Genomic DNA, 72089 nt, shown 5'->3' with positions numbered 1-72089 from the left:
CCCAAAATAAAAAAAACCCTAGCCTAAACTAAACTATCAAAAGCCCTTAAAAGGGCCTTTTGCAGGGCATTGCCCCAAAGTAATCAGCTCTTTTACCTGTAAAAAAAAAATACAAACAACACCCCCAACAGCTGCATTGAGTGTAATGGCGCGGTCGGGCTGGGCTGTTACTAGACAGCTGGCCAGATGCGCTCTGAGGGAAAACCAGACCCGCTCAGTAGAGCACAGAGGGCGGGTCTGGAAAACCCTGTTTATTTATAAAAGTTCACCGGATATATAAGATTTTATAAAGCTAGCACTCATATAATGTTATAGTGCAGAAGTATATAACATTGTTTTTTAGGTTTATTGGCACTTTAATAACCACTAGTATCTGGTATAAGGGTCAATACATAGATCTGAATAATCTAGATTAAATGACTGAGGGATTAAGGGGTATTTTTATCATAGTGCATGGGGACATAATACAATGTAGTGTATCATGTCCGCTGCACATCAATAAATGTCGACAGCTAGCAGGTGGCGTCAATCAACCTGATCGTATTCGATCGGGTTGATTTCTGTCAGCGGCCTCAGAGCAGACGGACAAGTTAAGGTGCAGTGGCCTGAAGACTCGCGTAGAAACAGGGAAATCAAGCTCCATAATTAACTTGATAAATCGGCTCCTAAGCATTTACCTCAAATAAACTAAAAAAAGTTTGTTTGTTTTTTATCGCTTTTTTTCTTTCTTTTCCTTTTCCTCTTTTTTTTTTTTTTTAACCTTAATACCCTAGGAAAGGAAAGATATTTTCCAAACATTTTTAAAAAGGGTAGATTTTACATAACAGAAGTATATTGGCGAGATTACGAGTTTGTGTTAGGAGCTGTGCGGTGCTAACGAGCAGTTTTTTCTCACCGCTCACTTACATGCAGTGCTGGTATTACAGGTTTTTACAAACCTGGCGTTAAAAGGCAAGAAGTGAGCGTAGAGCAAAATTTTGCTCCATACCACACTCCAATACCAGCGCTGCTTAAGTCAGCGGTGAGCTTGTCGTACGTGCTCGTGCACGATTTCCCCATAGACATCAATGGGGAGAGCTGGCTGAGAAAAAGTCTAACACCTGCAAAAAAGCAGCCCAAATCTCAGTAACGCAGCCCCATTGATTCCTATGTGAAAATAAAAGTTATGTTTACACCTAACACCCTAACATGAACCCCAAGTCTAAACACCCCTAATCTTACACTTATTAACCCCTAATCTGCCGCCCCTGACATTGTCGACACCTACATTATTCTTATTAACCCCTAATCTGCTGCCCCAACATTGCCAACACCTACATTATATTTATTAACCCCTAATCTGCCGCTCCCAATGTCGCTGCAACCTACCTACACTTATTAACCCCTAATCTGCCGCCCCCAACGTCTAAGTCTAACCCTACCCCTATCACCCCCTAACTTAAATATAATTTAAATAAATCTAAATAAAATTACTATAATTAAGTAAATTATTCCTATTTAAAAGTAAATACTTACCTATAAAATAAACCCTAAGCTAGCTACAATATAACGAATAGTTACATTGCAGCTAGCTTAGGGTTTATTTTTATTTTACAGGCAAGTTTGTATTTATTTTAACTAGGTAGAATAGTTACTAAATAGTTATTAACTATTTAATAGCTACCTAGCTAAAATAAATACAAATTGACCTGTAAAATAAAACCTAACTTAAGTTACAATAACACCTAACACTACACTACAATTAATTACCTACATTAAATACAAGTAAATAAATTAAATGAACTTAGCTAAATCACAAACCCCCCCCCACTAAATTACAGAAAATAAAAAACAAATTACAGATCTTTAAACTAATTACACCTAATCTAATAGCCCTATCAAAATAAAAAAGCCCCCCCAAAATAAAACCACCCTAGCCTAAACTAAACTATCAATAGCCCTTAAAAGGGCCTTTTGTGGGGCATTGCCCCAAAGTAATCAGCTCTTTTACCTGTAAAAAAAAAATACAAACAACCTCCCCAACAGTAAAACCCACCACCCACACAACCAACCCCCCAAATAAAACTCTAACTAAAAAAACCTAAGCTGAAAAGAGAATTTGGATGGGCATTGCCCTTAAAAGGGCATTTCACTCTATTGCAGGCCCAAAGCCCTAACCTAAAAATAAAACCCACCCAATACACCCTTAAAAAATCCTAACACTAACCCCCGAAGATTCACTTACCGTGAGAAGTCTTCATCCAAGCGGCAAGATGTACTCAAGGAAGCCGGCAGAAGTGGTCCTCCAGACGGGCAGAAGTGGTCCTCCAGAAGAGCAGAAGTGGTCCTCCAGACGGGCAGAAGTCTTCATCCAGACGGCATCTTCTATCTTCATCCTTCTGACGCGGAGCGGCTCCATCTTCAAGACATCCGGCGCGGAGCATCCGGCTTCTACAGAATGAATATAACTTTAAGTGACGTCATCCAAGATGGCGTCCCTTAGATTCCGATTGGCTGATAGATTTCTATCAGCCAATCGGAATTAAGGTTGAAAAAATCCTATTGGCTGATGCAATAAATGTTTTCTACCTTAATTCTGATTGACTGATAGATTTCTATCAGCCAATCGGAATCTAAGGGACGCCATCTTGGATGACGTCACTTAAAGTGATATTCATTCCGAAGAAGCCGTCGTTTGAAGAGTATGCTCCGCGCCGGATGTCTTGAAGATGGAGCCGTCCACGTCGGAAGGATGAAGATAGAAGATGCCGTCTGGATGAAGATTTCTGCCTGTCTGGAGGACCACTTCTGCCGGCTTCCTTGAGGACATCTTGCCGCTTGGATGAAGACTTCTCACGGTAAGTGAATCTTCGGGGGTTAGTGTTAGGATTTTTTAAGGGTGTATTGGGTGGGTTTATTATTTTGGTTAGGGCTTTGGGCCTGCAATAGAGCTAAATGCCCTTTTAAGGGCAATGCCCTTCCAAATGCCCTTTTCAGGGCAATGGGGAGCTTAGGTTTTTTTAGTTAGGGTTTTATTTGTGGGGTTGGTTGTGTGGGTGGTGGGTTTTACTGTTTTTACAGGTAAAAGAGATGATTACTTTGGGGCAATGCCCCGCAAAAGGCCCTTTTAAGGGCTATTGATAGTTTAGTTTAGGCTAGGGTTTTTTTTATTTTGGGGGGGCTTTTTTTATTTTGATAGGGCTATTAGATTAGGTGTAATTAGTTTAAAGATCTGTAATTAGTTTTTTATTTTCTGTAATTTAGTGGGTTTTTTTGTGATTTAGCTAATTTAATTTAATTTATTTAATTGTATTTAATTTAGGTAATTTATTTAATTGTAGTGCAGTGTTAGGTGTTATTGTAACTTAGGTTATGTTTTATTTTACAGGTCAATTTGTTTTTATTTTAGCTAGGTAGTTATTAAATAGTTAATAACTATTTAATAACTATTCTACCTAGTTAAAATAAATACAAACTTGCCTGTAAAATAAAAATAAACCCTAAGATAGCTACAATGTAACTATTAGTTATATTGTAGCTAGCTTAGGGTTTATTTTATAGGTACGTATTTAGTTTTAAATAGGAATAATTTAGTTAATGATAGTAATTTTATTTAGATTTATTTAAATTATATTTAAGTTAGGGGGTGTTAGGGTTAGGGATAGACTTAGGTTTAGGGGTTAATACATTTAATATAGTGGTGGCTGCAGATTAGGGGTTAATAAGTGTAGGTTGGTTGCGGCGACATTGGGGGCGGCAGATTAGGGGTTAATAAATATAATGTAGGTGGCGGCGATGTTGGGGGCAGCAGATTAGGGGTTAATAAGTATAATGTAGGTGGCGGTGGTGTCCGGAGCGGCATATTAGGGGTTAATAAGTATAATGTAGGTGGTGGCGATGTTAGGGGTGGCAGATTAGGGGTTAATAATTTTTAACTAGTGTTTGCGAGGCGGGAGTGCAGTTTAGGGGTTAATATGTTTATTCTAGTGGCGGCGATGTCCGGAGCGGCAGATTAGGGGTTAAAATGTTATTATAGTGTTTGCGATGCGGGAGGGCCTCAGTTTAGGGTGAGGATGAGTAGCTAGTATATACAAAGCAGATATGTATACATATTATCAAATTCTTAAAGGGCCACTAAACCCAAAATCTTTCTTTCATGATTCAGATAGAGAATAGAAATTTAAACAACATTACAATTTACTTCCATTATTTATTTTGCTTAATTTTTTAAATATCCTTAGTTGAAGAAAAAGCAATGCACATGGTGAGCCAATCATACAATGCTTCTATGTGCAGCAACCAATCAGCAGCTAGTAAGCATATCTAGATATGCTTTTAATCAAAGAATATCAAGAGAATAAAACAAATGAGATAATATAACTAAATTAGAAAGATGTTTAAAATTGCATTCTCTTTCTAAATCATAAAAGAAAAAATGTGGGTGGCATGTCCCTTTAAATATAGTGATAAGATGGTACGGTTTCTAAAAGTGAATGTCTAAATAATCTTATTAAATCTTAGATACTTTCTTAGTAGAAATATAGAACAAAAGCCTTTTTTTCTTTTCTTTTTTTTCTCCTTCCCCTTCCTTCTTATTTCTCCCCTTTTCTCCCTTCTCTATATCCTTTACTTTTTAAGATTCAAAAGAGAGTTTTGTATAGTTGCTTAGGATCCGGATATACTATTCCTATATGATGGTAATGATATATATGATATATAATATTCCAATATGATGGGAAGGAGAAAGCATCCAGACAATAACAGGGTGTTAAGTCAACCGTAAAAATGAATAAAGTTCTATTTTAGTATAAGCGCTATGGTCAGATAGATTTCCAGTATCAATTCAGTGATACTTTGCAGCTAAATACAGGTCCAATTATTGGTAAAGTTTCATATTGTTTAGCTAGTGGAGAATGAAATATAGTAACAGTTCCATCTAAAAAGAAACCATGAACCAGCAATAGGAAAAAAATCCATATATAATTAGTAATGCTATATAAAGAATAGCAGATAGAAATCTTGCAGTCTATAGAGTGAGCAGAAAACCCGTATCTCTAACCAGGCAGAGATACCCTTTGCATGAGACAATAGCCAGCTCAATGCAACAGCCAGGCAGAGGGCACCGACACCAAATTACGAAGATGCTGTTTGAGGTATTTCCCTCTTTCTTTTTTTAATGCCTTTTACACCCGTGAAGTAGGGGCGCCCCCCTGGATCCTTTTGAGAGAGAGTCGCTCTGACCTCAAGCGGGTAAAGAAGGCCGCTGCTGTATATTTCCTCGGTAGTTAGGACTCTTTAATCCCAGGTCCAGCTGGCTAATCTTGATATTCGTTTGGCTGATCCAGGCAGCCTCGCTCCAACCCTGTAGCTGTGCTTCTCTTTCTGCTAGGCTTGCTTTCGCGGTACTTGCCGCTGGCCTATATCGGCCCTAGGGAACTCCTATGCTCTCTGCAAAAGATGCTAGGTGCCTTAGTATGCAAGGTGCTAGGGCTAAGCGACAAAAGGCTTGGGGGAAAAATACGACTTCTTGCACGCTCCAAATGAGCGTTGCAGCCATGCTTGCTGACTTGCTGGCTCCACCCCCTAACGGAAGTCAGTCCCTGTCCTGTATTATAGGCATGAATAAAAATTTAGTACTGTCTAAAAGACCTGCAGTTACTAGAATATCACTTGTCTTCAGGTAACAGTCCATATCACAGTTACGTTTGTCCCAGGGGTCAAGTCCAGTGGGAACGATTGGGAACAGAGTTCCTGCACTATTTTTGCAGGTGGAACTAATTTCTCCTGGATTGAGAACAGAAACGCTTCAGTAAACACTGCTCCTACTGCTGGGAGGAGCTGGAGCACAGTCTGGTTCAAGGGATAGTAAGAGCATCTAGTAATGGACAGTATCACTTCCTACAATATACTAAATGCAATCCTGTCAGCGGTCCTGCTGTGTGATCACCCTGCACTGTGTGGAACACATGGTGCTTACATTTCTGTGGCTTGCTCTGGGGTTATTTAGCTCCCCTCAGTAGAAATAGGACTATTACACATTAAGTGGGTGAGACTCTGTGACAGAGGAGGAGTCTCTGGCCAAAGGAAACCATTCAACACTTCATTGGATTTAATTTGCTTTCATTAACCAAAGAATTAATCAATAGATTATATACATATAAATAAAGTGTGTGTGTGTATAAAACAATATTCATTGTAAGGGGGGGTGTAAGTCTTTGTGTGTTCCCACACTTTTTTTTGTAGGACTTGACCCCTGGTTTGTCCCCTATCCATTTTATATGCAAACCACCTAACTTTTATGCCCAATGATGGAATTGCAACTTATTGCTGCTTAAGTGGATCCTTAAACCCACCTGATCTAATAAGTTTATCTGACTCACTGACTTCTCCCTGCACTGTCACTCATTTTTAGCCGCTCTCCATGGTTTGGTGTGGGTGTCTGTCTGTTGCTGGTATGCTACACAATGCTGAGGACAGGAGTGTAGCAAGGCTTGGTAAATGGATCTATTGTGATGAAAAAGAGAAGCAAGGATGGTAGCCTGGTATGTGTGTGAACATACACATGCACGCCTTAGAGAGAACAGTGGTTTAAAGACATTCGGCTAGATTACGAGTTTTGCGTTATGAGGGGTGCGGTACTAACTTGCACGTTATTGTCACCGCTCACTTACCTACAGCGCTGGTATTACAGGTTTTCCGAAACCAGGCGTTAAAAGGCAAGAAGTGAGCATAGAGCAAATTTGTGCTCCATATCACACTCCAATACCAGCGCTGCTTAAGTCAGCGGTGAGCTGGTTGTATGTGCTCATGCAAGATTTCCCCATAGACATCAATGGGGAGAGCCGGCTGAGAAAAAGTCTAGCACCTGCAATAAAGCAGGGTAAAGCTCAGTAACTCAGGCCCATGGGAGCATCCTCTTCAATCAACGGCTTCTTCTACAATGAAGGTTCCTTTAAATGATGTCATCCAAGATGGCGTCCCTTGGATTCCGATTGGCTGATAGAATTCTATCAGCCAATTGGAATTAAGGTTGAAAAAATCCTATTGGCTGATGCAATCAGCCATTAGGATTGAACTTCAATCCTATTGGCTGATCCAATCAGCCAATAGGATTGAGCTTGCATTTTATTGGCTGTTCCAATCTAAGGGATGCCATCTTGGATGACGTCATTTAAAGGAACCTTCATTGTAGAAGAAGCTGTCGATTGAAGAGGATGCTCCGCGCTGGATGTCCTGAGGATGGAGCCGCTCCGCGTCGGAAGGATGAAAATAGAAGATGCTGTCTAGGTGAAGACTTCTGCCCGTCTGGAGGACCACTTCTGGCCTTCTGGAGGACCACTTCTGCTGGCTTTGTTGAGGACATCTTGCCGCTTGGATGAAGACTTCTCCGGCTTCGTTGAGGATGGATGTCGGCTCTTCAAAACTGTAAGTGGATCTTCGGGGGTTAGTGTTAGGATTTTGTAAGGGTGTATTGGGTGGGTTTTATTTTTAGATTAGGGGTTTGGGCTGCAATAGAGCTAAATGCCCTTTTATGGGCAATGCCCATCCAAATGCCCTTTTCAGGGCAATGGAGAGATTAGGATTTTTTAGTTAGGGTTTTATTTGGGGGGTTGGTTGTGTGGGTGGTGGGTTTTACTGTTGGGGTGGTTGTTTTTATTTATTTTTACAGGTAAAAGAGCTGATTTCTTTGGGGCAATGCCCCGCAAAAGGCCCTTTTAAGGGCTATTGGTAGTTTAGTTTAGGCTAGGGTATTTTTTTATTTTGGTTGGGCTTTTTTTATTTTTATAGGGCTATTAGATTAGGTGTAATTAGTTTAAAGATCTTGTCATTTGTTTTTTATTTTCTGTAATTTAGTGGGGTTTTTTTTGTAATTTAGCTAATTGTATTGAATTTAGTTATTGTATTTAGTTTAGGGAATTTATTTAATTGTAGGGTTAGGTTAGGTGTTAGTGTAAGACGGGTTAGGTTTTATTTTACAGGTAAATTTGTATTTATTTTAGCTAGGTAGTTATTAAATAGTTAATAACTATTTAGTAACTATTCTACCTAGTTAAAATAAATATAAACTTGCCTGTAAAATAAAAATAAACCCTAAGCTTGATACAATGTAACTATTAGTAATATTGTAGCTAGCTTAGGGTTTATTTTACAGGTAAGTATTTAGTTTTAAATAGGAATTATTTAGGTAATGATAGTAATTTTTATTTATATTTATTGTAATTATATTTAAGTTAGGGGGTGTTAGGGTTAGACTTAGATTTAGGGGTTAATAAATTTAGTATAGTGGTGGCGACGTTGGGGACGGCAGATTAGGGGTTAATAACTGTAGGTAGGTGGCGGCGATGTTAAGGGTAGCAGATTAGGAGTTAATAATATTTAACTAGTGTTTGCGAGGCGGGTGTGTGGCAGTTTAGGGGTTAATATGTTTATTATAGTGGCAGCATTATCGGGAACAACAGATTAGGGGTTAATAATTTTCTTTTAGTGTTTGCGATGCGGGAGAGCCTCGGTTTAGGGGTTAATAGGTAGTATATGGGTGTTAGTGTACTTTTTAGCACTTTAGTTATGAGTTTTATGCTACAGCTTTGTAGTGTAAAACTCATAACTACTGACATTAGAATGCGGTACGAATCTTGACGGGATAGGCTGTACCGCTCACTTTTTGGCCTCCCAGGACAAGCTTGTAATACTGGCGCTATGGAAGTCCCATTGAAAAAAAGACTATATGCAATTTGCGTAAGTTAATTTGTGGTAAGGCCAAAAAAGTGTGCGGTGCCGCTAAATCTGAAAGACTCGTAATACCAGCGGTAGTAAAAAAGCAGCGTTATGAGGTTTAACGCTGCTTTTTTACTCATAACGCAAGACTCATAATCTAGCCGATTTAGCGCAGGTACATCAATTATAAACAAGCTATATCCAAAAAAAGAAAAAAAAAATGGGATCTATTGAAAAATATACAACTAATTTATAATACTACAATGTTATGGCTTCAACATCCCTTTAAACGGGAAGTGAACTTATTTTTGTATATATGAATAATATATATCAACCGAGCACTGTATTGCAAGAGATCTGCCTACAAAATAAATATTCTAAAAGTATTAAGTTGCATTTTTTCTTGCAGTACGTGAACAAGTAGTTTGAAAAGTCTCTTGAGTGTTTTTTTTATTGCCTCTGCTGTGGTCAAACAGAAACAAATACATGCGCTTATCAAACAATCATTGTGTAGAATGCAGTGCATTTAGATTAATATGCAAGTGAACTTCTAGCAATTGAAAAGACCCCACAAATTTTAGTGCTCCCACTTGCACATTACCTTCGCTGGGCAAAGGCTTTTTGCTTGCATCAAGTTGTGCTCGTATTACAAGTTGAAAGTAAAAAGTTTGTGCTTGAGCGTAAAAAAATCTTATATTATGACTGCTTTAACTTCTCTCATAGAAGTCAATGGAGCTCAAAATTGTAAAACAAAACTAACACCCATATTTGCACGCTAACCCAACCGCGTATATTCAAGAGCACTAAACCTGACATGAAATATTAATATTTTACATTGTTCATATCATAGCAGAATATGTTCTATTTATTCATAAATACATAATTCGATATATATCTGTATATACCTATATACGGTATCTACTCCTACAGATATATAGGTATATATATAATATATATTTAATAATAAAAAAGTGAATTTTTTTCTATGTCAAGAACATAGAATGTAAAATATGCATTTTGCACATCGTGTTTCACGATTTTCGATTTAAACACAGTCGGGTTAGCGCAGATTTAAATGTAGTAATCTTAAGGCAGCTTATGGAAATATGACATAGAAAATATAAATATATATATATATATATATATATTAAACATACTGTAAAATATATAGATATATTCTAAGGATGGTTTAGAATATTTTACAGTATGTTTAATTAATTTTTAGTAATTTAAAAAAAAAAAATTATATTTAATATTTCAATAACGTGCCTTAAAATTACTAGGTTATCATGTGCGTTAACCTGACCGCATTAAAATCTAAATCACGAAACACAATGCGCATATTTTACATTCCTATATTCTTCACATAGAAAATAATTATAAATAATCTTCTTATTATTAAATATATATTTCTTCATGTATCTGATACTGTTCATGTGGAATACATATATATATATAAATATATATATATATATATATATATATATATATATATATATATATATATATATATAACACACAGAGAAAGTCCAGCACTCACTTACAAGCTCTCAGCTAAGATTTTAAAGCAAAAATGGAAAGGTTAGTTACCGCATCTGGCCAAATGGGACAAGCCCAGGTACCATGTCAAGGTCCTTTCCAATACCTGGGACCCTAAAACAGCCACACAATGCTAGCTCTCAAATCCAAACAAACTGGGAACAAGGGAAGGGTGCACAGGCTTATGTAATCACCCTAGACATATACAAAACACGGAAGGGGACTGCACTCTCATACCGGACTGGGTACACATTCCATGACCCTGCAACATGTTCAGCCTGGGTGCTCACCGGCACTCACAGGAAGCTGTGCTGTCCCCAGAGTCACAGGCAGTTAACCCCAGACAGGTCTGGGTGCAAGAACCATAGGGAAAATTACAAAACAAATTAATACAACACACAGAGAAAGTCCAGCACTCACTTACAAGCTCTCAGCTAAGATTTAAAAGCAAAAATGGAAAGGTTAGTTACCGCATCTGGCCAAATGGGACAAGCCCAGGTACCACGTCAAGGTCCTTTCCAATACCTGGGACCCTAAAACAGCCACACAATTCAAGCTCTGGTTCTTGCACCCAGACCTGTCTGGGGTTAACTGCCTGTGACTCTGGGGACAGCGCAGCTTCCTGTGAGTGCCAGTGAGCACCCAGGACTGAGCATGTTGCAGGGTCATGGGATGTGTACCCAGTCCGGTATGAGAGTGCAGTCCCCTTCCGTGTTTTGTTTATGACTAGGGTGATTACATAAGCCTGTGCACCCTTCCCTTGTTCCCAGTTTGTTTGGATTTGAGAGCTTGCATTGTGTGGCTGTTTTAGGGTCCCAGATATTGGAAAGGACCTTGACGTGGTACCTGGGCTTGTCCCATTTGGCTAGATGCGGTAACTAACCATTCCATTTTTGCTTTTAAATGTTAGCTGATAGCTTGTAAGTGAGTGCTGGACTTTCTCTGTGTGTTGTATTAATTTGTTTTGTAATTTTCCCTATGGTTCTTGCACCCAGACCTGTCTGGGTTTAACTGCTTGTGACTCTGGGGACAGCACAGCTTCCTGTGAGTGCCGGTGAGCACCCAGGCCTGAGTATGTTGCATGTCCCCTTCCGTGTTTTGTATATATATATATATATATATATATATATATATATATATATTTAAAAAAATTTTTTTTTTTGCAATAAAAAGGACATTATCCTGTTAATGAAGAACATTGGAATGTTAACTATGTACAGTAAATATACAGTAAAACACATAAATACATCTTCACACAAATAAAAAAATATATATACATATTTAGACATGTGTATGTATGTATCTCTATGTTAAAACCCTTTGCTTTCCTTTTTATGAGAACTTATATCTTTGAGCCCTTATACCTTTTTAATGCAATCTTTTTACAATAATTTTTATTAAAAAGTGTTGTTATGAGTGAAACTGTACTTTTAAAATTATTTTTTTAAGTGTTTTGTCACGCTAACCCAAAGCACGCTAAATCTGAATGCGCTCAACTGAATGCTTTTACTTTCAACTCCTAATATGCGCTACGTCCAACGCGTGCTAAGAGCTGTGAAATACCACTTATCACTCGCAGGGAACAGTTAGAGCGCCACTCGTAATCTAGACTTTTGTGAAAATTGTAATTTGAGTTTTTGCCCCAGTAAAAAACATCTTTAAATTGTTTCCAACTAGAACGTTATCCCTTTGTGAAATCCCCAAAACGCTTCACTCAGCACATTCTTCTAAAGCGTCTGCATTTAATTTACCCAACATCAACAAACACATCTTGTAAAGTCAGAATTAAACATAACATGATGTGAGAAAATGTTAGCTGATTGCTGACGTGGTTTAAGGAGAATCTTTTTACAAAGTAAATGCTTTTTCCCCGAGCAGCGTCATAGGAGTCATGCTAGGGAAATCAAGAGGAATTGATTGTATCTTTTCTTTGGCATTACCTCAGTCAAATGAATATTGTTTCCAAGAAGACCCCATACATTCAAAAAACAGATCTGTGTGTACCATATGTGTTGTGCTTCACATCTGCATAAACTAGAGAACTTACAGTTTATTTTGAATGTTTATTTTTTTAATATATAAGACATTTTCAAATTGCCGAAAATACTCATCGTAATACTTGTAAATATATTTTTACCCATTATCTTTAGTTCAAACTAAGACCTATGCAATGTCACTGAATATATGACTGATTGCAGATGTCATTTTTTTATCAGCTACATGCATAAAAGCTCAAATTCTGTTAAATGAATTTACAAAGGTGCTCTAGATTACAAGTGGAGCACAACTTATAGTGCAGGCTGTGTTATCTGGTATTGCAAGTGGATGGTAAAAAAAGGTTTACCAGAGAATCTTACTGTGGCCGAAATTTTTGAACGCGTTCTATAATTTGAATAGGGTGCAGGGTGCACTACTATCACTCATATTTTAATTTGTGAGTTAAGGGCTTTTAGAGACCTGTAGTAAAGTGTTAATGTCTGAATCCAAGCTTTTTCTATTGGCTGATTTGAATGGGAATTGCAAAACAGCCAATAGAAATGCAAGACCATCATGGGCCCGCTGCTGCCCCCTAAGGAGCCGGATTCAAGTTGGTGAGTAACAACATTTGGGTTTAGCCGTAGGTTGTTTTTGTTTTTTTTTTAGGGGGGGGATTAGGTTAAGTATAGGGTTTTTTTTATGAAAAAGAGATAAAAAAGAGATAAATCACTTATGCCATTTTCAGGGCATTTTTTTAGGATAATTTTTTATCCGTCACTATCCTCTTGAAAAAGCCCGGCCGCTGACCGGGGGAAACCCGTCGAGGTGAAAACCTTCATGGCAACCAGAACATCACTGACTCCTGACCGGCTCACAACGAAGACTACAGTGGGTAATCCGAAGGCCCTGTAGAGACTTTGATCAGTGTAAAGGGCAAACCAATTGTGCCCATTTTTCGGTTCTGCAGGAGAGATAACACCATATTATATCTGGATGCTTGGCTTTTACTATAATCTAGTAAGTACAACAATGTAGGTTGCTTGTGTATTTGTGTGTTAATCTTCACTTGAGTAGTGCTTTGTGTGTGCCGTCTCTTTTTCTTTTCTTCCATATATACTGTATATACATATAAACACATACAGTATATAAATAAATATATATAAACATATATTTTTTTTATTGAATTTTAATGTTTATTTGCTTTGAAAATAAATACTTGAAATTCCTATGTTCTTCATTTAGAAGAAAATGTTCTTTATATATATATATAAACAAAAAAGAATAAAAACGTTGGAATAATGCTAAAGACGGGTAAAAAAACGTATGTTTCTTTTTGTTTACAGGTATAAGGACAAAGTCCACTAAGGGAAGTTTTGGATAACCTTGGATCTTCCCCAACGTTCTCTTGCTCTAACTTTAACATAAGGGTATTCTCATAGGAGTGATCACTTTCCAGGTTCATTAATTGATTCACAGTACATCACTCGCATCTCACGAACACACTTTGATTTTTGGATATTTTTGCTGTGTTTTTGAAAAACTATGATATCTGATTTTTGTATTTTTTCACCAAATTTTGCATTTTTAGATTTTTATTCATATTTTTTCCTACTTTTCCTACTATTTCTCATTAGTATAATATCATATTCACAATTTTTTCACATTTTTATTATTTTTTTCATTTTTGAATTGTGAGCTTTACTATTATCCCTCAAGGATACCAATATTGATATCATTCTGAAATGTGGACTATGTGGTTCCTGGACAATCCAATATTAGTATCATCCTTTACCAGGTCTATTCTATCAGGTTCATTTATTATTTCCTGATAGTTATCATACATATATGTATATATTTTAATTATATTTTAAATATGTCTTTTTACTCAGATCTGTAACATGGATCCATGATAATCTGTTCATTCTTAAATAAATGTATATGTTTCTAGTAAATGTATCATTGGCTTGGAGGAGGCCAAGCATCTTGGCTATTCAATTGGAAGCGCAATAGTGAAGCCACAGCTTGCTAAAGTTGAAGCCAGCTAGCTACTCACCTGCATGTGGTAAATGACAGCAGGAGCTAATAAAAATCCCCAGTCAGGGATTCAGAGTCAGAATGCCAGCAGTAAGGGATACTGCAATACTCGACTGAGAGGAATTATCTCTAAAAGGAAAAACAAAGGCCCAGATTACGAGTTTTGCGTTAGAGGCTATGCGGTGCTAATGAGCAGTTTTCACTCAACGCTCACTTACCTGCACCGCTGGTATTACGATTTTATACAAACCCGTCGTTAAAAGACAAGAAGTGAGCGTTGAGCAAAATTTTGCTCATTACCGCACTCCAATACCAGCGCTGCTTAAGTCAGCAGCGAGCTGGTGTAACAACAAACAAAAAAGCAGCGTAAAACTCCTTAACGCAGCCCCATTGATTCCTATGGGGAAATACAATTTATGTCTACACCTAACACCCTAACATGAACCCCGAGTCTAAACACCCCTAATCTTACACTTATTAACCCCTAATCTGCTGCCCCCGACATCACAGTCACCTAAAATATAATTATTAACCCCTAATCTGCCGCTCCGGACTCCGCCGCCACCTACATTATACTTATGAAACCCTAATCTGCTGCCCCCAACATCGCCGAACCCTAGATTATATTTATTAACACCTACTCTGCCGCCCCCAATTTCTCTGCCACCTACCTACACTTATTAACTCCTAATCTGCCGCCCCCAACGTTGCCGCCACTATAATAAATATATTAACCCCTAAACCTCCGCACTACCGACTTGCAAACATTAGTTAAATATTATTAACCCCTAATCTGCTGTCCCTAACATCGCGCCATCTACCTACATTTATTAAACCCTAATCTGCCGCCCCCAACATCGCCGCCACTATATTAAAGTTAATAACCCCTAAACCTAAGTCTAACCCTAAACCTAACACCCTAACCCTAAAATGTATGTCTACACCTAACACCCTAACATGAACCCCGAGTCTAAACACCCCTAATCTTACAGTTATTAACCCCTGATCTGCTGCCCCCGACATTGCAGTCACCTAAATTATAATTATTAACCCCTAATCTGCCACTCCGGACACCGCCGCCACCTACATTATACTTATGAACCCCTAATCTGCTGCCCCCAACATCACCGAACCCTACATTATATTTATTAACACCTACTCTGCCACCCCCAATGTCGCCGCCGCCACCTACCTACACTTATTAACCCCTAATCTGCCGCCCCCAACGTTGCCGCCACTATAATAAACATATTAACCCCTAAACCGCCGCACTCCCGCCTCGCAAACATTAGTTAAATATTATTACCCCCTAATCTGCCGTCCCTAACATCGCGCCACCTACCTACATTTATTAACCCCTAATCTGCCGCCCCCAACGTCACCGCCACTATATTAAAGTTAATAACCCCTGAACCTAAGTCTAACCCTAAACCTAACACCCCCTAACTTAAATATAATTTTTTTTTTAATAATATTTTTTTATTGAGGTTTTGTATAATATACATAGAACATAAAATATAAACCGCCTTTTGGAACGAAAGAATGCTACAAATACAATTGAACAACATATTTCAGCGATGATATAAGTCACAATAGATAGGCAGATGAAACCTTGATTTTATGATAGATTAGTATAAGTGTCTGACCTATTGAAATCTTAGGTATTAGGCCTAACGGCTTGTGGGTATAGTAAACAACTGGAGGTCAGATAGATAGCTCTTTATGAGCTGCACAAAGAGAAGAAATGAGTATATGTTATGGGGGGAGGGGATATTCAGCGGATAAGCACCGCTATCAATATAAGGGGAAGGTTGGAGGGCGAAGCCATAAGAATAGACACATAAATATATATCTACAGTCAGACATCATAGAACATATAGGATTTAGTGGGACCTCTAGAAAAAGAAAAAAAAAATGTTATCGGAAAATTAGTTATATGAGATACTGTCAATGAAGGCCATACTTCTATTAACATCTTGATGCGACTAGGGGTCCATAAAGGAATGTCTCATCTAGAGTTAGCAGTGCATACATAGGTTAATGGCAGATATGAACGCATAATAAAGTATTAATAAGAGTTCAGAACATACGAGTGTGCTATATAACTAGTGGGCTATATGCTGTAATGAGATCTCTAATCATGTACCTTCGTAATAATTAATAAACTTAACTATACCCAGGTGGGGTTTCGAAATTAGCGATACAGAAGGTCATTTATACTATATACGTTCTTACACAGAATTGCAAAACATATTAGGTGAAGGGTAAATTCCAGCAGGATATGCCCAAGTATTCTACCCATATCAGCAGTAATTGCTTATGTATGGAACCTATTGTGCTGGTATAACATCCATACCAGTTAACAAATAATAATGAAAGTATAAGCACAATGTACATATTACCTAAGTATTCTGTTGAGTTAATATCTATGAATAGCACTATGTTATGTTAGGTATGCAGAGCATAAATGATTGCTGGTAAATAGCGGCTACTACTAGAATACTATGTTACACTGCTCCAGCTATAAGCAACATATTCTCAATTTTAGTGTATGCATGAGCCTATGGGAGGAAGTACATATAACCTAAAACTTAAAGCATGATAACCGGTATGGGTAACAATTGGTTAATAACAGCAAAAAGGATCAACAGATGTCTAGTTACGAGTACAGGAAGAATCCATTAACTTGTGTATACTAGTATATAGAAGAACTTGCTGTATTTGTTGTAGAGCAAAGCGACTGTAAAAATATTATCATCCTCAGCCTGTCACATTGGAAATACAAGATTGTAGCCATACCATAAATGTGGTGTGTTATATACATATGGAAGAGAATTGCATCATGTCTGTGACCATATAAATATCATGAGAAGGAAAGGTTTGCGTACCAGGATTTAAGAAAAAAAGCGTAACTACTGTAGAATGTGAGCTCCGAACTGCAGGGGAAACCTTGGACCATCTACTCATACCATACTTTTACTTACTTAGTTAATATTGTGAAAATGGGTATGGGACATCACACTATAAAGCTATCATATATACCATAAGACAAGGGTGATAGTCTCTGAAGGGATTTGTATAGACCCTGTAAAGCCAGGATACATACAGTATAAGACTATTAGAGATGCCCATATTCCAAGTAGATATAAGCCTATGAGCGAAGAACCATAACTCTAGATGTCCTGGTCTATAAACATTACCAGCTCAAAGGCAAGAGAGCATGCTATTCAGTACAGTGCTATAGTTAATGTAACTCTAGACATGAGGAGCAATTGGGGTTGGAATTATAAATACATCATGACATGGAGCATTCTTAGAACAACAACCTTATATAGCAAGAGTTTACCAGGGTTTATACAGTCATAACTTTGAAAAAGAAGAATAGCTAAATATAATTGAAAGGGTCAATTAGACTAGTTTATATATATAGTCCCTATTTTCTATGCATGTACTGCAAAGGTAATGCAGTCATCCCTTGGTGAATGAGCTTAGAGAGTATTAGGGTTAGTATTATAGTTAGTATGGTAATAGGAACTATTTGGAAAGTGATCCTTCTGTTAAGATGGCTGCAGCGTGTGGGAGGCAATAAAACAATACATAAAGCTATACTGTGAGGTACAAAGCATATTAGGGTCTCAATATTCCAGAACACTTATTTACATTTTAGCTCATATATACTAGTTATAACCCGAGCAAGTCATAATAATATGACTTGCTCGAGTTATATCTCTCTTTTAGCTTGCCTTTCCTCTAACCTATACCGCTAGCCAGTCTGGAGTTTACAGCATCTCTCTGTGTTCTCCAAAGTACTCCTGGGCGCTGCTCTTTAAGGGCCATCACCTCCACAGGACCCGCCGCTCCGAAAGCATAGGTAACAGACTCCACCGCATATGACACTAGACCTGTGCCAATGATCCATCTCTCCTCATACGGATGCAAACCGCTGATCTGCAGTAAAAAACTAACAAGGAGCTGGGAGATGTTTCTGGGGAATAGTTCTGCCCAATATGGATATAGCATAACAGCGCTCCTCAGTGTTGTAACTCTCACCACTACGTACCGAGATGAACCATGTGGGTGAGATTTCATGCGACTCTGTAGCACATTCCCTTGCCAGTCCAAAGGGACAGTCTCCACAGCTTTCTTTGCGGGCGAAGAGAGTTGCAGGGATAGTTTTTTGGGATGGAGAGACTCTCGTTCCCGGTAGTAAGTGTCTAGCTCTGAAGATAGCGCTTTTGCGTTAAGCTGGGAGGACTCGCCGATCTCATCAGGGTCTATAGTAGTCGCCATTTTGAGTGTTAGGCTGTTCTCCATAACATGCTGATCCTTGAGTATGAGCTTTAAATCCATAACGTTGTGATCCATTTTCTCCTCTAGGTTGTCCAGCAGGGCTTTAATCTGCCTGTAGAAATCCGACATATTTAGTTGGATAGTAGAGGGTCTGTATAACTTAGGCTATAGGGCACAAAAACACTTCTGCCTCGTGGTTAGTTCAGCTGGTACAGGGTCAAGCAGATACCGTAGTGGATGTATAAACTTCGTGAAAGTAGGCTGTAAAAAGGCTGCTCCACTGCTTCATGAGTATAGGTTAAGAACTTAGGTGAACAGTATAAATTATACTTTCTATAAAGCTAGATATTCATTAATTTTGCAGGAGCTCAGGAGTTGTGCGTCCTGTCCCTTCAGTAGTTAGCTCCGCCCCCAACTTAAATATAATTTAAATAAATTTAAATAAATATTACTATCATTAACTAAATTATTCCTATTTAAAACTAAATACTTACCTGTAAAATAAACCCTAAGCTAGCTACAATATAACTAATAGTTACATTGTATCTATTTTAGGGTTTATTTTTATTTTACAGCCAACTTTGTATTTATTTTAACTAGGTAGAATAGTTACTAAATAATTATTAACTATTACTAACTACCTAGCTAAAATAAATACAAATTTACCTGTAAAATTAAAACTAACCTAAGTTAAACTAACACCTAACACTACACTATAATTAAATAAATCAACTAAATTAAATACAATTACCTCAATTAAATTAAATTATCTAAAGTACAAAAACAAACACTAAATTACAGAAAATAATAAACAAATTACAGAAATTTAAACTAATAACACCTAATCTAATAGCCCTATTAAAATAAAAAAAGCCCCCCCAAAATAAAAAAAAACTAGCCTAAACTACCAATAGCCCTTTAAAGGGCCTTTTGCAGGGCATTGCCCCAAAGTAATCAGCTCTTTTACCTGTAAAAAAAAATACAAACAACCCCCCCAACAGTAAAACCCACCACCCACACAACCAACCCCCAAAATAAAATACTAGCTACAAAAACCTAAGCTCCCCATTGCCCTGAAAAGGGCATTTGGATGGGCATTGCCCTTAAAAGGGCAGTTAGCTCTTTTGCAAGCCCAAACCCCTAATCTAAAAATTAAACCGACCCAATACACCCTTAAAAAAACCTAACACTAACCCCCTGAAGATCGACTTACCGGGAGACATCTTCATCCAATCCGGGCGAAGTGGTCCTCCAGATGGGCAGAAGTCTTCATCCAAGCCGGGCAGAAGTGGTCCTCCAGACGGGCAGAAGTCTTCATCCAGACGGCATCTCTATCTTCCTCCATCCGGCGTGGAGCGGCTCCATCTTCAAGACATCCGATGCGAAGCATCCTCTTCTTCCGATGGATAAAACAGAATGAAGGTACCTTTAAGTGACATCATCCAAGATGGCGTCCCTTAGATTCCGATTGGCTGATAGAATTCTATCAGCCAATCGGAATTAAGGTTGAAAAAAGATTGAACATCAATCCTATTGACTGATCCAATCAGCCAATAGGATTGAGCTTGCATTCTACTGGCTGTTCCAATCAGCCATTAGAATGCGAGCTCAATCCTATTGGCTGATTGCATCAGCCAATAGGATTTTTTCAACCTTAATTCCGATTGGCTGATAGAATTCTATCAGCCAATCGGAATCTAAGGGACGCCATCTTGGATGATGTCACTTAAAGGTACCTTCATTCTGTTTTAGTCGTCGGAAGAAGAGAATGCTCCGCGTCGGATGTCTTGAAGATGGAGCCGCTATGCGCCGAATGGATGAAGATAGAAGATGCCGTCTGGATGAAGACTTCTGCCCGTCTGGAGGATTACTTCTGCCCGGCTCAGATGAAGACTTCTGCCCGTCTGGAGGACCACTTCGCCCGGCTTGGATGAAGACGTCTCCCAGTAAGTCAATCTTCAGGGGGTTAGTGTTAGGTTTTTTTAAGGGTGTATTGGGTGGGTTTATTTTTTAGATTAGGGGTTTGGGCTTGCAAAAGAGCTAACTGCCCTTTTAAGGGCAATTCCCATCCAAATGCCCTTTTAGGGCAATGGGGAGCTTAGGTTTTTTTAGCTAGTATTTTATTTGAGGGGTTGGTTGTGTGGGTGGTGGGTTTTACTGTTGGGGGGGTTGTGTGTATTTTTTTTACAGGTAAAAGAGCTGATTACTTTGGGGCAATGCCCCGCAAAAGGCCCTTTTAAGGGCTATTGGTAGTTTAGTTTAGGTTAGGGTTTTTTATATTTTGGGGGGCTTTTTTATTTTAATAGGGCTATTAGATTAGGTGTAATTAGTTTAAATTTCTGTAATTTGTTTATTATTTTCTGTAATTTAATGTTTGTTTTTTTTTGTACTTTAGATAATTTAATTTAATTTAGGTAATTGTATTTAATTTAGTTAATTTATTTAACCCCTTAATGACCACAATGTACCCTGTATGTCACTGGTTGTTAAAGGGTTTTTCAGGACATAATAGCACAAGTCTAGCAAGAACACGCTATTAATGCCCTCCCTCCAGCAGGCTTTGTGGAATAGAGCAGTCTCAATGCTGGTGGCAAGACCGCGCTATAAAACAATCAAGTCCCAAAAAAAGGCCAGCGACATACAGGGTACGTCGCTGGTCCTTAAGGGGTTAATTATAGTGTAGTGTTAGGTGTTAGTGTAACTTAGGTTAGGTTTTATTTTACAGGTAAATTTGTCTTTATTTTAACTAGATAGTTATTAAATAGTTAATAACTATTTAATAACTATTCTACCTAGTTAAAATAAATACAAACTTCCCTGTAAAATAAAAATAAACCCTAAGCTAGATACAATGTAACTATTAGTTATATTGTAGCTATTTTAGGGTTTATTTTACAGGTAAGTATTTAGTTTTAAATAGGAATAATTTAGTTAATGATAGGAATTTTTAGATAGATTTCTTTTAATTAAATTTAAGTTAGGGGGTGTTAGGGTTAGGGTTAGACTTAGATTTAGGGGTTAATAACTTTAATATAGTGGCAGCGACGTTGGGGGCGGCAATTTAGGGGTTAATAAATGTAGGTAGGTGACGGCGATGTTAGGGATGGCAGATTAGGGGTTAATAACATTTAACTAGTGTTTGCGAGGCAGGAGTGCGGCGGTTTAGGGGTTATTATATTTATTATAGTGGCGGCAATGTCCGGTTCGGCAGATTAGGGGTTAAAAAATGTATTTTAGTGTTTGCGATGTGGGAGGGCCTCGGTTTAGGGGTTAATAGGTAGTTTATGAGTGTTAGTGTACTTTTTAGCACTTTAGTTAAGAGTTTTATGCTACGGCGTTGTAGTGTAAAACTCTTAACTACTGACTTTAAAATGCGGTACCAGTCTTGACAGGAGAGGGTCTACCGCTCACTTTTTGGCAGACTCGTAATACCGGCGCTTTGCAAGTCATATTGAAAAAAGAGGATACGCAATTTACGTAAGTGGATTTGCGGTATTTCCAAGTCTGGCCAAAAAAGTGAGCAGTATACCTGTACCTGCAAGACTCGTAATACCAGCGGGCGTTAAAAACAGCGTTAGGACCGGCTAACGCTGCTTTTTAAGCCTAACGCACAACTCGTAATCTTGCCGAATGTTTGAAAGGTCTGTGCATTTTTTTTTTTAAAAAGCCATCTTGGTACAGTCAGCTATACCTGTTAGTAAGTGCTCAGTGGAGCAAGCCTCTTTTGTTTTCTTTATGTTTATTTTGCCTGTTTTTGCCAGACCTGTAAATAAATGGACTATATTTTTTAAAGCTACAACTTTGTGTGGTGTTTCCAGCTTTGAAGACTGTGTGGTTGTAAGATCCCAGGTCACAATATATATAATAACATTTTCTTCTAGTTAAGAACATAGGAATTTGAAGTATTCCTAACTCACATCGGGTTTAGTGCAGTTGGTCTGGCATGGTTTTGGTTAGAGCACAATAACTGTTAGTTGTTTTTTTAGCATGCACCATTGAAGTCTAGGGGAAGAAGTTAGCGCGGTCGTGGTATTGGAAGTCCTGAAGTTAGCGTGCCTTGGTTTTTCACTTGCATGTTAACTTTTTGCTTTCAACTTGTAATAAACTCAGTAATGCAGCCACAATATTTTTTTACTTTGAGTGCAGTAAGCGTTCAAGTGGGAATTTTTTTCAGCACGCGCCACTTGTAATCTAACCAATAGTTTTTTTTTATAAGAGATCAACTTTTATAACATTAACTCAGCTCTCTCATTGGTCTATGAGCTCAGACATCAAGAACAAAACAACATGAGGCCAGCAGTTGTTGCCGGGTCATAGTTATTGCTATGACAATTACTTGACATCTATATAAACATGAAATCATTAAATTGCACTTTTTCAAATGAGAGGTCATGCAATATATTTCTGCAGTGAAGGGTAATAAAGAAATCCTAAAAATTGTCAGAATCTCCCTAAAATAGAACCAATTCAAAACCTCACTAAAATGTCTGATGGATTGGAAGCAGTGGGGTATTTAGGTTTTGTGCTGCCCTAGGCACCCAGAATTCTGATGCCCCTCTCCTCACCTGCAACGTGACTTTTTTTCCCTATGGCATTTCCAAAGTAAATGTTCATGTTCAAGTGTGCGTGTGTTTATATATATATATGTGTGTGTGTGTGTGTAGTGTGCGTGTGTTTATATATATATGTGTGTGTGTGTGTGTGTGTGTGTGTGTAGTAGGACTCAAAAAGTGTTGCCCCCCAAAAACAAATCTGCTGCCCTAGGCATAGTGCCTTGTTTGCCTAGGCCAAAATACCCCCCTGATTGGAAGAGAGACAATATGACATAAGCATCAATTTCTCATACTGTTGCATAACAGTGAGCATGTTATGATACAAAGCTCTACACCCTTAAGAAACTGTGATTCTTCCCATGACATAATTGTTAGCTGTGTTATGACCCTGACAGCTGTATTGGACACACCTGCTCTTTTCCATAAAAATACAATCCAAATCCCAATATGCTTCACCTTTTAAAAAAAATATGTGTATTGACTGAATTACTAATTCTTTGCTTTGCCAACAGTTTTATTTTCTTGTCTTTATGTGTTATAATAAGAAACCTAGAGACTCATCTCTATTTATATAAATTTGCACTATTAATTAACTGAGTTGTATCTAATTTTGTTAAAGTTTGTTGTGAGGAATCTAAAACTAAGATAACATTTTCACTAATAAAAAATAAAACAATTTACTTGGTTGCAAATGATACTGCACCGTTACTACGGGTAAAGATTCTGTGTATTTAAGGGACAGTAATTACAAGATTTTTCTGCAGTCTCACATACATTAACATACTATTTAATTGGAGTGTTTTGGAATGCTTTAAAGGCACAGTCTAGTCAAAAATAAACTTTCATTTTTCAGATAGGGCATGTAATTTTAAACAACCTTCCAATGTACTTTTATAATCAATTTTGCTTTGTTCTCTTGGTATTCTTAGGTTTAGCTTTAAAGCCCTTGAAGGCCGCCTATTATCTGAATGCATTTTTTTAATTTCTTCACAACTGGAAGGGAGCATTAGTTCATGTGTGCCATGTAGATAACATTGTGCTTATGCCCATGGAGTTACCTAGGAGTCAGCACTGATTGGTTAAAATGCAAGTCTGTCAAAAGAACAGAAATAAGGAGGCAGTCTGCAGAGGCTTAGATACAAGGTAATCACAGAGGTAAAATGTATGTTAATATAACTGTATTGGTTTTGCAAAACTGGGGAATGGGTAATAAAGGGATTATCTATCTTTTTAAACAATAACAATTCTGTTGTAGACTGTCCCTTTAACATCTTCTGTTTTTTTCTTTTATACCTTACTCTACCTACCACATGCTTTGGAGAAAACAACATGGATTTGTAGCTGGAATTAACAAGACTTCATTCTGTTAGAAAAATCTGCATTGTTTTGCAGATTTACGGCTAGATTACGAGTTACGGTAGCGGTGAGCTGGCTAAACGTGCTCATACATGATTTCCCCATAGGAATCAATGGGGGAGAGCCGGCTGCAAAAAAGCAGCGTTCAGCTCCTAACGCAGCCCCATTGATTCCTATGTGGAAAATACATTAATGTCTACACCCTAACATGAACCCCGAGTCTAAACACCCCTAATATTACACTTATTAACCCCTAATCTGCCGCCCCCGACATTGCTACAACCTGCATTATATTATTAACCCCTAATCTGCCGCTCCGGACACCGCCGCCACCTACATTATACTTATGAACCCCTAATCTGCCGCCCCCAACATCGCCGACACCTATATTTTATTTATTAACCCCTAATCTGCAGCCCCCTATGTCGCCGCAACCTACCTACATTTATTAACCCCTAATCTGCCGCCTCCAACATCACCACCACTATAATAAAGTTATTAACAATTAAATCTAAGTCTAACCCTAAACCTAACCCCCCTAACTTAAATATAATTTAAATAAATCAAAATAAAATTCCTATCATTAACTAAATTAGACCTATTTAAAACTAAATACTTACCTATAAAATAAACCCTAAGCTAGCTACAATATAACTAATAATTACATTGTAGCTTAGGATTTATTTTATTTTACAGGCAAGTTTGTATTTATTTTAACTAGGTAGAATAGTTATTAAATAGTTATTAACTATTTAATAACTACCTAGCTAAAATAAGTACAAATTTACCTGTAACATAAACCCTAACCTAAGTTACAATTAAACCTAACATTACACTATAAATAAATTAATTACCTACATTAAATTAAACTAATTACAATTAAATAAAATAAACTAAAGTACAAAAACAAACAAACACTAAATTACAAAAAATAATAAAATAATTTCAAGAATTTTAAACTAATTACACCTACTCTAATCCCCCTAATAAAATAAAAAAGCCCCCAAAATAAAAAAAAGCCCTACCCTATACTAAATTACAAATAGCCCTTAAAAGGGCCTTTTGTGGGGCATTGCCCCAAAGTAATCAGCTCTATTACGTGTAAAAAAAATTACAATACCCCCCCAACATAACAGCCCACCACCCACACACCCAACAATACTCTAAAACCCACCCAATCCCCCCTTGAAAAAACCTAACACTAACCACTTGAAGATCACCCTACCTTGAGACGTCTTCACCCAACCGGGCAGAAGTGGACCTCCAGACGGCCAGAAGTCTTCATCCGATCCAGGCAGAAGAGGACCTCCAGATGGGCAGAAGTCTTCATCCAGGTGGCATCTTCTGTCTTCATCCATCCGGAGCGTAGCGGGTCCATCTTCAAGCCAGCCGACGCGGAGCATCCTCTTCCAACGACATCCAACTGAAGAATGAAGGTTCCTTTAAATTAAATCATCCAAGATGGCGTCCCTTGAATTCCAATTGGCTGATAGGATTCTATCAGCCAATCGGAATTAAGGTAGGAAAAATCCTATTGGCTGAAGCAATCAGCCAATAGGATTGAGCTCGCATTCTATTGGCTGTTTCAATCAGCCAATAGAATTTGAGCTCAATCCTATTGGCTGATTGGATCAGCCAATAGGATTGAACTTCAATCCTATTGGCTGATTGCATCAGCCAATAGGATTTTTCCTACCTTAATTCTGATTGGCTGATAGAATCCTATCAGCCAATCGGAATTCAAGGGAAGCCATCTTGGATGACGTCATTTAAAGGAACCTTCATTCTTCAGTTGGATGTCGATGGAAGAGGATGCTCCGCTTCGGCTGGCTTGAAGATGGACCCGCTACACTCCGGATGGATGAAGATAGAAGATGCCGCCTGGTTGAAGACTTCTGCCCGTCTGGAGGTCCTCTTCTGCCCGGATCGGATGAAGACTTCTGGCCATCTGGAGGTCCACTTCTGCCCGATTGGGTGAAGACGTCTCAATGTAGGGTGACCTTCAGGGGGTTAGTGTTAGGTTTTATTAAGGGGGGATTGGGTGGGTTTTAGAGTAGGGTTGGGTGTGTTGGTGGTGGGTTGTAATGTTGGGGGGGTATTGTATTTTTTTTACAGGTAATAGAGCTGATTACTTTGGGGCAATGCCCCGCAAAAAGCCCTTTTAACGGCTATTTTTAATTTAGTATAGGGTAGGGCTTTTTTTATTTTGGGGGGCTTTTTTATTTTATTAGGGGGATTAGAGTAGGTATAATTAGCTTAAAATTCTTGTAATTATTTTATTATTTTTTTGTAATTTAGGGTTTGTTTTTTTGTACTTTAGTTTATTTTATTTAATTGTAATTAGTTTAATTTAATTTAGGTAATTAATTTATTTATAGTGTAGTGTTAGCTGTAATTGTAACTTAGGTTAGGGTTTATTTTACAGGTAAATTTGTATTTATTTTAGCTAGGTAGTTATTAAATAGTTAATAACTATTTAATAACTATTCTACCTAGTTAAAATAAATACAAACTTGCCTGTAAAATAAAAATAAATCCTAAAATAGCTACAGTGTAACTATTTTATAGGTAATTATTTAGTTTTAAATATGAATAATTTAGTTAATTGTAGTTAATTTATTTCGATTTAGTTAAATTATATTTAAGTTAGGGGGGGTTAGGTTTAGGTTTAGACTTAGATTTAGGGGTTAATACATTTAATATAGTGGTAGCGATGTTGTGGGCCGCAGATTAGGGGTTAATAAATCAGCCAATCAGATTGAGCTTGCATTCTATTGGCATTCTATTGGCTGATCGGAACAGCCAATAGAATGTGAGCTCATTCTGATTGGCTGATTGGATCAGCCAATCGGGTTGAACTTGAATCTGATTGGCTGATTCAATCAGCCAATCAGATTTTTCCTACCTTAATTCCGATTGGCTGATAGAATCCTATCAGCCAATCGGAATTCGAGGGATGCCATCTTGGATGACGTCCCTTAAAGGAACCTTCATTTGTCATCTAGTCGTTGGGAGACGAGGATGTTCCGCGCCGGAGGTCTTGAAGATGAAGCCGCTCCTCGTCGGATGGATGAAGATAGAAGATGCCGCTTGGATGAAGATGTCTACCGGTCCGGATGTCCTCTTCTTGCCGGATAGGATGAAGACTTCGGAGCCTCTTCTGGACCTCTTCTTGCCAGATAGGATGAAGACTTTGGACCCTCTTCTGGACGGATCGGTGATACCCGGCGTGGTGAAGATAAGGTAGGGAGATCTTCAGGGGCTTAGTGTTAGGGTTTTTAAGGGGGGTTTGGGTTAGATTAGGGGTATGTGGGTGGTGGGTTGTAATGTTGGGGGGGTATTGTATGTTTTTTTACAGGCAAAAGAGCTGAATTCTTTGGGGCATGCCCCGCAAAAGGCCCTTTTAAGGGCTGGTAAGGTAAAAGAGCTGTAAACTTTTTATTTTAGAATAGGTTAGGCCTTTTTTTTATTTTGGGGGGCTTTGTTATTTTTTTAGGGGGCTTAGAGTAGGTGTAATTAGTTTAAAATTCTTGTAATCTTTTTTTATTTTTTGTAATTTAGTGTTTGTTTGTTTTTGTAATTTAGTTTAGTTGATTTAATTGTAGATAATTGTAGGTAATTTATTTAATTAATTTATTGATAATGTAGTGTTAGGTTTAATTGTAATTTAGGTTAGGATTTATTTTACAGGTAATTTTGTAATTATTTTAACTAGGTAGCTATTAAATAGTTATTAACTATTTAATAGCTATTGTACCTGGTTAAAATAAATACAAAGTTACCTGTAAAATAAATATAAATCCTAAAATAGCTACAATGTAATTATTATTTATATTGTAGCTATATTAGGGTTTATTTTACAGGTAAGTATTTAGCTTTAAATAGGAATAATTTATTTAATAAGATTTATTTTATTTTGTTAGATTTAAATTTTATTTAACTTAGGGGGGTGTTAGGGTTAGGGTTAGACTTAGCTTTAGGGGTTTATTCATTTATTATAGTAGCGCTGAGGTCCGGTCGGCAGATTAGGGGTAAATAAGTGTAGGTAGGTAGCGGCGACGTTGGGGGGGCAGATTAGGGGGTAATAAATATAATATAGGGGTCGGCGATGTTAGGGGCAGCAGATTAGGGGTACATAGGGATAATGTAGGTTGCGGCGGTGTCCGGAGCGGCAGATTAGGGGTTAATAGTATAATGCAGGTGTCAGCGATAGCGGGGGCAGAAGATTATAGGTTAATAAGTGTAAGGTTAGGGGTGTTTAGACTCAGGGTACATGTTAGGGTGTTAGGTGCAGACTTAGAAAGTGTTTCCCCATAGTAAACAATGGGGCTGCGTTAGGAGCTGAACGCTGCTTTTTTGCAGGTGTTAGGTTTTTTTCAGCTCAAACTGCCCCATTGTTTCCTATGGGGGAATCGTGCACGAGCACGTTTTTTAAGCTGGCCGCGTCCGTAAGCAACGCTGGTATTGAGAGTTGAAGTGGCGGTAAATATGCTTGTACGCTCCCTTTTTGGAGCCTAACGCAGCCCTTCAGAGAACTCTCAATACCAGCGTTATTTAAAAGGTGCAGGGGAAAAAAAACACGCGTAGCTAACGCACCCCTTTGGCCGCAAAACTCTAAATCTAGCCGAAAGAGAATAAAGCAAATTTGATGATAAAAGTATTTTTTTTTTAAATTGCATGCTCTATCTGAATCATGAAAGATTAACTTTGACTAGACTGTCCATATAAGTGCTTTTTTGTGTTTTTTACTTCCAAATTGCATTTTCTGCCCTTGGCGATAAAAAAGTTAATCATAATGTGTCAAAATACCTTTAGATGAATACCCTGGGATGTCTATATTCTCTGAATATATAGTTTTGTGTAGCAGTTTTGAATTGGGTGGCTGCTATTTCACTTACAGTCCAAGCATAGCAAATTTTTGCATTAACCCAATAATTTCACCTATGTAGTATTTGGACTATATTTGTTATAAATATGCCATTATTTCACCGCCAAATGCAATCACTGAAATTATTTAATTATTATATACCGCTTGTGCAGTCATGGCACAAATGTTTGTAAAAGCTTCTCTGGGATCCCCTTTGTTCAGAAATAGCAGACAAGCATGGCTTTGCCATTGCGTTTTGGTAATTAGAATGCTGCTAATTACAGCTTCCATCTTCTATTATTTCCAGCATGAAGGGGTTAATCGGGTAGCTTATAAGGTTACTTTTAGCATAGAAAATACCCTCCCACCTGACACCTCCCACCCCCTAATCCCTACCTGATCCCTCCCATACAGCTCTTTTCCTTCCCTCACCCCCCCCCCCCACCACGGGTCACTGCAGTCTGCCAGTATGCAATTTAGTTTTTATTATTATTATTATTAATAATATTAATATTATTATTATTATTATTATTATCCCCTCAACCCTCCCTGATACCCCTTCCCACTAATTGCGGCCATCTTTAGTACTGGCATCTCTCTGACAGTACCTATAAATACATATTTAAAAAAAAATATTTACATATATATATACTAGGCGATAAGCCTGCCCAGAGGGCAGTCTATGTTTTAAAATTTCAAACCCCCAAGCTAAAGTTACAAAAATAAAAAAAATAAAAATTACAGAAAAAGGGGAGCGTGTACGGGCTATGGCCTAAGATGGCCGCTAAACTGGGAGCTCTGTAAAAAAGATCTACAATCCGCCTCGTTTGTGCTGTCTCTGTCTCTCCTCTCTCTTTTGTGCTGTCTCTCTCTCCCCCCTCTTTTAATCACCCGTCTCTCTCTCTCCCCCATCTCTTTATCCCCCATCTTCTGCTCTGTTTCGGCAGTTGACCCCGCCCACGGCGCACCCGCTGGCCATGCCCACGGCGCACCCGCCGGCCACGCCCATGACGCACCCGCCGGCCATGCCCACTCCACCACACACTGACCCTGACGCCAGATGGCAGGTCAGTCGGAAAGGCCAGGTGTGTTTGTCCGCGAGCGCAGTCTCTACTGCGCATGACAGCTTCAGACAAACACACTTGGCCTTTTATAATATAGGATATATATATATATATATATATATATATATATTTATTTTATTTTTTTCTGTAATGTAATGGTCCCCCCACCTCCCCCCTCCAGAATTGTTAGTTATATATAAGTTTATATAGCGTTCATATTACAAGTTGAGTGCGATCACTTGAGCGCAATTGCGATTTATGCAAGAATGATTGCTGCTATCTCAGATATGTGGTTAAGTGTTTCGCAAAAATAAAAAGGGCTCAAAGATATGAGGTCTCAGGTGTTAGAAAAAAAGGCAGGCAAAAGGCTTTAACATTGAGATACCTACATATACATCTTAAAAGATATATATATATATACACACATATATTTATGCATTTATATGTGTATATATGTATTTACAGACATATGTACACATATATAGACATACTGCATTGGAACCCTTTGCAATTAAGTAGATGAAAACATGAAAATCCATATTCCTTCAATATTAATTTTTAATAAAGTGTTGAACTGTGTATTTACTGTAAATATTTCACATTCCAATTTTTTGCACATAGCAGAATATGTTCTATATATTTTTAGAGATATTCCTATATATATCTATACCTATATATCTACAATACCATCAGATATAAATATAAATATGTATTTTTTAATAAAAAGAGCATATTCTGCTATGTAGAGAATATTGTCAGGTTGGCGCATATGAGAATATGAGTTTGGGTTAGCACACGAGTCGCGTGTTAGGTTTTTCCACTTTTTTTGCTCCATTGACTTCTATGGGGGAACAGGTTATCGCCAGGGCCGGTGCTAGGTTTTTTGGCCACACCGGCGAAGATACATTTTGCCGCCCCCCCCACCCAATTACATTACATAGCATTCCATTGTTAATATTTGACAAACTGTTTCAGAGGTGTGCTAACAGACCAACAGATAAATATTTTAGCTGTCATTATAGAGAAAATAAATCCCCATTTGGGTTTTTATATAAGTGGGTGCATGTTTGTGTGTGAGTGTGTGAGTAGTGTATGTATGTGTGTGTGTGTGTGCAGGAATGCTTGTATGTGTGTGTACGTGGCTATGTGCGTATGTCTGACTATCTTTACATGTGTGGGTGGGTACATGTGTAAGGTGCATGTGTGTGAATAGTGTATGTATATGCTTGAGTGTATGCGTGTATGTTTGTAGTGTGTGAATGTTCATGTGTGTATATCAGTGTGTTAGTAGTGAATGTATCTGTCTGTGCATGTGTGTCCGTCTATCTGTACATTGTACATGTGTCTGTGTGTGTGTGTGTGCATGTTTGTAGTCTGTGAATGTATGTGTGTGCATATAGTAGCGATAACTACTATTTTTTTCAAATGTGGTAATGAATACATAACTTATAAAACAACTTAGTCTGTATGGTGAAAGCCAATACAAGGTGTTAACCTCAAATTACAGGCTGCAGGCATTGTAACCAGACTATAGTGATAAAATAAAGCAGACCACAGGGTAGTGGTTAAGATACATTCAGAGATAATTTATTGAATTATTTCTATGCTACATCTTCCACTTATAATGCTATAAATTTAAGAACCTCATGAGCCAAGGATGGTTGTAGACCACATAATTTGGGGTTTCAATAAATTGATCACATTTAACTATTTAGGGTACAGTTTATATTGTTAGGATATCTTAATCTTATCTTCTATGACCTAAATATTTTTTATGCTTTAATCTCACCTGACCAATAAACATGTACAAAAAACAAACAAAATCACCTCTGTAGAAACCACTTTGCTTCTATGAAGAGCTTCAATACATTGCAAGGGTTTTCAAAACTCTTTATTAATAAAGAGAAATAGTTTTCTCTGGCAGATAAAGGGTTAATAGCACATGGTTCACTGCATTTTTGATTAAAATAATTCTTATCTTGAAGACATATGATTACATTGGCTCTATTTGGAAAACAAAATCTAAATAATAGATGACCTATGCAAATGTATAAAATATCTCCTTAATATTAGAGAAATGTAGCAATTATTTTAGATAAACCAATATACTTTCCGACTCCTCAGATATATATACAACCTGCCACTGAAACAAATGAATAGCTGCTAGAATAGAATTAACATAACATATATAAAATTGGAGAGGAAAAATTAAGTGGAGTTTAAATTGGAAAAATAAAATCATCTTATTTTGAAACCTATTTCTTCATTATTTAACTGGGATTATTAAATTGCACTAAATGCTGTAAATTGTAGTTTAGCTTTGATTATTAAATTTAAATATGAAATGAATGCATATATCAACTTGTAGTAATTGTTATTATTTGTTTACAAAGTCGATTTCAACAAGGTAGTGAAATAGCAATTATTTTGTATGTATAACATTACTGTTCCTTTAAAGCCTCTAGGGAACTGGGATCAATCGGTTTAGACAGTATAAATATAACCATAAATCATGCAGCTAATATGATATGCAATAGGAAATTCTAGTTATTGATGAGATTTTATCAAGTCAGTGTTAAGGTGGAATTTAACCAGCAGTGCACTGTATTCTGTAGTAGTTAGTTCCAAAAGGCAGTTCACTCCAGTCAGTCATTGAAGTATCTGCCTGCAATAAATTACTAATGGTCAAAGTCTACAAAGCTTTTAACTGCATAAGTGATGACTCAAACGATATGGACCAGCAGCAAATGAGTTACAGAATATACTTATAGTTTTAGAAAAGATTAGTAGAATATGCAAAAAATCAGAGTCCAACAAGCCCTCCCACTCCTCACATTTTAAACACTGTCAATATCTAATTAAAGAACGTCTGCCCGTCTGCCCTGCCCCTGTGTCACAGACTATTGTCAGTCACCAAGCCCGCCCAGCTGCTGCTGCCCTCAGACCCGGCCTGCCATCCTACCTCACTGCTGTCTCCTGCCTTCACTTAGTACAGGACCCGGTCTGGCCGTCTGAGTGGGCATCAGTCAGTCACATGGCCCAAGGCATCCCCGCACCGGATGAATCCGAGACCATACCTGCAAGCCAGGACTGCAACTGCTCCGTAGTGCTGTGTAATAGTGCCGGGATGTACGAGGGAGAGTGGTGGGTAACAGAGCACCGCGGGCGTTAAGGTGGAGGAGCTTATATACCGGCACTTGTATTTGCATGTAAGACACCTTTAGAGGGAAGAAAGAAATGGTGCTGCTGGGCCCTCGCAAGTGGCGGGTCTCCAGGGCCCGGTGGCTGCAAATGGTTTATGTAATATGTAAAAAAAAAAATCACTGCTCTCTAATTTTGCGCCCCACTGCTGTGGTGCCCTAAGGCAGTTGCCTATATTGCCTATATGCAAGCCCCGGGCCTGGTTATTGCGCATGCAATATTCTAATTGCGCTAGAAGTAAGCTGTTTGCGCGTTTCAGGTTAGAGCGAGCGTGATAACTTTTTACCTTTAACTCATAATACCAGCCCAACCCAACATGCGTAAAAAGTTTACTTCTAGTGGATTTAGCGCTCTAGCAGAAGCACTAAATAGTGCTCCACTTGTAATCTGGCCCATAGTCTAATATAGCAAATATGTGGAAATCAAAGTAATGTGATTTTGTCATGTAGATTTGTAAATTATTCCCATCTGTGGCACGGGCCCAGGATATTGCTAGTGCACCCTGAGCTATCAATAACGCTCCACTTGTAATTTGGACCTGTATATTTCACTAGATATTGCAAAGCAATTATGCCCCTTTAACAATACCATTTCTTCTTTTAGTTAAAAGACTTGGATGCTGGTTTGGAAATCATATGGGGTTTATCCAATTCACTCCCCTCATTTTGTTGATTTAAACACCCTAGGTGAACATGCCCTATTTAACCATTCTGCATTTTACTCGATGGAAGAGAGTAATATATTATTCCATTTATTTAGAAGGGAAGGAAGAGAAAGTGATTACATCACAAGCCTGTTCCGAATGACATTTTTCTACGTTATATTTGGCAAGCACTATGTTATTTTGTAGTGCCTGAATAATATTTGGTGTACGTACTATGGGAAATAGTGGTGTTTGAATGTTTTGTACGTGATGTGATAGGTTCTGATAAGCCCCACTGATACAATAGTTTACAGTTGTTGCAAGAGAGATTTATGGGAGTTAAACCTCTAATTACGCCTGTGTAGGGTGGAAAATGTCTGGATATTTGTCATGTGTTCTAATCAAAAATAAATATGACTTTAAAATGTTTGAGATCTTTCAATTTTTAAATAAATCTTAGTGATCTTAATGCCTTTATGCAATCTATCTATCTTTCTATTATCTATCTGTCTGTCTGTCTATCCATCTGTCTGTCTATCTATCTTTCTATCATAGCATCCGCAATAAATCTGAAAAGTATTAGTAAACCATACATTTACAAAGCAGTTATTTTTTTTTACACACCCTTTGCATGAATACTGGTTTATTAAGGAAAGAAGATTTAAAATAGAAACACACACAGGTAGGTACTATAAACATATGCCCCCAAACCATTTACACTCTGTCTTTGATAAAGAGCTTTATCAAAACCTTTGTTAGAATTTCCAGTTTTACGGTCTCACTATGAGCTATATAAACATTATAAAATATAAAACATTTTGCAAATGTGTTCTCTGACTTCTGATGTCCGTAAAACCACCAAGAACATCACATTCAAACAGTAAACTTATGAAATGTGCTTGATAATATAGGTACCACCTCTTTGAACACACATTTATCATGTTTTATACTTATTTCATTTTCATATTTAATAAACTTCATGTTTTATTATGTGAATAAATGTGATATAACGTATGTGGCAGTTTGTAAAATTCTGCGGATGTAATTATTGTCTTTATGTGCTGCTAACGTGAGATATCATATTCTAAGCACTGCACTGACATATAGATATTACTGACAGGAACGCTAAACACTGGATAAGATAGTTTAAGTCAGTGTTTCTCAACTGCAGTCCAAAAGTGCCAAGAGGCCAGGTTTTCATTATAGCTGAACCAGTGCACAGATGAAATAATTAGCTGATCAGTAACCATGGTTACTAACCTGCTCTCAACCATCAGATGATTATTTCACCTGTGCACTGGTTCAGCTATAAAGAAAACCTGGCCTGTTTGGGGTATTTGAGGACCACGGTTGAGAAACAGTGGTTTAAGTGATGCTCTATACATTTCTATCATGATAAGCCTGTACAAGAAGGCCCCTTGGCAACTAGATGAACATCTATGAATTTAGGACAATGTGGATCAACATTACATTATCATGAAGGGGCTTTGAAGGCACTCCAAGCAGAATGGCATGGGAAGCCATCATAGCTGTTTCTAACTCAGGTTTTAAATGGACAGTCTAATCCATTATATTGTATTGATTTATATTGTTTAAAAAGATAGATAATCCCTTTATTACCCATTCCCCAGTTTTGCATAACCAAACACAGTTATATTAATACACTTTTTACCTCTGTGATTACCTTGTATCTGAGCCTCTGCAGACTGCCCCCTTATCTCAGTTCTTTTGACAGACTTGCATTTTAGTCAATTAGTACTGACTCCTAAATAACTCCACGGGAGTGAGCATGATATCTATATGGTTTACGTGAATTAGCACTGTCTAACTGTGAAAAACTGTCAAAATGCAGAGGTGGCTTTCAAGGGCTTAGAAATTAGCATATAAGCCTACCTAGGTTTAGCTTTCAACAAAGAATACCAGGATAACGCAAATTTGATGATAAAAAGTAAATTGTAAAGTTGTTTAAAATAACATGCCCTTTTTTTCTGCTTTTTTATAAATATAAAGATGAATATGGCTGGTAGATATAAATTGGTATCATGGAACATAGGAGGTATTACATCGCCGATTAGGCGGAAATCAATAATATCTTACCTCAGGAAAATAAACACAAGCATTGCGTTTCTACAAGAAACACACTTAAAACTAGAGGAAGTTTTGAAACTTAAGTCAGCATGGGTGAAAGAGGTAGTTGTCTCTCCTAGTAGGGATCGCAAAGGTGGAGTAGCCATACTGTTAGGGAAAAGGTTAAATTATGAAATTTTACATATAAACGTGGACACAGAGGGGAGATTCCTAATGGTAAAAATTAAATTGGCAAAGACTCTATATACTCTCTGCAATATCTATGGCCCAAATAGATTCAGCCATGAGTTCTGGGAAGCAATACAAGCTAAAATACTTTCTTATGCGGAAGGCTATATAATACTAGGAGGAGATTTTAACATGGCCCCGCAATACCCATTGGACAGGTGCAGACAGGATCCTTCTGCTCCCAAGACTAAAAAAGACAACTTAGAAACCAAAAAGTTTAAAACAGATTTTTCAGAATCTTAGGGTCAGTGATATATGGAGAATACAAAACCCGGATAGAACTGAATACACCTGTCTCTCCATGGCACATGACTCTCTCCAGGATCGATCTCCTCCTGGTAGATGAAAAAATGATCAAGCTCAGACTGGAAGCAGGAATTCTGCCTATAGCCATATCTGATCATGCCCCTATATTTTTGGCTGTTTCTAATGCATATAACAGATATCTTTTACATAGATCATTAGAGAATTGGTCAAGATATGCCCAAGCCAAGAAGGAAAGAGATACGTTTTTAATCCATAGGACCACACAGAAAGAAGTAAAGTTTCAGGCCAAGATGTACAGATATGGTAATAAAACAGAGAAACTTCTGGCAAATTTGATCAAGGGTGATAAAGGCCCATCCTCGATTGATTCCATTCAGGACAGAGGAAAATTGATTTCATCAGTCGATGGGATTTTAAAAGTCTTTTCGGAATACTATCAAGAATTATACTCCCTTAAGAACTCGAATCTTGGACAAAGTGAGGATTTTTTAAGTAAAATATTGCAACCAGTCCTATCACCTGAGTTATCTGATACTCTGAACTCCCCCATTTCTGAGATAGAAGTTACTAGAACTATTCAACAGCTTCCCATAAATAAAGCTCCAGGCCCCGACGCCCTTCCTAATGAATTTTACAAAATTCTGGCTCCACAATTGGTCCCACATCTGACCAGGTTATATAATGACATTTATGCTCAGGGCAAAACAATTTCCCTGACTTTTGCGGCTTCACTTACGTCTCTGATACTTAAGCAAGGGAAGGACCCCAATCAAAAAGAGTCATATAGACTGATAGTCCTATTGAACACTGTCTACAAAATACTCACGTCGGTTTTAGCACAAAGATTACAAACCCTTCTCGTGCATATTATTCATAAGGATCAAACGGGATTTCTGACTAAGAGAAATTCCTCAGCAAAAATAAGGGAAGTCTTTGTTACCATAGATTATCTTAAAACATTAGAGAAAAGGCCACGGGGGGAAGAGGAGGGCACTGCAGATTTAGCAATTGTTGCGATCGATGCCAAAAAGGCATTCGATTCAGTTCATATGGATCATATGCTATCTTCTCTTTACAAATTTTACAGATAAGTTCCCAAAATTTATTGACGATTTATATAGTAAAGCTTCCACAAGATTAATAGTAAATGGTATGAGATCAATAGATATTGAACTAAAAAGGGGAACAAGACAGGGCTGCCCTCTCTCCCCTTTGTTGTTCGATGTAATCATTGAACCATTAGCTACGGCAATAAGACAGCAGATGGAAGGTATAAAGATCGGTAAAAAAGAGCTCAAAATAGCACTCTATGCCGACGATGTCCTGGTTTATATTACTAACACTAGAGTGAATGTACCTAAGCTTCTGGCAATTATTAAACAATTTGGATAAGATAAATGTTTCTAAATCGGAGTTTATATGGATCAAAAAAAACAATAGAATCACTCAGGAACCTACCCTTTAGGGAGGTATCCCACTCATTCAGATACTTAGGTATGCACATCTAGCCAGATCCTGAGGCTTGGTATAGTTTAAATATATGCCCAGTCTTAATTAAGATCAGAGATAGTATGTCAAATTGGAAGAATCTTCCGCTATCAATTTCGTGCCATATAGCTCTTTATAAAATGATACTTCTTCTCAAAATCCTCTATGTCCTTCAAAATATACCATTATTTCTGAAGGGAAACGATATTAGGGCACATAATAAGGCACTAAGAGAGTTTATATGGCAGGATAAAAAACCCAGAGTTGCACTACATAACCTCACGCTCCCAAGGAAATATGGTGGCATGGCGTTGCCTGACCTCCGAATATATAACTACGTCTTTCTTGCACGAATAGTTATAGATTGGGTATATACCAGAGACTACGTGACCAACAATGATTTAGACCAAAATATTACATTTCCCTTTCTTCCCATTGCATTAACTCATTGTAAGCTTAGTCTTCTCCCGCAAGAGCTGAAGAAAATTAGGTCTATTTTCAACCCAATCTATGTGTGGTGGCGAATATGCAAGATTATGGGGGCAGAAGCTAGGGTTTCTAAATTCTTACCATTAATAGGGAATCCCCAATTTATACCTGGGCTTCAGTCGTCACTTTTTACAAGATGGCAGAATCTTGGTTTAGTTAACATTTATCAGATGTTAGACATTGAGAGAAGCTGTCTCAAATCTTATGAATATATTAGAGGAGAATTTCACCTTCCTCAAAGAGATTTTTTTGCTTATCTGCAAGCTAGGCACTTTGCTTTTGAATTGACAAGGGATTTTGGATGGAATTGGAATCTGGGACAATTAGAAAATTGGTTAGCCCTAGCAAAGTCTGGCTGTATGGCAATCTCTACAATATATATCAAATCCTTAGTTCTACAAAGGGCCCTGTAAATATGGAACAAATATCTGTTAAGTGGCTTTTAGCAATCCCACAAAGCAATGTTAATTCTGATAAGATTCAACAATCCATATCTAGGGTTATGCTAACTACGCTTTCTTCTTCATGGAGAGAATCACACATTAAATTTATATATATGACTTATTATACTCCTGCAAAAGGAAATAGGTTTGGAAACCTTAATTTTAATAAATGTCCTAAATGCTAGCTTTCTGAAGCAAACTTAGTACATATGATCTGGGACTGTCAAAAAGTAAGACTGCTTTGGCATAAAGTAGAATATTGGATAAATAATACATTGGTAATCTCCCTGGTGGTTCTCTCAATTGAACACATACTGTTTTTAATATCCTCTGAATTAAAACAAGTACGGGCTAATTGTAAAATAATTAATCTAGCTATTCTGGCAACTAGATACATACTCTTCAAGAAATGGAAAGGGAAAGCGACACCGAGCATACCCGAAATTAAGAACTGCATAAAGAAACAATGCATATTAGAACAGATAGATACAGATTTGCATAAAGAGGAAGATGTAAGGAAATTCTTTCGGAAGTGGTCAGCATTTATTAAATCCTTTCCACCCTCAGAGATAGAGTATTTGATTTATCCCTTCAGGAACACAGACCTAGTAGTGTTAGAGACATGATAATTCTTGAGATAGACCAACAAGTAGTAGGCTGGGGGTTGATGGGGTATTCTTTGTCCTTTTTTTTTTTTTCTCCCCCCTTTTACTCCCCCTCCCCCCACATCTCCTTGATGATTTATAAATTAATTCAAGTATTAATTTCTGCGAAGTCAAAATTAAAAGAGTGGTTGAATGTATACATGACCCAAAGGATAAATGAAATTACAATTTCTTGTGTTTTTTTTTTATTTTTCTTTTACGCTTGAGACGATATATTGTATAAGTTGTTCAAGGCTAAAATGTATACAAAATTGTACATGTTTTTCTTTTTATGGGTCGATGCGAAGCCCTTGTGTTTTTGTGTTTTGTTTCTCCTCTTCTTCTTCTGATTTATCTTCGATATCGACCCTTGTGATTATTGTATGGAACCACTAGATATAAATAAAATAATTTATAAAAAAAAAATATAACATGCCCTACCTGAATCATGAATTTTTAATTTTGACTAGATTGTCCCTTGAACCATTTCTGGTCCTATTCATTTTCATTTACTGCACCAGCAGATCTTAATTAATTTTAGGGAAAAAACACATACTTTTAGGTTTATTTTCTTATAAACCTATTTTCTTAGGTTAGTTCTGATAGAACAGATATATATATTTATAGATAGATAGATATATATGTATATGTCTAATACAAATTGCAATCCAAGTTTTGAGCGCAAGAGTCTCAGCTTCTATCTTTTGTGGGTGGCCTCCAGGAAGCTCAGCTCACGCCTCCCTCCCTCCCCCTCCCCCTTGTGTTGCAGGCTGTACACTACAGGGCAGCCCGCAGGCAGCAGACAGAGCATGGGACGTACATCATTCTCCCGTCCCCTATAACTACAGCTCTAATTTTGAGTGGCTGCCGTTTATGTGGGAGCGATATGTGCTGAAAGCAGCCGATCGCTCTGTGGCCACACTCCGGTCTGTGTCATGTCGGAATATATCCGTTATGGGACCGCAATTGGTAAAACCCTTTGTGAGATATATTCCGACATACGACCAGAAAGGGTTAAAGGACTAGTAAATACAATAGCTATGAATAATGAACAAATGCATGATAAAAAAACAATGCAATAGCACAATGTGTAGATTTATTAAGCGGTGGATGCTGCTTTCTACGCCCATTGTTTCAGGCTCACCTGAAACAGAAGTTAAGAAGCAGCGGTCATAAGACCGCTGCTTCTTAACTTCTCTGCCACCTTTTAGGTGGCGGACTGAAATCATCCTGATCTGATACGATCCAGATGATTGACACCCTCTTTTAGCAGCTGATTGGCTGCTGGTGAGCAGAAGGTGGCATTGCACAAGCATTTCACTAGAAATGCTTGTGCATTGATAAATGCAGACAGCGTATGCCGTCAGCATTTAGCGAGGCCGAGCAGACATTCAATACAGCGAATCATGTCCGCTCGACCTTTAATAAATCTACCCACATGTCTGAACTTCAAATGAGATTTTTTTTATGAGAAATTTCAATGTTATGTCTATTTCCACTCCCCCTGTATCATGTGACAGCCATCAGCCAATCACAAATGCATAAACATATATTCTGTGAATAAATTCTGTGAATCCCTGCACATGCTCAGTAGGAGCTGGTGACTCAAAAAGTTTAAATATAAAAAGACTGTGCACATTTTGTTAATGGAAGTAAATTGGAAAGATGTTTAAAATTGCATGCTCTATCTGAATCATTAAAGTTTAATTTTGACTTGAGTGTCCCTTTAAGAATGAGCTGCCAGTTGGGTAACTGATTAATCTAATGCCCAGTGACTGTATATGAGATTGGATATAAAGTGTTTTATGTATAAATCAGTGTTGGAATTACCATTAGTGCCACAGGATCAGTGGCACTAGGGCCACGTAGTGTTGGGGCCCATATCAGCCAGTCTATAGACATGTGTGGGCATAATGTGTACAATAGTAACGCAGGGGAGCCTTTTATAAATGCATGTTGCAATTCCATCTATCTATCCTCAAAATCATTATACAAAGTATCATTTATATTGTTACTGTTGCTTCCTACTGAGTTACCTTTAGGGGGCCCAAAAAATATTGCACCAGTGCCCTCTGTTGAGTTGGTTCGCTACTGGTATAAATGTATCATAAATAATCACATTGGGTTCAAGATATTGCCTGAATAGTTGGTTGCAGCTCCTTCGAGACGAGTAAACATTTCATTTGACCCTCACAAGTTAAATTAAAGGGACATGAAATTCACCATTTTTGTTTTATGATTCAGATTTGCCTTATTCTCTTGGTATCCTTTGTTAAAAGAGCTAGCTGAGCACATTGAGTGAACCAATGGCAAGAGGAATATATTTACAGCCACCAATCAGCAGCTAGCTTCCATAGTGCATTGCTACTCCTTAACCTACCTGGGTATGCTTTTCAACATAGGATATGAAAATAATGAAGTAAATGATATAATAGACGTAAAATGAAAAGTTGTTTAAAACTGCATGCACACTTTTGGTCTTCATGTCCCTTTAACTATAAAATGACATTGCACTATTGTGCTCTGTTTTCTCCTGAGCGTTGGCAGTTTTGAAGGATAAAAAACAGACTGCTGTATTTGCTATCCATAAAGACTCAAAAAAGGAAATGATGAATTGACACTTTGTTTTTTGTGATCTAGTTATTTCTATTTAATGGGATTATGAAACCCAATAATTGTCTTTTGTGATTCAGAGCATACAATTTTTAAAACGTTTCAAATTTGCTTTGATCCAATGATATTCCTTGTTGAAGAGATACCTAGGGAGGCATCTGGAGCACTACATGAATGCTGCCATCTAGTGCTCATGCATATGTATAACATTCTTGCAATACTGCTGCCATATAGTGCTCTGGACATGTCCTGAGCTTACCTCTTTGCTTTTTAACAAAAGAATACCAAGAGAACCAAGAAAATTTGATAATAGAAATAAATTAGAAAGCTGTTTACAATGGCATGCTCTATCAGAATCATGAAAGAAAAATGTTTTGTTTCATATCCCTTTAACGTTTATAATAAACAGCCTCTGATTTGACACTTTAGAAGAAAACAGCTGCCAGCATTTGTTACAGGTACAATTCTAAATGGGCGTCATGGTCTTGTACCAATGCCTTGACTTCCAAAGAACCATATGAGTATACAGTAAATACTTAAGATTTCAGGATGCATCAGGATTCCTTGACCCAGTGAAGCTATGTATTGACAAAATTGTTAAGAAAACTGAGACTTTTTTAAAGTATTCAAAGTTTTCTTTGGTGGCACGTGATTTTCTGGAGCATTCTCTGATATGACACATGTCAAATACATTCTTCCTTTGGATGACAGCCAAATCGCTAACTGACTTCTCCGTGTGTTCCTACACTGTAGCATCTTCCTGGAACAGATGTTGCAAGTCAGCAAATGAATCTTCTTTAGACCACTGTCCAGCTGAGACCATATTTGCCCATCACGGTCTTGCAACATGCAGTTAGACAAATAAACGCTTGCAAGTCATTTTTCTAGAGACTTTTCTAGCAAATCTGAAGAGTTTATTTAATTTATTTCTTTATATTGCATTCACTGTTTTACTTGTTCCTTTTTTTTAATTATTGTTAATTGAACAAGATAGATTTTTATGATTGGTTATCAGAGGTCTAAATAAAATCCAACAATCCCTGTTGCACTTGCAGACATGTTTAAAGGACCATTAAACACAGCAGATTTGCATAATCAACAAATGCAAGATAACAAGACAATACAATAGCATTTACTTTGAATTTCAAATGAGCAGTAGATTCTTTTCTAACTCATTTTAAAGTTATATATATTTCCACTCCCCCTGTACCATGTGATAGCAATCAGCCAATCACAAATGCATATACGTATAGTCTGAATTCTTGCACATGCTCAGTAGGAGCTGGTGACTCAAAAAAAGTGTAAATATAAAAGACTGTGCACATTTTTTTTAATGGAAGTAAATTGGAAAGTTGTTTAAAATTACATGCTGTATCTGAATCATGAAAATTTAATAAAACCTGAGTGTCCCTTTAAATTTACTAAGTAAATTTACTTTAAAAAAACAACAACAAAAAACAGGAAGCTAATAAACAGAGACAGTATGTGGGTCTTGTTTGATATTCAGAAAAACAGTTTATTAAAACCTTTTGTGATCCATAAGAATACTCCCTTGTGTGGTTTTCTATAGATGTAAACACTTCAGTCATTGATTCTTTTTTGTGGGCTTTTTAATCTGTTGAAGGATGCTGAGTGTTCTTTTATATTGCTTCATTAAAGGCTTGGATTACGATTGTTAGATTTATCGCTTTTGGAACATTACACACAGGCACACTCAATCTTCACCACAATATGTCTTCCTTCATTACTCCCACAGAGAGGAAACATTAGCTACGCAATTTTATTCCAACTCAATCAAACCGAAGAAACAATCTATCAAACTGAAATCCCAAGCTACAGATGGCTACACCTGGCTCTGTTTTGTATCTAAACTCACTGCAGATTATGAGTTAATAGCTGGCATGTTCCTATCTTCACCAGGATGAATTTAAAATAGAATGTCTAATTAGCAAATTTACATGCAGATGCTGCCTGCAACAGAACCTTAACAACTCCTTAAATTGCCAGGGTATTTTTCTTCTTCCGCTTTTATTCTATTTAACATCTAATGAATAAATATGTGTGCAACCTCTTAAACTAAAATGTCAACATCCGTTTTCAAAACTGCATTTGAAAGAGGATATTTTAGAAATGTAATACTGGTTTTGTATTTTGAAAAACAGGTATTCATGGTCTAGATAAAACTACATTTTGTTTTAATGCTTTTTAAGGTTTGTGCAAACTTGAGAATAGTGCGCTAAGATTTGTTCTTATATCAGCCAATAAGTAATTGATACATGCAAACACATCTGTTTTCTGCTAAAGCACAGCTTTCACTTAACCTTTTTCATAACACAAATATTTTAAAGGGACAGTAAACACCTTACAATATAAAATATAAGATGCTTAATTATGTAAATGCACACTGCCATATTCTGAATGCTAACCTTGCTGCAAATCTTTCCCTAATTAACTTTAACTGATAATAACTGAAAAACAATGCACTTTATACTAACATTACGGACCCTATTTATGAAGCTGCAGATGCAATTTCGGTGCTGGAGCATTTTAGGCATGCATGAGCGGGCCTGAAATGCTAGTTAAGTAGTACAGCTACTTAGCCACTCAACCACCTCAAAGGGTAGCAGAGTTAAATTATTGAGATCAGATCAAATTGTGATGACTGACAAGCCCTGCTCTCATGCAATAGGTTGTGCAGGAGGCCTGGTTGTACAAGCAGTTGCTTGTGAAATGTTAACTGAGGGCAGCAGATGCTGTCTACTCACCACAATGCTGAGTGGATGAGGTTCCGGAACGTAAACTTTGTCCATCTGGACTTTGATAAATGGGGACTTATGAACGTGTTACTGTCTGCAGACTCAAATCTGGCTCTTCCATATAAGACAAGTTGTTGAATAAAAAATTTCAACAAACAATGATAAATTGTTTTTTTTTTTTTTTAACTTGGCTGATATATTATTCTAAAGCAAGACAACATAAATGTATTGTAACTATGAGGTGTTTACTGTCCATTTAACTATGATGCTAAGTCATGTGCATGAAAAAAGTGGGTTGTAGTCTCTTGATTATTGTTAAAACTATGTGCTTTGTCCTACGCTCCCTAGAGAGACACAAAATAAAAAAAAATGCACATTTATTTGTATAAACTGAATATTTCTCATGCAAGGGTCGCCAGATCCAAGGAGCCTAGAGTTTTACTTCTGGCTTATAACTTTTTGCATTATTTTACATATATCTATACAAAAACACTGTTATCTGGGTCCAAAGTAGTATGTGGCTGACCCAATATTCTTACTGTCCCCTGAATGTGAAATAAATTTGACCCCTTTTAAAATTACACGCTTTGGTGGGACCCGCACTATCATCAGGGGTGAGGGTATGAAAAGGTTCAATGTGCATCCTGTATTTAGTTTATGAAGATGTGCTTACAAGGTGTAATATATAGTGTTATTCTCCATAAAGGACACACTGAATGCTGGGACAGGGGTAGGCTATACAAAGGGCACGGCATATCTAGGAGGGGGATAATGGGACTTGCCTGAGGGGCCCCAAAAATGTTTCTTTCCCAGGGATGCTCAAAAGCTTAGGGTGGCCCCAGTGTAGCAAAGTATGGCAAATAGTACTGAGCTTTCCTACCAAACACATCAGCCAGGCAAATAAAGCGAAGTGAGTGAAGAACCCATATTGCTCCTCTGCTGTCTGCAGTTCCTGCACCACATACTTCAACTGAGGCAGTGCAATAGGAATTCATTGTACACTGGGCTTATTGCAGCAGGAGTCCCTACATTATGACATGCCTAGACACTGCAGCAGGAGTGCCTACATTATGACATGCCTAGACACTGCAGCAGGAGTCCCTACATTATGACATGCCTAGACACTGCAGCAGGAGTGCCTACATTATGACATGCCTAGACACTGCAGCAGGAGTGCCTACATTATGACATGCCTAGACACTGCAGCAGGAGTGCCTACATTATGACATGCCTAGACACTGCAGCAGGAGTCCCTACATTATGACATGCCTGGACACTGCAGCAGGAGTCCCTACATTATGACATGCCTAGACACTGCAGCAGGAGTGCCTACATTATGACATGCCTAGACACTGCAGCAGGAGTCCTTACATTATGACATGCCTAGACACTGCAGCAGGAGTCCCTACATTATGACATGCCTAGACACTGCAGCAGGAGTCCCTACATTATGACATGCCTAGACACTGCAGCAGGAGTCCCTACATTATGACATGCCTAGACACTGCAGCAGGAGTCCCTACATTATGACATGCCTAGACACTGCAGCAGGAGTCCCTACATTATGACATGCCTAGACACTGCAGCAGGAGTGCCTACATTATGACATGCCTAGACACTGCAGCAGGAGTCCTTACATTATGACATGCCTAGACACTGCAGCAGGAGTCCCTACATTATGACATGCCTAGACACTGCAGCAGGAGTCCCTACATTATGACATGCCTAGACACTGCAGCAGGAGTCCCTACATTATGACATGCCTAGACACTGCAGCAGGAGTCCCTACATTATGACATGCCTAGACACTGCAGCAGGAGTGCCTACATTATGACATGCCTAGACACTGCAGCAGGAGTCCCTACATTATGACATGCCTGGACACTATGCCCCCAACAGCTGTTGGTCCTGTGCGAGGCCCCTGTTTGGCCTAATGGTAGAGCCTTTGCTAGGTTTTCAAACTGTTGCAAATTGCCTACACCAGGTATTTGATTTGCAGCATTTGCAAGTTACTTTTGTAGCTTCTGTAGGAAGCGCGGGACAAACACAATTTTGCACAAATGCAAAAGATATTTAATGTCCTTTTACAGTACTATTCGATACCCATGAGTTAATATTTCTCCACTTGTAATCTAGGCCTAAATAGGAATTTTTTCCTGCATACTTAAACTAAGGATTTTCAATGTAATGTAAATTTGCATTTTGCTTTTCTTTTAATTCAGATTTATTTTCATACTAATAATGCTATTTTTAATGCATACTTTGATTATGATTTTTTACATCATATGTTCACTATGCTTTTTGAACTGATAACTTTATTAAACACTATACTGTAATGCCAGTGTCTCTCCTTCACATTTAGTGTGTATATATATCCCTTAGCAAGAAACACAGCTATCAAGATGAATGTTGCCTTAAAGGGACATTAAACCCCAAATTTTTCTTTCATAATTCAGATAAAGCATACAATTTTGAGCAACTTTCTAATTTACTTCTATATAAATTTCCTTCATTCTCTTGGAATCTTTTGCAGGGAGGTAAGCTCAGAAGCGGGCACATGTCTGGAGCACTATACGGCAGACATTTTGCAAGAATGTTATCCATTTGCTAGAGCACTAGATTGCAGCACTATTTCCTGTCATGTTGTGCACCAGATGCCTACCTAGATATCTCTTCAACACAGAATTTCATGGGAACAAAGCAAAAAAAATGGAGGCCCTGTCTGAATCACAAAATAATAATTTAGAGAATCTTCCTTGATGGGAATTGGGCCCCTAGTAACAAATTTGCATTTGGTAATAGCTATTGCACTTTTTTTTTATCTGACTGAACTACAATTAATTTACTATAGCTGAATAAAACAGATGGAGTTTTTACATTCTCCTGAGATGTTTGTTATCCAGACCCCACATGAAGATCCATTTGGCACATTTATTTTAAATTTAGTTTGGAAAATCCTTTTAGAAAGAAAACACGAGGGGAAAAACAGATCATAACTTAAAGGGACAGTTTACTCAAAAATGTTCTCCCCTTTAATTTGTTCCCAATGATCCACTTTACCTGCTGGAGTGTATTAAATTGTTTACAAGTAGCTCCTTTACCCTTATATTGGCATTTGAAATTGTTAATTTAGCATGTGGTATCCCCACCTATTCTGAAAGTTTGTGGCCGCGCGTACCAGCTATAGATAAGCTGTGTAAACACAGCCAGCAGAAGAAATTACACTCCCAGTCGGATATAACAGAGATAAGGTAATACAATGTTGATTTTCCATTGTTCTCTCAAAGTACTGGTGATTGATTTAAGGACAGATATAAGATAAAGAAGCAGGTATATTTGCACAATGTGATACAGTAATGAGATCTGATTATACCTACAAGCTCAACCCATTTTATTAGGTTGTGGCTTCAAAACAAAAAATCAGAGCTTTAATATACACAAATAAGCCTTAAAAATCTAATTTTCATACATTTTTTACTCTGCAGTTGGTAAAAAAAGCAATTGTAAACACATTAAGGGAAAAACTATTTTACAGTATACTGTCCCTTTAAGCTATCTTTTTAATACATCGCTGATCATTTATTTCCAGATAATTTACAGAAGTGTCTGCACAGTTAAATGGAAACTAGACCCAATTGTTTTCTTTCAAATTTTAGATAGAGCATGCAATTTTAAGCAACTTTCTAATTTACTCCTATTATCATTTTTTCTTCGTTCTCTTGGTATCTTTATTTGAAAATGCAGAAATGTATGGTTAGGAGTCGGCCCATTTTTGGTTCAGCACCTGGGTAGTGCTTGCTGATTGGGGGCTACGTTTAGTGGGCAGGGTACACAGTTCCCATGTATGTCTCCTTATATATATATATATACAGTATCTCACAAATGTTAGTACACCCCTCACATTTTTGTAAATATTTTATTATATCTTTTATGTGACAAAACTGAAGAAATGACACTTTGCTACAATGTAAAGTAGTGAGTGTGCAGCCTGTATAACAGTGTAAATTTGCTCTCCCCTCAAAATAACTCAACACACAGCCATTAATGTCTAAACCATTGGAAACAAAAGTGAGTATACCCCTAAGTGGAAATGTCCAAATTGGGCCCAATTAGCCATTTTCCCTCCCCGGTGTCATGTGACTCGTTAGTGTTACAAGGTCTCAGGTGTGAATGGGGAGCAGGTGTGTTAAATTTGGTGTTATCGCTCTCCCACTCTCTAATACTGGTCACTTGAAGTTCAACATGGCACCTCATGGCAAAGAACTCTCTGAGGATCTGAAAAAAAGAATTGCTGCTCTATAAAGATGGCCTAGGCTATAAGAAGATTGCCAAGACCTAGAAACTGAGCTGCAGCATAGTGGGCAAGACCACAAGACCATACAGCGGTTTAACAGGACAGGTTCCATTTAGAACAGGCCTCGCTATGGTCGACCAAAGAAGTGCACAGCGTCATATCTAGAGGTTGTCTTTGGGAAATAGATGTATGAGTGCTGCAGGCATTGCTGCAGAGGTTAAAGGGGTGGGGGGTTAGCCTGTTAGTGCTCAGACCATACGCCACACACTGCATCAAATTGGTCTGCATGGCTGTCATCCCAGAAGAAAGACTCTTCTAAAGATGATGCACAAGAAAGCCTGCAAACAGTTTGCTGAAGACAAGCAGACTAAGGGCATTACTGGAACCATGTCCTGTGGTCCGATGAGACCAAGATAAACTTATTTGGTTCAGATGTTGTCAAGCGTGTGTTGCGGCAACCAGGTGAGGAGTACAAAGACAAGTGTGTCTTGCCTACAGTCAAGCATGGTGGTGGGAGTGTCATGGTCTGGGTGTCAGGGTGCCAGGAATCAGACTGAGATGAAAAGTGCAAAAATAATCACACCTTTATTAATAACAAAAAAATTATAAAAAGTCCACAAGTCAAATAACAAGCCAGGAGTCAAAACCAGAGCTGGTAGTCAGACGAGCCGAGTCAGAAGCCAAAGTGAATAGTCAGACGAGCCGGAATCAGGAACAAGGAAAACAGCAGAGTCAGGAACAAGCCAGGGATCAGGAACCAGGAGGGACGTCAGACAGCCAGGTAATACACAGGAGCTCTCACAAACAGGTCTGAGACAACGCAAAGGCAGAGCATACTGAACAGAGGCCCTTTAAATAAAAAGTGATGACATCACAATTCTGAGACTGCATCCTGTCTCACACAGATGATGCACACCAGTCTAGCCATTAAAGGAAGTGCAGGAAATAAGCAGCATCCCCCACAATGCACCATAGTCAGAAAGAGAGGTGAGTAAAATGGCTGCCAGCAGCACATGGAAAACAAAACAGGGAAATAACCCTGACAGTACCCTCCCATCAAAGACCCCTCCCCTGTGGGAGGACAAAAGGCTTATTGGGGAAACGGGCATGGAAGGCACGGAGGAGGGCGGAAGCATGAACATCAGAGGAGGGAACCCAAGAACGCTCCTCCGGACCGTAGCTTCTCCAGTGAACCAAATACTGTACACGGCCCCTGGACATCCGAGAGTCAATAATGCTGCTGACCTCATACTCCTCATGGTTGTCAACAAAGATAGGATGGGGATGAGGCAACACAGTGGTAAACCGATTACAAACCAATGGTTTCAAGAGGGAGACATGAAAAACATTGGAGATGCGCATTGCAGGAGGAAGGTCAAGAGTGTAGGCCCCAGGATTGACCCGTCGGAGTATTCAAAAAGGACCAACATAACAGCGAGCCAGTTTATTGGAAGGCACACGAAGGTTCAAGTTGCGGGAGGACAGCCAAACTCTCTCACCAACCTGGTAGGAAGGCCCAGGCAGACGCCTACGATCAGCCTGGAACTTTTGGCGCTGCATAGAACGATGAAGGCAATCCTGAATCTGCACCCACGTGGAACGGAGTTGCCGGAGATTCTCCTCCAAAGCCGGAATACCCTGAGACATGAATGAATGAATCGGGCAACCCATAATTCACCATGAACGGGGATAACTTGGAGGAAGCATTAATAGTACTATTACGAGCAAACTCTGCCCAAGGTAACAGTTCAGACCAATTATTGTGGTGATCTGAGACATAGCAATGGAGGAACTGTTCCATAGCTTGATTAGACCGTTCCGCAGCCCCATTGGATTGAGGGTGATATGCCGAGGAGAAGGAAAGCTGGATCCCCATTTGAGCACAAAAGGAATGCCAAAATCTGGAGACAAACTGGCTACCCCGGTCCGACACTATCTCCTTGGGTAACCCATGTAAATGGAAGACCTCCCGGGCAAAAATTGAAGCAAGCTCCTGAGCGGTAGGCAACTTCATCAAGGGAATGCAATGTGACATTTTAGAAAAAACGGTCAACCATCATAAGGATAACAGTATTGCCATTGGAGACAGGGAGCTCGACAATGAAGTCCATGGAAAGATGTGTCCAAGAACGCTCACCATTAGCAATAGGTTGAAGAAGACCCACAGGAAGACGTTGAGGAGTCTTATTCTGTGCACAAACTGAGCAGGAGGCAACATACGCAGCAACATCAGAATGAAGACCTGGCCACCAGAATTGTCAAGTGACAGACCAAATCTTTTGGTTCTTGCCTGGGTGACCTGCGGCTTTAGGATAGTGGTAAGTGTGCAAAAGTTTAGTTTGAAGATTCTCAGGAACAAAACACTTACCACTAGGTTTCTCAGGAGGTGCATTGGTTTGTGCAGCCAGGATCTCCTCCCCTAAGGGAGAAGTCAAATTAGTACGTATGGTAGCTAAAATATGGTCAGGAGGTATAACAGGAGAAGGTACAGACTCCTCCTTGGACAGAGGCGAAAATTGTCAAGAGAGGGCATCAGCCCTAACATTCTTACTACCAGGCAGGTAAGAAACCACATAACTAAACCGAAACAAAAATAGCGCCCATCTGGCCTGTCGGGGTGACAAACGTTTTGCTTCAGATAGATAAGTTAAATTCTTGTGGTCAGTAAGAATGAGCACTGGTATGCTAGTACCCCGGAGAAGATGCCTCCATTCCTTGAGTGCCAAAATTATGGCCAGTAATTCCCTGTCACCAATTTCATAATTGCACTCTGCTGGAGACAATTTCTTAGAGAAAAAAACGCACAGATGCAAGGAACCATCAGGCGTAGGACTTTGAGACAAGAGGGCACCTACTCCAGTCTCAGACGCATCGACCTCAAGAACGAAAGGAAGTACAGGGTTAGGATGAGTCAGAACTGGAGCAGCAGCAAAGGCAGTCTTAAGACTATCAAAGGCCTTAATGGCAGTAGGTGACCAATGGAGTGGATCATTCTCTTTACGGGTCATGTCTGTGATAGGTTTGACCAAGGAAGAAAAGTTTTTAATAAACTTTCTATAGTAATTTGCGAACCCCAAAAAACGTTGATTAGACCAAGGAGGAATGGCTCCGGGTTGCAGGTCTATGGCACAATCGTAAGACCGGTGAGGAGGCAATGTACTGGCACGCACCTTGTCAAAAACATCTAGGAACTATTAATACTTCTCTGGCAATTGAGATACCGAAGAAGTGCAAAAGACTTTAATTGGTTTTCGAAGACAAGTGGAAATACATTGCGGAGACCACAACAAAATTTCGGACCTGCGATAGTCAAGACTGGGATTGTGCTTTTGGAGTCAGGGATAACCCAGAACAACTGGAAAATGCGGAGAATTTATCACCTGGAACTGGAGGGTTTCAAAATGGAGACCCCCAACAGCCATGGATAATGGAGTGGTTTCGTGAGTAATGAGTGCGGGCTGAAGGGGCATGCCATCAATGGCCTCAATAGCAAGCGGAACGGACCGAGGCAAAACAGGAATGAAGTGCTTTGATACAAAAGCACTGTCAATGAAATAGCCTGCAGCACCGGGGTCAACAAGAGCTTGGATGACTATGGAGGAGTCCACCCAGGAAAAGAAAACCATGACCAAAGGTTTCTCCTTTAGCGGTTCTGGGGATGAGGATAAACCACCCAAGGTCTGCCCCCGACAGGACCTTAGGTGTGAGCGTTTTTCCGGCCATGTAGGACAAGACTTCAAAAGGTGGCCCTGTAAGCCACAATAGAGGCAGAGCCCCTCCATCCTCCTAAAGGCCCTTTCCTCCGAGGAGAGATGCGTGAATCCCAACTGCATCAGCTCAGCAGTACCTGGTGACTCTGGACCAGGAGGCATGGAAGGAGAGGGAGGCATGGGTGGGAACGAACACGTAGGAGAAAACGAAACAGGAGGCTTCCGCAACCGCTCCTTGAAAGAGGGCCTCTCTCTGAGTCTGATGTCAATTAGGATAAAAAAAGACACCAATGCCTCGAGATCCTCTGGTAAATCTCTGGCAGCAACTTCATCTTTAATTGCATCAGAGAGCCCATGAAAGAAGGCGGCAACAAGGGCTTCATTGTTCCAACCTACCTCTGCGGCAAGCGTACGGAACTCAATGGCATACTGAGCAACAGATCTCGTACCTTGCTGAATGGACATGAGTCATTTAGCAGCAGAGGAGGAGCGAGTCGTAACATTAAATACCCTTCGAAAGGAGGCCACAAATTCAGGGTAATTTGAAATCACAGGTTTATTAGTCTCCCACAAGGGATTAGCCCAGGCAAAAGCTGTGTCAGAGAGTAACGAGAAGAGAAATCCCACCTTAGCTCTGTCAGAGGGAAACGCCTGAGGTAACATCTCAAAGTAAATGCGCACTTGGTTCAAAAACCCTCTGCACTGAATAGGATCACCTCCATATCGCTGAGGTAGAGGTGCAGAACCGGACATGCTCCTGGTAGGACTAGGGTGCAGCAGTGAAAACAGGAGCAGCCGTAACTTGTGGGACACTTTGGTCCAAATGTGCAGTGCGAGTCAGCAGGGTTTGCAGGGCTAGTGCAAATTGATCCAAGCGGTGATCCTGTTCATCCATCCTGGAAATGATGGTAGGTAAAGGTGGATTATTAGCACCATCAGGATTAAAGGCCCTTGCATAATGTCAGGGTGCCAGGAATCATACTGAGGCGAGAAGTGCAAAAATAATCACACCTTTATTAATAGCAAAAAATAATAAAAAATCCACAAGTCAAATAACAAGCCAGGAGTCAAAACCAGAGCTGGTAGTCAGACGAGCCGAGTCAGGAGCCAAAGCGAGTAGTCAGACGAGCCGGAATAAGGAACAAGCAGAACAGCAGAGTCAGGAACAAACCAGGGATCAGGAACCAGGAGGGACGTCAGGCAGCCAGGTAATACACAGGAACTGGAACTGGAACTCACAAACAGGTCTGAAACAACGCAAGGGCAAAGCATACTGAACAGAGGCCCTTTAAATAAGTGATGACATCACAATTCTGAGACTGCAACCTGTCTCACATGGATGATGTACACCACTCTGGCCATAAAAGGGCATGCAGGAAATGAGCAGCATCACACACTATGCACCAGAGTCAGCAAGAGAGGTGAGTAAAATGGCTGCCAGCAGCACATGGCAAACAAAGCAGGGAAAAAACCCTGACAAGAACTTGTAAGTGCCATTTGTTACATTGTGTATTATACTTTGAAAGTATGTATATGTGAAATTAGTATTACTGTAAACATAAACATGTTATGCTGACATTAGGACACACAGTGTAATATTTTAGACAATGATTTTAAAATTCGAATTGATGTTTGATTCAATATAATCTTAAAGGGACACTGTACCCAAAAATGTTCTTTCATGATTCAGATTGAGCATGAAATTTTAAGCAACTTTCTAATTTACTCCTATTATCACATTTTCTTCATTCTCTTGGTATCTTTATTTGAAATGCAAGAATGTAAGTTTCGATGCTGGCCCATTTTTGGTGAACAACCTGGGTTGTCCTTGCTGATTGGTGGAAAAATTCATCCACAAATAAAAAAGTGCTGCCCAGAGTACTGAAATAAAAAAAAAGCTTAGATGCCTTCTTTTTCAAATAATGATAGCAAGAGAACAAAGAAAAATTGTTAATAGGAGTAAATTAGAAAGTTGCTTAAAATTGCATGCTCAATCTGAATCACAAAAGAAAATGTTTGGGTACAGTGTCCCTTTAAGCTGATAGCTCAAAGGGATAGCCCACCTAACATTAAACTGTCATGATTTATATACAGCAGACATTAAAATCACCTCTTTACTGTCATGCTATTTTCAGTGTATTTCTTCCTTCTCTTGAATTTCTTTTTTATGAAGAAATGTCATCTTATATGCCAGCCCATTTTAAAACACCTGTGAAGGGGTGGTTTTAAAAACTAGATTGCAATCAGGAGGGGTTACACAGGTACAAAGTGAAAACTAGCCCAGCTATTAAAATATCCATTGATTGCAAATAAATACATATAATACTCTGGTCTGATTACATGTTATATTTGCAATTACAGGGAGTGCAAAATTATTAGGCAAGTTGTATTTTTGAGGATTAATTTTATTATTGAACAACAACCATGTTCTCAATGAACCCAAAAAACTCATTAATATCAAAGCTGAATAGTTTTGGAAGTAGTTTTTAGTTTGTTTTTAGTTATAGCTATTTTAGGGGGATATCTGTGTGTGCAGGTGACTATTACTGTGCATAATTATTAGGCAACTTAACAAAAAACAAATATATACCCATTTCAATTATTTATTTTTACCAGTGAAACCAATATAACATCTCAACATTCACAAATATACATTTCTGACATTCAAAAACAAAACAAAAACAAATCAGTAACCAATATAGCCACCTTTCTTTGCAAGGACACTCAAAAGCCTGCCATCCATGGATTCTGTCAGTGTTTTGATCTGTTCACAATCAACATTGCGTGCAGCAGCAACCACAGCCTCCCAGACACTGTTCAGAGAGGTGTACTGTTTTCCCTCCTTGTAAATCTCACATTTGATGATGGACCACAGGTTCTCAATGGGGTTCAGATCAGGTGAACAAGGAGGCCATGTCATTAGATTTTCTTCTTTTATACCCTTTCTTGCCAGCCACGCTGTGGAGTACTTGGACACGTGTGATGGAGCATTGTCCTGCATGAAAATCATGTTTTTCTTGAAGGATGCAGACTTCTTCCTGTACCACTGCTTGAAGAAGGTGTCTTCCAGAAACTGGCAGTAGGACTGGGAGTTGAGCTTGACTCCATCCTCAACCCGAAAAGGCCCCACAAGCTCATCTTTGATGATACCAGCCCAAACCAGTACTCCACCTCCACCTTGCTGGCGTCTGAGTCGGACTGGAGCTCTCTGCCCTTTACCAATCCAGCCACGGGCCCATCCATCTGGCCCATCAAGACTCACTCTCATTTCATCAGTCCATAAAACCTTAGAAAAATCAGTCTTGAGATATTTCTTGGCCCAGTCTTGACGTTTCAGCTTGTGTGTCTTGTTCAGTGGTGGTCGTCTTTCAGCCTTTCGTACCTTGGCCATGTCTCTGAGTATTGCACACCTTGTGCTTTTGGGCACTCCAGTGATGTTGCAGCTCTGAAATATGGCCAAACTGGTGGCAAGTGGCATCTTGGCAGCTGCACGCTTGACTTTTCTCAGTTCATGGGCAGTTATTTTGCGCCTTGGTTTTTCCACACACTTCTTGCGACCCTGTTGACTATTTTGAATGAAACGCTTGATTGTTCGATGATCACGCTTCAGAAGCTTTGCAATTTTAAGAGTGCTGCATCCCTCTGCAAGATATCTCACTATTTTTTACTTTTCTGAGCCTTTCAAGTCCTTCTTTTGACCCATTTTGCCAAAGGAAAGGAAGTTGCCTAATAATTATGCACACCTGATATAGGGTGTTGATGTCATTAGACCACACCCCTTCTCATTACAGAGATGCACATCACCTAATATGCTTAATTGGTAGTAGGCTTTCGAGCCTATACAGCTTGGAGTAAGACAACATGCATAAAGAGGATGATGTGGTCAAAATACTCATTTGCCTAATAATTCTGCACACAGTGTATTCCTGCTCAGAATAATAATACATTTACACTATATACATATAGTGGTATAAATAAACACAGATAAATGAAAGACAACATTGTTTAGAACAAAAAAAGGAATTTAGGGACATGTAAATATATTTGCAAAAGATTTCTGACATAATACACACACACACATATATATATAGTATGTGCAAAGATATATGTACAAATTCTAGTATTAATAATAATTTATAAAATAAAAAGCAGATAAAAGCATATAATGACTTCTAGAAATAAAATACACATTAATTTAATGTGAAAGTATCATATAACAGATTTTTTTGTATAACAATTAAATATAAAAATAACTTTCTATGCGATATTTTTTGCTGAGGTATAAATGTAGTTATTTCTTTGACATTAACAGTTGAAAAATAAAATATTAGCTTTAGAGAAATGTGCTTGTTCATGGACAGTAATGAAATGGTATAAATAAAGTTCGGAAAAACCCGAATAACCGCAACATCGATGACTGTTAGTTAACACCAGTCTGATGCTCTTCACACCATACTTGACGCACGTGTTTTTGGCGACTTTTTTGATAAATAAGGAGATCGTATTCAGATACGCGGCAGGTCTCTACTAAAGGGCAGGTCTCTACTAAAGGGGTTTATTGATTCACTTTGAACTAATGTTCATGCATTTTTAAATAAACATTGGTATTCTGCAAATACTCTTTGGCTTTTACATTTGTTATTGTTTGATTTTGTTATAGCGTGTCTGTGTATAGCTTGTATATTTATTTATTGTTTCTCTTTCAGAACCACTGTATTGTATTTTCTCTCCCTTCTTTGTTCGTCTATATACTCTCTGTTTACAGACAGTTATTTTTTTAAGATCCAGCTGCTGCCACCCTTTCTGGGTGTGTGTTTTTTTTCTCTGAGACATTTGTTTAATTTGAAGAAAAAAAAAACTTCTACAGAACTTCCTTGAAAAATCGTGACTATGACTTTTGCTAACTATTAAAAGGTCATTTATTTTCGATATCATCAAACAAGACTTTTGCTTTTATAGTCCTGTATCATTAAAGCAAACTTATGTTTTGGAAACTTTAAACTTAAAGGGACATTAAACACTAAAAATATTTTATAAGCAAAGTATTGAGGTTATTCCCCACCTCCCTCTAGTTATGGGTGCTGCCATCTTGAAATCTAGATTTCTCTGCATACCATTGCTGACTTGTGTTTGAACATGGGCAGTAACTCTCCTTCAGATACCTGCAGTGAAACCTAGGTTCCAAAATGGTGGCACCCATAATTAAATGGAGGTGCATGAAATGTATTTAGTTTTAATATATAAATATTATATGCAGTTCACGCACACAACACGAACTGTTAAGTTGAAAAAATAGAAACACATTAGACATATAATGGAATCCTACAAATTGCTCAATATATACATAAACAAGGTGCATGTCACTAGTGGCTGACAAACTAATTGCACATATATACATATATAGTTTCAATTGCTTGATTAGTTAATACAGTTCAAGTTATCTAATTTATAGCACCCTTAAAAATCTTCTATTATATGTTTTGTGTATGGGAACTGCATTTAATATTTATGTATTGTTTTGCTAATCCGATGTTGGAGCAGGATTACAGATCCCTGTACCATTTTTAATCTTCTTTAGGGCTAATTTATGAGTTTCGTTTTATCTGTTGTGTGCAAGCAATATCAGCTTTTTCTTGCTTTTTGCACACAACAGACATAGCGCACGTAAAACAAGTTGAAAGTAAAGACGTTTCCTCAAGCACAATTACAATTTACGCTCATCGGGTTAGAGAGACATGAGAGCTTGTGTAAAGGGTAGGGGAAGAATAAAGTTGCATTAAATACAACATAAATACACTTAAAAGCACAGTTAAACTCATATAAACACTGTCTGATAAAAATTATTTAAATTTTTTTAAAAAAAAAGTTATAAGGGCCCAAAGTTATCCTATATAATAAATGGCCAAGTGTGTTTGTCCGAAGCTGTCATGCACAGTAGAGACAGCACGAGGACAAACACACCTGGACTTTGAGTCCCTAGCTGATCTGTGCTCTGTGGCAGAAGTGGGCGTGACCGGGCACGAGCGGGGGGGCATGGCCGACGTGAAGGGGGCATGGCTGGACGTGAATGGTTGTGAAGGGGGCATGGCCAGGCGCGGTCTCGCAATAGAGGGGTGAGAGATAGAGAGGGTAGAGAGATAGAGAGGGGGGAGAAATAGAGAGGAGAGAGAGATAGAGAGGGGGGAGAGAGAGGGGGGAGAGAGGGGGGAGAGAGGGGGGAGAGAGAGGGGAGAGAGGGGGGGAGAGAGAGAGAGAGAGAGAGGGGAGAGAGGGGGAGAGAGAGAGAGGAGGGGAGAGAGAGAGGGGGGAGAGAGAGCGCAAAAGAGAGGGTGTAGAGAGAGTGCAAATGAGAGGGGGAGAGAGAGCGCAAAAGAGAGGGGGGAGAGAGTGTGCAAAAGAGAGGGGGAGAGAGAGCGCAAAATAGAGGGGGAGAGAGAGAGTGCAAAAGAGAGGGGGAGAGAGAGAGTGCAAAAGAGAGGGGGAGAGAGAGAGCTCAAAAGAGAGGGGGAGAGAGAGAGCTCAAAAGAGAGGGGGAGAGGGGGAGCAAAAGAGAGGGGGAGAGAGAGCGCAAAAGAGAGGGGGGGAGAGAGAGAGAGCAAAAGAGAGGGGGAGAGAGAGAGCTCAAAAGAGAGGGGGGAGAGGGAAAGCTCAAAAGAGAGGGGGAGAGAGAGAGCAAAAGAGAGGGGGGGAGAGAGAGAGAAAAAGAGAGGGGGAGGGAGAGAGCGCAAGGAGTGGGACAGCTGTACTGCAAAAAAATGGCCTGTGTGAACGGGCTTTAGGACTAGTATAGTATAACATATTTGACCCAAAAAAATGGCTGCAAAGTGCTTAAGCATATATATGCATCAGTGACGTGCGGTGAGGTCAGAGGCTGGTGAGGCACTGGCAATGATACGCCCTAGAAACATACATACATGCATATTATTTTTATATATATATATATAAACATATATATATATATATATATATATATATATATATATATAAATATACACACACATATACACATATACACAATCCATATACATACACACATTAACTCTCTCTCACACACACTAACTCTCTCACACACACACTAACTCTCTCTCACACACTAACTTTCTCTTTCTCACACACTAACTTTCTCTCTCTCACACACTAACTCTCTCTCTCACACTCTAACTCTCTCTCTCTCACACACTCTCTCTCTCACATTCTCTTTCTCTCTCTTATACACACTAACTCTCTCTTTCACACTAACTCTCTCTATCACACACTAACTCTCTCTCTCACACACTAACTCTCTCTCTCTCACACACACTAACTCTCTCTCACACACTAACTTTCTCTTTCTCACACACTAACTTTCTCTCTCTCACACACTAACTCTCTCTCTCTCACACACTCTCTCGCTCACACACTAACTCTCTCTCTCTCACACACTCTCTCTCACACTCTCTCTCTTACACCCACTAACTTTCTCTTTCTCACACACTAACTTTCTATCTCTCACACACTAACTCTCTCTCTCACACAGTAACTCTCTCTCTCTCACACACTCTCTCTCACATTATCTCTCTCTCTTACACACACTAACTCTCTCTTTCACACTAACTCTCTCTCTCACGCACTAACTCTCTCTCTCACACACTATCTCTCTCACACACTAACTCTCTCTCACACACTAACTCTCGCTCACACACTAACTCTCTATCTCACACACACTCTCTCTCTCATACACACTCTCTCTCTCATGCTCTCTCACACACAATCTCTCTCACACTCTCACTCTCTCTCACACACTCACTCTTCCACACACTCTCTCTCTCTCACATACACTCTCTCTCACTCTCTCTCTCTCTCTCTCTCTCTCTCTCTCTCACACACACTCTCTCTCACACTCTCTCTCTCATACTCTCTCTCTCACACTCTCTCTCACTCTCTCTCTCACACTCTCTCTCTCTCACACTCTCTCTCTCACACTCTATCTCTCACATTCTTTCACACTCTATTTATCTCTCTCACACACTCTCACTGAATCTCTATCTCACACTTTCTCACACACTCTCTTTATCTCTCACAATTTATGCAAATACTCCAGTAAGTGACAGGGCTTCCTCACAACACAGTATAAAGCAGCGACTACAAAGCATGGATCAGTTTACAGTGTATCCATGTATAGCTATTACACAGTGAAACTGCTAGTCTGTTATCAACACTTGTGTACAATATGAACAGAGCGACTATAAGCCTTGTATTAACACATGCAACACACAGTAAAAGTAATATTCCAAATTACACGGAATGATTCTAAAGCACTACATTTCCAACAGGAAGTTGAAGAGTCTCAGACTGAGAATAGCATATAGGACTAAGGTTCAAAACCCCAAATAGCTAATTTTTTCCTATATATTCTCTAAATTCTTCCATGAGCCTACCTAGGTATGTTTTTTAACAAAGGATACCAAAATAAAAAATATCTACTATTAATAATAAATTAATTAAATAATAAATACTAATTAATGTCTGGAATAAGCATATGGCTATCCTACATACTAATTAATACATTGGATAAGGAAAAGGCTATCCTACATACTAATGAATGCCTCTGATAAGCACAAAGCTATCCTACATACTAATTAAAGGGGGGGGGCTGGTGCTGATGGGGGTTACTGGCAGAGGTGTTGAGGCTGATTGGCATTAAAAGGGGGACCCTGGGGCTGATGGGGGTTATAGGGGGTGCTGATGCTGATGGGGGTTACCATGATGGCCCTGGGGCTGATAGGGGTCACAGGGGGATGTAGAGTTTGGTATCAAGATACCCTTGTGCAGGTGCTTAGTTTAGATGTAATATACAAAAACACTCTGATGGTTCCAATATTTCCAGATTTCAAACACACAGTTTTCAAAGACACAGTTTATCAACCAGACAGTCTTATGAGCCTTGATCTTGCACGGCAAGAAATATTTCCTGTTAAAGGGAAGAGGAGAGACAAGAAACCCTTGTCACCAGCAAAGAAAATATCCAAAATAATGGTGTTTACTTTTACTTACACTGTAAACACCAAAAAATGTTGTATTGCCTCTAGTCCATCTTTATGAGAGATACAGGTATTTAATGAAGTCACATCACAAGTTGCGAACCAGTAATTATCTTCCCATTTTATATTTTCTAATAATTTTAACACCTCTGTAGAAACCTTTAGAAAGGAAGGTAGATCTTTGACATACTTTTGCAAGTAGATATCAAACTAGCTTCTTTGCTTGCGCAGATTACACTGTTTTTTATAATATTCAGTTACAGGGGGGTGCTTAGGCTGATTGGAGTTATAGGGGGGACCTGAGGCTAATGGGGGTTACCCCAATCAGCCTCAGCACCCCCTGTAACCACCATCAGTCCCTGGCCCCCACTGTAACCACCATCAGTCCATCGCCCCCCCCCCCCCCTGGAACCACCATCACCCCCTGGAACCCCCTGGAACCCCAACCAGCCTCATCACCACCCCTGCATGCATGATTAAGGGAAATTAATCCCAAAATGTCGCTGTTTTTTTAAGTCCTGAAATAAAGACCTTCTTTGTGATTACTGTGAGGTGAATAGGCACCCACCTTACAGAACCCCCCTGTAACTTCAATCAATCTCCCCCATCAGCCTCACCCCCCCTGTAACCCCCATCAGCCCCAGGGCATCCCTGTAAACCCCATCAGCCCCAGCCCCCCGTAACCCCAATCAGCCTTATCACCCCCTGTAATCACCATCAGCCCCAGACCCCCCTCCTGTAACTCCAATCAGCCTTAGCACCCCTGTAACCCCATCAGTCCCAGGGCCCACCCTGTAAACCCCATCCAGGGTCCCCCTATAAACCCCATGACCCCCTGTAAACCCCATCAGCCCCAGGGCACCCCTGTAACCCCAATCAGCCTCAGCACCCTCACCCAGTAAACCCCATTAGCCCCAGGGTCCCCCTTGTAACCCCAATCAGCCTAAGCACCCCCCGTAACCACTATCATTCACAGGGCCCCCCTGTAACCCCCATCAACCTCAGCACCCCCTGTAACCCCAATCAGCCTCAGCACCCCCACCCTGTAACCCCATTAGCCCCAGAGTCCCCCTTGTAACCCCAGTTAGACTCAGCAGCACCCTTTAACCCCCATCAGCACCAGGACCCACCCTGTAAACCCTGTCAGTCCCAGGGCCCACCTGTAATCCCAATCAGTCTCAGCAGTCCCACCCTGTAAACCCCATTAGCGCCAGGGTCCCTCTTGTAACCCCCATCAGCCTCACTTGAGTGTGCACCCACTGCCGCAGCCCTGCCCATTCCCCCACCACCCTCGGTAATAAAAAAAAATATTATTATTTTTTTTTAAACTTCCTTCTGCAAATTAGGCGCCCTCTGGGCTGTTGCACCCTGTGCGACCACACAGCCGAAAGGCTGACCCTGCTTACCGGTACAGTAGTAGGGCAGGGCAGAAGCTGATCCCTTGAAGTTGATGTCTGATGACTTGAATCTGGGCTCAAGATGGATCGATGACAGGTCACAGGAGGCAGCAGTCTCTCCTTCCCGCCAGTACTACGCTATCTATGTTGCTCCCTTGCGCATGTGCAGGGAGCCAATCAGCGCCGGTCAGTTCTCCTGGTGCTGCCAATCACCAGGAGAACATGACCGTCTCTGATTGGCTCCCTAGCTAGGAGGCATGAAGAGAGCTGCCTCCTATTGGTCACAATTTCCTGTGCTGATATATAGACAGCAAGCAGGTGGCGCTTCAGCACAGCTTTTCCTATTACCCATGTAGCGCGATGATGAGAGGCAGTCCTGCACTCTGCATCTCCATAGCGTTACATGGGGGGGATAGTGAATTTATTTTTTTTTTACAATTTTTTTTTTCTTTTTCTTATAATTTAATTAAACTCCTATGAGTGCACATCCCTGATGTCCAATCGCATCATAATAAATCGGCCCCATACACATGTCTAAATATATATATTATATATATATATATATATATATATATATATATATATATATATATTGACATATATATGTCAATTTTCTCGTCTGGGAGTATGGTTCAATAGCCGACTAATGATATCTTTTGTCTTGAAGAAGGCTCATATATGCAATTAAAATTCTGATGCTGTCAGAATAAATATATTTAAAGTTTGAAACAAAAATCCTGAGAGTGCCCTTCTTTACAAATATACTATATCTATATATCTTTTTTGAGCATTGTACCCAGGTCGGTATCACACCACCAAGGTTGGAGTGCTGGGCCACCAACTAATTGACATTATATATAAATATATACTGTAGTGTATATAAATATATGTAAAGATGTATACATGTACTTAGATGTGTATCTATGTATTTACATACACACATAAATACATAAATACATATATATGCATATATACACACATTGGAGCCCTTTGCAGTCAAATACCTAAAAAACTTGAAAAGTCATTTTTATTCAATATGAATATTTTATAATGTGTTTATCTGTGTATGTACTGTAGATATTATACATTCCAATGTTCACATAAAGTGATTTGTGGCTGAAATGATAATTATTTTCCCAATGTGTGTTATTGTTTGATCTGTGTGTGTTCAACATTTATCAGATGCACAGCCTATCACAAACATTTGCAACATGACTAACATATAAAAACAGCATTGCATCTACTTTATTTTCAGATACTCGTCAGTTCACAGAGGAGTGTTATTATATTTAATTGATGGTGATGGTGTTTTCTGTATGGTTTGTTATATGGCACGATTCAGTAGTCATCAGAAAGGTTCATCACCGTTGTTGGCATGGGTGGTAACATCTTGTTTTTCTGCGTCTAAGAATGCACAGATAAGTGGTCAATATTGGGCTAGATTATGAGTGGAGCACTAACTGTTGGGCACAGGCAATATCTGGGTTTTCTTGGCTTTTAGCATGCAACGAAAATATGTATTATGAGTTGAAAGTAAACGTGTTCGCTGGAGTGAAATTGTGATTTATGCTTGTTGGGTTAGAGCGACTTGAGAGCTTGTGTAAAGAGTAGGGGAAGAAAAAGAAATTGCATTAAACACAATATAAATACTTGTAAAAGTACAGTTACATTAATATAAACACTATCTGATAAAACACATTTTAAAAATATATATATTAAAAAAATATAAGAACTCAAGGATTTTTGGTAAAAGTCTTTTGTCATTTTCCAAATGCTAATGTATTTTGAACAGAATTGTGCCATTAAATAGCTAATTGTGTTTGTCAGTTTATTCCAGAGCTATGTCAGTCCAAGATGTTCTTTAATGGCTGGGCCACCTGAGGAGAGAGAGCTCCAGGGTAACCTTGGAAACAGGCTGATGACGTAAAGGATGCAAACTCTGGCAGCAGACCAGGGAACTCTGCCATGTATTAGACGCTCATCCCAATTCCATTCAAATTATATTCAGTTGTGCAGAGGGGCTTTGTCTCTTGCTCCAGACTTAATGAGCATGACATATTCCAATACAGTAAAACTGTTTATTCGTTTTGTAACAAAAACCCTATTGTAGTGTGGAGACATTACATTTAATATGGTAGACGTTTTACCATTCTTGACCTCTTTGTAAACTATGGGCCAAATAACAAGTGGCATAATATTTAGTGCTTTCACATGTACGTAAACTTTTTAATTATGCATGCAGGTTATAGCGCCTATATTACATGTCGAAAGTAAAGTGCGCAAGCGAAACCTGATGCTCACTAACTTAAGGACCTTGGATATTATGACTGCGTTAACTTCTTCTCTCCATAGACTTTAATAGAGTGCATAACAGAAAAAAAAAACACTTATCGCTTGCATGCTAAACCGACATCACGTTAGACCTACACCGCGTAACCCAAAGGTAACTATGAATATTTCACATTCCAATGATACATAGAAGAAAATGTTCTTTTTACTTTAAATATATATATATATATATATATATGCATTTATTTTTTAAAAATACTAAGAACATTTTCTACTATGTGAAGAACATTGAAATGTAAGATATTTACAGAAAATACACAGTCAAAATTGAATGAACATGTTTTTTCATATTCTCAGGTATTTGAGTGGAAAGGGCTCCAAAGTGGGTGTATATATATATATATATATATATATATATATATATTATACATTATAGCCACTTCTAGTCAAATATTTTGTCAGATACCATATACCTTCTAACCGTTATATAAATTTTGTATGAATATTTATATAAATTCTTTTTTTATCAGATAGTGTACATATGAGTATAACAGTTTATTTAATTTATTTATGTTGTGTTTGGTGCACATTTTTAACTGGTATTCTTTAAGCTAAGTCTCCAACGCGCACAAATTTAGTTTCGCTCAAGCAAACGTGTTTACTTTTCAACCTGTAAAATGCACTCAAGTTAGTGCCATGCTAACAATAGAGCGCCACTTATTATCTAGCCCTATATCATTAATTTGTAGACTTATATGAAGACAAACAATAAACAAAAAGGGACATTAAACACTAAATAAATGATAGATAGAATGATGCATTCAAAGAAAAGATTACTCTGTGAATAACATGTAGATGTATTTTTTATTTCATTTTTTAGTTCATTAGCTTTTTAAATATTGACAAAATAAGTGTAAAATTATGTGTCTATAAAAACTGCCATGTTGTAACTTAGGTTACCTTCTCTGTTGTGGCAAATTAGGGACAGTTATCAATAGGTCACTAGAATTTGCAGCCAATGGCTATGTGGAATGTAACAGGGTTTTGCACTTCCATTTCTATCAGGAACTGAAAACCTCACAATTTCAGAATAGAATTACAGGAAAAGGGGACTAAATAAATTATGAAAATATATTTCAGAGTTTTTTTTTAGTAAATACAAATTATCATTTTATATTACCATCTCAAAGTGTTTAATGTCCCTTTAATGATACTTAAAGGGACACTTCAAACATATATCTATATGTATGTATATACAGTATGTATTAAATGCTGAAAAGATAGGTGAGGTGAAGCTCAATACATTTTTAACATAGTTTTACAACGAGGCTCCTTAGCATCTTCACAAGGTTCTATGAATCTTGTCCATTGGCATCAAAGAGTAACTTATGATTATGTGATTATGCTCAAATATAAGAAGCTAATTCCAGGAAGTGCATTAACCCCTCTTGCCCACCCCCACCCCCAGACACTCATGCTAGTAATAGTTAAATGAAAAGGATCAGAGGCGTAGCTAGAAACCACAGGGCCCAGGTGCAATACTCAACAGGAACATATTGTAAGTAAATATACTTCTATACACCACAGTCTATTATGTAAGGAGTACAAAAAGCATCTAATTTCCCCTCTGTGTAAACACTGCACAACATGATGTGAGAAGTGTAAGTACTGGTTAGCTTCTCATACAATATGATAGTTATATATGTTTTCTTTTTTTAATCATTAGTATGATATTGTTTCTTGCAAGGTAATGCATATACAGTCTCTCCTCTAAATCTTATGTATTTCACACTATACTTCTAGTTAACTGCTTGTGCAATGCTTGTGCAATTGGTCGCTAGCAGGGGTTTTTAATCAACCCAATCATATGAGATCGGGCGGATTGATGTCTGCCACCTCAGAGGAGGCGTACGAGTTAAGGAGCAGCGGTCTTAAGACTGCTGTATCTTTATCCCTGTTCCCGGCGAGCCTCAAGGCTCGCGCGGAAACAGGGGTATACGGCCCCATTCGGGCCGTGATAAATCGGCCCCATGACTGAAAGTCCCCTTTATTTGTTGCATTGCTAAATTCTAGCGTTTCACAAACACTAGAATTTTCTATCACTTTAAACGCTGATCTGCCTGAGACGCTTCTAAAACAAGAAACAAAACAATTTTTAAAAAACAAGCAAATATATTTTTTATTGTAAGCAGACAGGATATTTTAAAAAGTCTTTAATTATGTATCTGATTTTATATCCCTTTAATATATATACAATATACATCTTTCAACTCTTTTGTAAGGTTTTAAAAGAAGTATGTTTATTTTAGTGCTTCACATAATAAAACATCTAACTATGTATTCTATGAAATATTGTTCCCTTCTGTATTTAGTTAAGCCTTTGATTTATGTAAAAATGTCTAGCATATGTCCACTCTCTCTTGACCCTTCGCAGCTGGATCCTTAAACTTTTCCTCAAATGTTTTAAGTGATGTTACAAAGCTGCTATGAGAAAAAAACAGCGTCAAGGATGTCACATTGCATGTTCTGTCTTTGTTGCTGTTTGTTGTGAAATCACACCAGATGTGAACAGCGTGTGCCAAATCTTTTTTAACTCAAAGTCTTACTTAATGCTTGTTAATTGCAGCAATTAAAGAAAATGAGAATACACACAAAAAATGCCTTAGAAAAACGTTGTCTTTTTTGTGTGTTGTGCCTATTGTGCTTGGCTTTCTAGAACAGGCAGAAAGAATATACTGCAAGCCTTAAAGGTCCCGGGCAGACAATTTTTTATGTAGTGTCCCTTTAAAGGGATATATAACCCAAATCTTTTCTGTCATGATTCACATAGAACATACAATTTTAAACAACTTTCCAATTTACTATTTTTATATAATTTGCTTTGTATTTTTTGTATACTTTGTTGAAAAGCATATCTAGGTAGGCTCAGGAGCTGGTATCTTTTGTGATTGACCCTATACAGTATATAGGTATAGATTCATATTTTACCAAGAAAACATCATATATATAGAACTATGTATTTATGAATAAATAGAACATATTCTGCTATGTGAAGAACATTGAAATGTGAAATATTAATATTTCAGGTCAGGTTAGCACACTTGAGAAAACACGATCGGGTTTGCACAATTTTTTGTGTGTTATTTCCTTCCCCCACTTTTTGAAGTCCATTTTTTAAGCAGCCTATTTAACAAAGGTCTTGCGGACCTGATCCGACAGTGTGGATCGGTCCGCAAGACCTCACTGAATGCGGAGAGCAATACGCTCTCCGTATTCAGCATTGCACTAGCAGCTCACAAGAGCTGCTGTTGCAACGCCGCCCCCTGCAGACTCGCGGCCAATCGGCCGCCAGCAGGGAGGTGTCAATCAACCCAATCGTATTGGATCGGTTTGAATTGTGTTGATTCCTGTCCGCCTGCTCAGAGCAGGCTGACAGGGTTATGGAGCAGCGGTCTTTGTGACCGCAGCTTCATAACTGCTGTTTCTGGGGAGTCTGAAGACTCGCCAGAAACACGGGCCGTCAAGCTCCTTTTCGGAGCTTGATAGATAGGCCCCACAGTTTCATTCTCACCTGAAACGGAAGTTAAGAAGCACCGGTCATATGATCGGGATGACTGACAGCCCCTGCTAGCGGCCGATTGGCCACAAGTGAGCAGGGGGCGGCATTTCACAAGCATTTAACCAGAAATGTTAGTTTAATGTTAAATTTCCGCTTTTAGCAATGTCGAGCAGACATGATTCGCTACAGAGAATCATGTTCGCTCGACATTTAATAAATCAACCCCAATGAGGGAATACATTAATGTGGTTGCGATATTCTAAGTTCGACATTTTGCGCACGTCCCGATGTGCCTAACTTACGTCTTACTTCTAGTGGAGTTAATGTAGGAGTGGGAGTGCAAACTACTCATAATCTAGCTATGAATGTGACTGGTAACTGACTGCTTTCATAGTCAAATCACAGGTAGATACTTTTACGATTAGAAAAATAAAGTAAACACCCTGGTCTTTCAAAACCTCAAAAGGGGCTATTATCATGGTTTTTGTTGAAATATCCAGACTTTTGTCATGTGGCCACAGCAATGTTGGATTTGTAGAAAAGCTCATGTTAACCTATTAAATACTAGAGAGGGCTACAATCCTAACCCCAGCATCCTTTACTCCAATTTGTAGTATCCCCCACCCACTCCTGAGATATCAAGGGACAGATTTCAACTGTATACCACTATCTTTTCTTAAATAAAAGCAAATTAAAGAGACAGTTTACACCAATTTTCATATAACTACATGTAATAGACACTTGTATAAAGAATAATATGCTCTGATACTGGTGTAAAAATCCAGTATAAAACTGTTTAAAAACCTACTTATAAGATCCAACGTTTAACACTATTGATGAGGTTAGGCCGAAACACCGAGTGAAATGGGCTGGGAAATCTGGTATATCAGACACTCCCCCCTCCCCTGCATATGAAAAGACACATTACACAAACAAGAGAAGCAGGATTCTGTAGACCTGGGTATACATCTGATACTTTGATAAAATCTGAAATTGTTGGCAGTATTTGTAAATATTATTTGGCCTATGCCTTAATGCGTTGTTTAAAAAAGAATTCAATTAAATTCCCAAGTTCACTTTATTTTCACTATAACCTAATCTATTTTGTCTCATTGAATTATGTAATTTAACAAGATTACACAGAAAGCAATGCAAATTCTTTGCTACCTAATAGATTTGTTTTTATTTGAACAACAACTATGTCCAAATGAAATGCGTATATTGGGGAATAAGGGATTTAGCTCTCAAGTTTACTTAAGATAAATACTGTAACTGTCTCTGATTGAAAAAAACAAACTGTCCCCAGTTTTTACTGATATTATTTTTCCACCCAGCTTTGATAAACGAAACCTTAGGAATTTTGATAAAGAAGTTGACCGTATTATTATATGACTAAACATAGATTTGCTAAGAATTTAGGAAGCTGGTTTTCCTGTTAGTGACAGAATGAAGTTTCACAGAAGTTTGTTTTCAAAGGGCACATTTCATGTTGCTTATATTTTAATGGCTTGTTTAACATTTTCTGACCTTTAACTTATTATTTTTATTTTGTCTTTGGTTAATGATAGTAAAGTTTTGAGACTATGGCCCAAACTTATCAAATGACAGGCAAACAAAGTTCCCTGTCCTCCTATGATCACAGTGATCTGGCAGCAGACTCTGTACCGCCATAATCTGCATTTAACATCGCACAAGGGACCTTTTTGTAAGGCTTCTCCCTGCTTTCACGCAATTGGACTGGGATGTTTTAATTGTGCTGGTTGGATGACGGACGCTTCAGGTTGTATCAATAAGGGGTAAAGGTAAGGAGGGATCCCTACACTACAGAAAATTAAATATATATATATATATATATATATATATATATATATATATATATATATATATATATATATATATATATATATAAAAATGTAATTGTAGGCCAGCACTCACGTTTTTTGTCAGACAGCTACCATGCTTCCACGGTATAGATAAAGCAGCTTTAAGGAAGGATACAATCACCAGGAATTTATTTGTTACCTTTTAATGTTACTTTTCAGGGAATTACCCCCTTCATCAGACATACTGTACAAAAGTTATTTTGTATGTCTGACGAAGTGGCTAATACCCCGAAACCTTACATTAAAAGGTAACAAAGAAATTCCTGGTTAGTGCATCCTTCCTTCTATCTGCTTTATATATATATATATATATATATATATATATATATATATATATATATATATATATATATATATATATACAGGGAGTGCAGAATTATTAGGCAAATGAGTATTTTGACCACATCATCCTCTTTATGCATGTTGTCTTACTCCAAGCTGTATAGGCTCGAAAGCCTACTACCAATTAAGCATATTAGGTGATGTGCATCTCTGTAATGAGAAGGGGTGTGGTCTAATGACATCAACACCCTATATCAGGTGTGCATAATTATTAGGCAACTTCCTTTCCTTTGGCAAAATGGGTCAAAAGAAGGACTTGAAAGGCTCAGAAAAGTAAAAAATAGTGAGATATCTTGCAGAGGGATGCAGCACTCTTAAAATTGCAAAGCTTCTGAAGCGTGATCATCGAACAATCAAGCGT

Source organism: Bombina bombina, chromosome 1 (genome assembly GCF_027579735.1).
Source record: "Bombina bombina isolate aBomBom1 chromosome 1, aBomBom1.pri, whole genome shotgun sequence".
Classification (NCBI taxonomy): Eukaryota; Metazoa; Chordata; class Amphibia; order Anura; family Bombinatoridae; genus Bombina; species Bombina bombina.
This window is presented reverse-complemented; position numbering follows the sequence as displayed.